Source organism: Gossypium raimondii, chromosome 1, assembly GCF_025698545.1.
Source record: "Gossypium raimondii isolate GPD5lz chromosome 1, ASM2569854v1, whole genome shotgun sequence".
NCBI classification, from domain to species: domain Eukaryota; kingdom Viridiplantae; phylum Streptophyta; class Magnoliopsida; order Malvales; family Malvaceae; genus Gossypium; species Gossypium raimondii.
The window spans coordinates 13189347-13261435 of record NC_068565.1 but is presented as its reverse complement, the minus strand read 5'-3'; the positions used below and the strand labels follow the sequence as shown (position 1 = coordinate 13261435).

Here is a 72089-nt window from a genome sequence, read left to right as displayed (position 1 = left end):
CTAGATCTTTTTGTCAAAACACCCTAAAATGGATGAAAAATTTGATGTTTATTTTTTTTTCAAAAATAAAAGTTGGCGTCTGTTAACTTTGCTAACATGGCATCCAAGTGGAAGTCCACTTGTATGCCATATCAGTAAATAATTATTTTTTAATTTTAAAAAAATTAATTAATTATTGATGTGGTATACATGTGGGCTGCCACGTGGACATTATGCCAGCAAAGCTAACAAACATTAATTTTTCCTTCCATTTTGGGATGACTTGACAAACAACGCAAATTTAAGGATTAGAAGAGGCGAAAAATTAAATAAAATGTTAAAATGATTTTTTTTTGGTAAGATTGGAACACCAAATAAGTCATTATACATTTGTATTAGTATAGTAACAAATTTAACTCTTAAAGTTTACACATTCTATTCAATTAGATTTTAATTCAAAAAATTTAACCCACAACATTTACCCAAATGTAGTTTTAATTCTAAATAAAACATTTAAGTCGAATATGTTGAAATGTTTGAAGAATCTCAATGTTTAGCTTAAGAGAATTTTGGTTCGAGTCTAATACCAAAGATAGATGCAAAAGCACTTCCTAGGATCATCATCTCAGCTGCAAATGATTGAAGTTTCTAATCAAATCCAATTTGGATTCACAATATCAAACCCATACTTAGTTGAAGCGTTTCTGCTTTGGGTTTGATATCGCCCCCTTAAAATGTTCAAAAGATAGATCGAGGAATAAACACCAACCAAAACCTTCTCCATTTTCCAACAAAGTAATTATTTCCATATGTTAACACACTCCAAATTTGATATCTAAAATCCCCACCCAATTAATAGAAAGTTGTTTTTGCTCTCTGCCTAACCAGTTTTGACAAAAAAAAATTACACCTTTGTTGATAAAAATTGCTTATTTGACATTTCATTTTTATATATAAAAAAAAGTCATTTTAATCTTTACATCGACAAAAATAACCGACATTCGTTTTTCATCCTTTTTGAAAAGTCAAATAAATCATTATATAAATTAAAATTAAATTATGAGAATGTTTATGATGCTTTCGGGATCAAAAGGCATAAAAAAGAGAGAGCCAATAATCAGGATATCCCACAGAATTAGTAATAGATGCTTTACCTAATTACCCGTTAATTGAAAACAAATGTTTAAGGAAATTAGGGAAAGGAGAAGCGGTTAAAAAGGAAAAAGGTTCACGGCAGATCTTCCGAAAAGAAAGATCATTCAATCCACTGCCCATCAACACTTGAAAGTTTTTATTTCATCGTAGCAAAAATCAAAATTTCTTTTATCAAATTTGAATTAAAAGAATTAAATTTCAAAAGAAATTTTTGTTTTACTATAAGGAAGGGCCAAACAATAAACTTCAAGTTGATAGAATATATAAATATTGATGTTAAATTTTTTAAAATTATGATTAAATTGAAAAAAATCATAAATAAACATAAATGACTAAATTTATTATTATCCCAATTAAAATTATGTACAATTAAAGGAAAACATTAATGTTGTGATCGATTATCTTTAGTTGCCATTTTTCGAATTTTACTAGGATTAAATTGTTCCAATTTTTCTGAGCAGTCAATTTGCTTAATATTGAACTTGGGAGGGACCAGAGTGGTGTTTTAAACACCCCTATACCATGCATAAGTTATTTCTTTTAGTCATTGTACTATAATTCAATCATTTTTAGTCCTTGTATTTTTTCGAATTATGAAATTTCAGTCATAACCAAACGATAGCCATTAAATTCATTAACATTTGTTATTTCTAATATTTTATGCGGCAAATATATTATCACATGTGTAATGGCATATTACCTTGCTATTTTCATATAATACTCATAAAAAATCACATCATTTTAGTTAATGAATTTATTGTCTACCATTTGAGCCGGACTAAAATTTCAAAATTCAAAATTATTGGGACTAAGGATGATCAAATATAGACTAAATATAACACCCCTAACTCGTCTTCGTCACCGGATTAAGATTATGGAGTATTACAGTACAATTAAAAACATTTAACTTCAATAGAAACAATCATTCAAATTAAATAATAACACTCAAAAACACATTTTATTTATATCATAAATACTCTTATGAGCCTTAAACCTAGTCTACAATGCCCTAAAAATAGCTTGAGAACATTCAGGTACTAATTTGAACTAAAACAAAAAGAATTGGAAAAATTGAAAAATTTTGGAAACAGGGTTCACACGGCCGTGTGACATAGTTCAGGCCATATGGCTTGAAAACATGGTCGTGTGGCCAACCGTGTACAACTTGAAGTATGGGACACACAATTGTGTCCAAGCCCGTGTGGATGTTCGAAATAGGCTCACAAAGTCATGTAGCAGGTTGTGTGCTAGAACGTGTATGCATTCGAAGTTAGATCACACGGCCGTGTCACCAGGCCATGTAACTCTTTGTGACTGTGTAGTTCATCCTGAACTTAAAATTAATAGGACACATGGCTATGTGAAGAGGTCGTGTGTGGCACATAGCCATGTGGCAGCCCGTGTCCCAAGCTGTGTGCATTCACTAAAACCTCTAACGTAAGCCTAAACAACAAGCATTTCTTGGACATCAAACCAAATCTTTTCCAATCATATTCACATGGTTAAAACACATTCAAACATACCAAAAACAAGCCAAAGTCATTCAACCTATGTGCTTAATCAATATGTCATCACTAGGTACCACAAATCAAACACCAAAACAATTCAAAAACAATTCTATAAGTCCAAACCTTAAACATACATCATACACACTAGTTAACCATTTCATTTACATTCCAATTCTACCTAAGTCACCTACTTCAAAGGCATAAATAGGTGGCCAAAGAAATATATTCACATAGACATTTACAATCTAAAATCAATGACATATATACTTATAAGTAGAGGTGTTCATGGGCCGGGCCGGGCCCAGAAAAAAATTTCGGCCCGGCCCGAAATATGGGCCTAGAATTTTGCCCAGGCCCGGCCCGGGAAAAAATTCATAAGCTCGGGCCCGGCCCGTTTTTTAAATAAATACTAAAAATTTATTTTAAAATTAAATTAAAAATTAAAAAAGTATTTTAAAAATATTTTAAAATTAAAAAATTAAAAAAAAGTATTTAAAAAAATTTAAAAAATTTTAAAATTAAAAAAATTAAAAAAAAGTATTTTAAAAGTATTTTAAAATTAAAAAATAAAAAAATAAAATATTTATTATTCGGGCGGTAGTGGGACCCGGCCAAAAAGTGGTGCCGAGGTCTGCCCGCTTTTTAATCGGGCCTCGTTTTTTGCCCAAGCCCATATTTCGGGCCTATATTTTTACCCAAACCCTCCCATATTTCGGGCGGGCCGTCGGGCCAGGCCGGGCCGCCCGGCCCATGAACACCTCTACTTATAAGTAAGCTAAGCATAAGCTCAAACCACATCACTTCGGCAAAATAGCATAAAAGCTCCTATTACATACCATTTATAACCATTAACCAAAATAACCAAAAACTACTAAAATGATGGATGGATAGTGTGATTGTATTCCGACAAGATTCTCAACCGATAGAGCTTTCCTATAAGCTACAAGAAGAGTAAACAACTAAGTAAGCTACTAGTGCTTAGTAAGCTCGTATAATTACAAACGTAAACTTACCTACTAGGCTCAACTATATAAACTTGATGCATAATTTTTATTATCATGCTCATGAACTTATAATATCCTATACACATCAAAAGTCCCAACAAGTTAGTGAGCTCAACAAGATACACACATAATCTTATCATAAACACATAATAATAACATACCAAATATATCTTTCATTCATCACAAATACCATTTTGCATAACACGTTCCATTCAAAGCATTAAACCATCATCTTCCATTTCAACATTCATGATCACATTACACTTCATATAATTTAACTCACATTTTAATTTATTAATACCTGTTGAAGCAAATGAAACAAATGACTTTATTATGGCATAAAACATTACAAGTACACGTATTTAAAATTCACTTCAACCTTCTATTCGCATAATAAACTTCAATCCATTAATATAATACTCATAAGTTCTTATTCACATACCAAACCTTAGAACATTGATATAATAATCATTCCATCGATATCCTTTTCAATTGTTTCATCGTTCTGAAGATGTCTTGATATCTTTCAACCAAGGTCTTATACAATTTCGTTGTGATGCCATAATATCTTTCAACTATGGTCTTGATCATTGAACAAAAAGGGGGAGTAATGAGTGAGTGGTATTCTTTTTTAGCAACAAGAACTACAAACTTAGGATTCCAATTCTCATCAATCTTGTGTGGTAATTCACTCGGTCCAATAATTTTGTACTTCTACTTTTACATGTTTTGGATCACATTAACAAGCTTGTACCTCATGCTTACTTTAATGGAGATTGTTTGATTAAAGGGGAGATACTTAGGGGAGAATATGTAATGCGATGATTTTTTTTTCCCTGTATATTTTTTTTACATTGTCAAAGAGGGAGATTGTTGACGCATTTGAAGGTAAGATGAATTCCGAGGCTGTTTTTGTGACTAAAATAGTGACCACAACTTCAGACACTATTTCATTGCGTTACTCGTCTATTTTTAGAATTGGAATATTTTAGAACAAAATCATTAGGCTATTTGTTTTGAAGATATTTGGACAAGTTAGAGCTCAAACCAAGAAGACCAATTGAGTTAAAATTGAAGTCTTGAAGATTGATTCTTGTGGTTCAAGTTTGGTTACTTGCAGAACAAGTAAAATCACTTCTATAGTTGAAGACTTTCAATTACACCAAGACTCTTATAGAATTATTATCCTATACTGATTTTTAGCTTTAGTTTATAGAAAAGTGATTAGATTATGACTCTTATGTAAGTAAAACTTAAGTAGTATATAAACTTAATTTTTGTCTAGGTTAAAGAGATATTGAGAGTAACCGAGAGATGAGTTTGAGAGAGCATAAATTTGTTCAAGTTAGGAATGTATATGTGTGCATTGTTTTTGTAAGCAATCAAGAGTCCCTTAAGTTGAAAAACTAAACTTTAGAAGGGAAGTTTAGTGTGAGAGTGATCTAGTCTTTGTACAATGGTAAGGTTGCTAAATCAGTGAAAGTTAGCTCAGTGTTAGGACTTAAATCATTGGTTGCATTGTAAGAAAGATAATTGATCATTCCTCGGGCAAGGCCCCGTAGACATAGTCTGAGGTCAAACTGCATACACAAGCTCAGTATTCATCTTTACGTTTTCGCACTTTTGATTTCGTGGTTGAAACAATGGCCAAAGTTCCAAATACTATTTTAGCCATAATTTCTATTTGCAATGCAAGTACCCCCACTTTCTACATACCTATTGGATATATGTTGTTATTAGTATTATTAGTTTCAAACCATATGATTCATTTGTTATTAAATGTTATTTGTAAATGAACACATATATTTTAAATATGTGATATCCACACACATACATGTATAATAAAATTACTAATTATTCATATTTCATTTACGAAAACAAAAAATTTGCCTTTAAAAGCTGAAGAGAAGAGTTTATTATTATATTATTTTGAAAATAAATATATATTTGTTGTTGTTATGAGTGTTTTCAAGAATTTGAAAATTCATAATTTCAAAAACATTTATATAAAAGCCGCAAAGCTCGGACCGCATTCCTAGTTCATGTGAAATAGATTTGAAGTTTAAATGGTATATTTCATGAATTGAAATTAATAATCTGTTAATTAAATTCGAGTGTATAGATCTGCATCACCTCTGAACTTTTTCTAACATTCTGAAATCTGGAATTTTTTTTTTTTTAAGTTCATTTCTGTAAATCTTGAAATGTGTATCTAGTTTTAATCTTGAGTGGACAATGTCAGTTACGGCGACGGAGACAAATAAAATCACCCTTCTAACGGCGGATGAAGAGGAATTCGTAGTGGATGAAGCCATAGCGATGGAGTTCGGCACGGTGAAGATGTACTACGAAGACAATCCAGACTCGTGCGATAAAGCCATTCCACTCCCTAACGTGAGATCCAAATACCTGGCAAAAGTGATCGAATACTACAAGTGGCATGTAGAGCATCGAGCGAAGAAAGCACCGAAACCTGTAAAAATCAAATTCTTACAGTACGAAGAGGAGGAAGACGAGGAAGCTAAGGCGTTCGATGAAGCGCTGTTCAATACGCTGGACAACGAGGGAATGAAACAGATGATAATCTGGATGCAAAAGATCTGCTTGAAATGCTGACGCAAGCAGTGGCGGATAGGATAAAAAAATAAGAGTGTGGAATATGTGAGGAAGTTTTTCGGGATCGAGAACGATTATACGCCGGAGGAAGAGGCTGAGCTTAGGAAGCAGAATGAATGGGCCTTCGAAGATTTGGATCCTGACGATGATTGATTTAGGAATGGGTTTTTACTCTTTTAACAAAATAATTACGATTATAAGCCATCATTTATGGTTTTTTGTTATTCTTCTTTTGGATAAAATAAAATCATTTATCTATTCGGCCTTGTGAGTGCCTAGAAAGAACGAACTAATTTTGGAGGACATACTAACCAAATTTAAAATTATCCTCCTCACAAGATTTTATCTCCTTTTAATAAGTTCTTCTTGATTCGGAATATAACAAGGGTGAGCAAAATCCGATTCAATTTGAAAAACTTGATAAAAAATTTAAATTTTGAATTAAATAATTCGAGTTAATCGAATTATTCGGATCAACTCGAATAAAAAATTAAATTTCTAATACTTACCCCTAATAATGAATGCATCTTGGAGGATGAGTACCACTTAGACTTCATTTTGCAAAGTATGTTCATTTATGTTTGAGGATGTTGGTTCGAATTTGTGAAGGCATATATGTTGATGGTAAAACTTTAAGGGACCTACCAATATTTAAAGAGGACAATCCCAAATTATACAATCACGACAAGACATAATGGGTTGGGTCAGGCTGTGACAATTTTGTATTTTAATATGATATGTTTTATTAAGAACTAGATTTAATATTCCGCATAATGGTAAGTTTAACTCTTAAAGTTTATCCCTTTTCTTACTTTGATTTTAATTCCTTTCTTCTTTCAAACACTTTGATCCTCAAGTTCTAAAATTTAGTTAAATAACTCTTTTATTTACGAAAAAAACTAGCTAATCTATTAAAATTTTTTAAGGTATAATGATAAATTCAGCCATTAATATTTATCTCTTTTTTCATTTTGGTCCTAATTCTTTTTTGTCATTTTGGCTCTCAACCTTCAAATTTTAAACAAATTGCTTTTATTTGGTTGGAAAAGTTTATTGAAATGTTAAAATTTTAATGAAAACGACTTGGTAGCCCACAAGGCAATTCGTGTGTGCTTTAAAAAAATTCAAAAAAGTTTATAAAAATTGGGTAAACGAAACTAGTAGTCACCCAACTATCAATGAATTTCTTTTTTGGTCACCTAACTATGAAAAGTTACAAAATGATCACTCAACTATTTGTAAATTCTTTTTTTAGCCACCAACTATGAAAAGTTACAAAATAGTTATCCAATTATTCAATTTTATCTTTTCTAGTCACCAACCCGCTAATGGTGGCAACTTTTAAAATTGGAATGATAGCAACTTTAACCTTCAATTTTGTCACATCCAGAAATTGGGCCTGGAAGTTTCGGTTTAGTAAATCGGGTTTAGTTTATTTGGGCCGAAATTAGTTCTCGATACCAAATGCTTCAGTGAGGTTTAGAAAATATTTTTCTAAAATATTTTTCTAACGGGTTTAAAAGAGAAATCAATTTTGAAAAGTGGTTTAGAGGACTAAATTGTAAAAAAGGAAAAATTAGAAGTATTCCTAAAGTTATTATACCTTTTTTTTAAAATCAACCTATTTTTCCTCGAATGAAGCACAGACACTCACGTACTCTCCTTCAAACTCCTACTATGACTTGAAAATCCTTCACTCACCCAAACACTTTGATAGCCTATAAAAGTAAAATCTTTCATTATAATTTTACTCATCTTTTAAACAATAAAAACTCTTTCAAAGTTTTCAAGAGCCTTCATCGATTTTCAAGTCTGTTTTTATCGGGTTTTTATAATAAGCGAACACCAGGTCACCATTCCCTAGTGCGAGGTAAGGTTATGTTCTGCTTAGTATTTCTGGCGAGATCTAGCTTTCTAAAAACATGTTTTAAACTCATTGAAACAATGTTCATGTTTTAACTAAAATTGAGGTCATCAATGGTGGAATCTGGATTTTTGAATTAATCTGCTATTTTAAAGAAATTCCCAACTTGTTCTGAAGAGTTTAGAAGTTGAGAACTGATAGCAAGATATAAGAACAAGTCAATCTAATAGGTTTGCCAAATTGGAAAAGTATAGGTTTAAACGAGCTAGGCTTATTTCTATGTTTTATTTTATTTTTAATGTGTTTAACATGTATGTGTTGTGTGGATTATGTAACACCCTAAACCCGGCCCAAACGTTATGGCCAGATCTAGCGATGTCACATGATAGGTGTTTGAAAACCGTGTCGACACGTTAAAACCATTTCCATTGAATTTCTTATCTTAATATCTTATTAGTTCCAAAATTATGCTGCTCATTTAATCGATAGTTTCAAAACGTTATTCATTTGCGGAAGCTTTTAAAACAGATTAAACAATCGTGCGTTTAGGAAAAATCATTTGTTTTTTTTGAAAACCGAGGTTTCCTACTACTAGCAGTTGTAATCCATAAGGTAAAGATAATTAAAACCCATAACCAAAGTTTGAAAGTCCAATTACAACCCAAAAACTTAGCCAGTAAAAATAGAATAGAAATAAAACCAACTATCGTAAATATGGGTTAAAAACCATGAAAGTCCAAAACCGTAGTCACCGCCAAGTCCTCCGCCCCACCGATCCGTCTAGATCTAGGGATTGCCTGTGCACATTTAAACAAAAGGGATGAGTTTATGAAAACTCAGTGTGTAATCCCATAGAAAACAAATAATAGCAAATCACAGTGCACAGTTAAAGCAGTCTTGGGCCTAAGCCTTTTTTCAGTATTAGTAACAGTTTAGGCCTTAGCCCATCTCAATACAGTATCAAATATGCAGTAGGGCTTTAGTCCATCAAAGTATTAATAGCAGTCATGCAATATTCAGTAACAAAGTCCTACCCAACCAGCCTCTACACACTGTCTCTGTCCAACCCTACACTCCATGTGGGGATCAAATCAACCCACCCATCCCTACACTCCAGGTAGTACCGAATGCGGCACAAAACAGTAATTTGCAGCTGAGCTGCCAGTATGTTAGGCTTAAGAGCCTTTCAGTACACTTCCTCCAAATATAATTAACCCAACCCCATGCAATGCAATATACAATTCATGATATGCTATCTCAGGACATCAGTACATATAACCAGTTCAGTATACAAGTATACTACCATCATGCTCAACACATATATAAATCAAACAGCCAGTTCGTACAATTAGGGGTCTAAGTGATGCTTATCGACCCTACAGTAGGTTCACAGTTGACTTGGGCGACCCGTGCAACCTTAGCAATCAATTCAATGAAAATGGGCTCACACGCCCATGTGGTTTGCCCGTGTGGGCCCACTCGGCCCAAATTGGCCTTGGCCACGTGGTCCATTTTTAATGTAACCCATGCTAGCTAAATATTCATATATGTTTTCACTATTTACTTATATGTTCCTTCAAAGTTGTCTACTTGAGTCATTGTTACTAAATCATTTATATCTTGAGCTATAGAATTCCAAATTAAGGTCTACTTGATGTCTTTGAAACTAGACTCAAATACCTTTCTACCATAAAATTTGTAGAATTTTTGGTTCAACCACAATAAAATCTTCAATCTTACCCCTGTTCTGCTGTCTGACAGCTTCGCATTTCTTTACTAAAAATTAATTATCTCTTATTACAAAAATTGGGTGATTTTAGCATTTGTTTCTATTGAAAATAGACTTATTAATAATTTAAAAGTATAAATTTTAACTCCTAATTGTTTTTCTCCAATTTTTGATGATTTTCCAAAGTCAGAACAAGGGAACCCAAATTCATTCTGACCTTGTCTCTCAAAACTTATTATATCTCAAGATTTACAATTCCATTACTTACACTGTTTCCTTTATGAGAAACTAGACTCAATAAGCTTTAATTCCATATTTTTTTCATCCTCTAATTAGATTTTAACAATTTATGGTGATTTTTCAAATTTAACCTACTGCTGCTATCTAAACAACAAGTAATTTTGGCTTTTCACCGAATCCCATTTCCTGCATTTCGGGTACACACCTGGTTTTGTTTGATGCTAAAACAGTCCCCGAGCACTCCAAAGCCTATAATTAAACAAATAACACTAATTTAATTTCACATAACGTGATCCTAAATCAAACTCGTATCGAGGTTTTAACCCATAAGTGACTAAACCTTACCTTCAAATGATGAACAGTAATTCCCACACAAACTAAGACTCTGATTGGTGATTACGAGCCCTTGAATCTTTCCCTAATTGGCATAAACAAAACACTTCAGAAGAAAGTTAACAAATAGAGACAAATCACTTATCTAAAACTTACCGAACGATCGCAGACAAACGTAGAGCGACACGAGGCAGAGTGGGAAAAGAAAAATCAAGAAGATAAAGGGTGAAAGAGAGAAAAAATTCGGCAGCAATGAAGAGAAAAACGACAAGAGGGTGGAGGGATTTTAGGGAAAGTAAAAAAAATGAACAAAATATTTGATAACCACCGATCCCTTATTTCTCTCCATCAAACTCCCCACTAAATCCACTACTTAGATTTTTAGTCCATCTCAAACTCTCCTGGACGCACGAGCAAAAATAATGCCCATGCCAAGATTCGAACACAGAACCTCCTTCACACCAACACTCCACTTATCCACCAAACCAGCAAGCCCATTCTGTTAATTATTTGCCAACTTTTACTTAAAAGCCTACTAACCAAAGATATTATTCATAAAAATACCAAAATTTACCCAAGTCTTGGCTTGAACTTGGGACCTCCCAAACACAATCAGAACACATAACCACTAAAACAAACAAATATTTTGTGTCACACATTCACAATACTCAAAATTAAAATTTTGGGGCATTACAGATTATATGTGTGAAGTTGTGAACCCAACAGAGCCATCAACAAGCAAAGTAAAGGGCATGGAGAAGCTTGTATACAATTTTACGAACCCGACATGTGAGTGTATTGGGGTCGTCATTAGTATGTGTGAACCATAGTTTTATGGTGAGTTCGCCAAGTGTAAGTTATATGTGTTTGCGATAAGTGTGAATATGAATGGATTATGATATGTGAAAGCATGATTTGTGCATTGCGAGCTATATATGGCACGTGATTGAGTAAGTATGATATGAACTGCTTATACATGTATATTTGACTTTGTGATCTTTGAAACCTTTGGATATCATTGGCATGCCATAGGATTTGTGAGTACTCACCTATATGCTTTGTGATTTGGGTATTGAGGCCCTGAGGATATATGGGGTGTGAATGGAGAGTGTTTACTTTATACGACACTTATGGGATATATAAGGTGTGTTTGGAGAGTGTTTAATTTTATGCTACACTTATGGAGAAATAAATGAATCTTTGAGTTTCGGGGTGTGATGGAGATCTTCTTATCCAATGTGTGGTTTTTAAGTCCACTTTTATGTTTCAAGTCATCAAAGAAATATTTATACGCAAACTATTTATATGCAAACCCTTATATGTATGAGAGATAAATGTATGAATGTAATGGTGAATTCATTGTGTGACTTATGTTTTGTATATGCTATATGGTTCTTGAGAACATTCACGAAACTCGTGAGAGCTCACACACTCTTTACTAAAGACTGCAGACAGTTAGATCACACGGTGTGTAGCGACGAAACAAGTGGTCCAAGCGAGACATAAACACTGAATAAGTGGTACAAATGAACTCTTAACTTAAAGGCAATATGGGATTCTACTTGGGGTTAGAGATATCTTTCTATCTGTTGGCTTCGTTGGTTGTTTTAAGACTTAGTTATTTATGTTTTTCAAGCTTGCAAACCAATAAAACAATATATATACCTAATTGTTAAGTATGTTAATTCCTTGTTAGTATGAATATAATTCGAAGCCATGTTTGATGTTTTCTTAATTTAAGAGTTCATGTTTAAGTATTTAATTTCTAATCAGAGGGTTTACCATAAGTTAGAGCCTAAGATAATAAAAAATGATTAATTTATATAAAGTTCGCAAAAATTGCTACGAAGTGACAAAGTTGTCAAACTGTGCAATACATGAACCCTAACATTTAACGAATTGCTACTTGCGAGCCCTTAATAATTTACGATATGCAGAATAGAAGAGACCCTACGAAACGAGTTTGCAGAATCTAAATGTAAAAGGGTCTTTCGTTAGACCTACCCTATTTAAAGAGACTTATTCCGCAAAAACTTAGAAATCATGAGCTATGTAAGTTGCGAGCCCTAAAATTAAGTTACTGTGCGTTAGCAGTCTTCTGCATGTTTACATGCTTGCATGAGTTCTCTTTTTGTTTACATGACATGCTGTTGTGACATGTGAACCAAGGCCTGTGTAAGTTAAGTATTGTGAGTTTGCATTTTTCTTATTTCATTCACATGGTATGTAACAACCCATCAGACGAAGTCTCTATATCTAGTTACTATTCATAGTGCTATGGTACTTAGCGTAGTCTCTAAGTAAGAAATGTATAAATTTTAACTAAGTGTAAGAATCTTATGGATGCGCCATTTGACGAATTTTGTGTCCTAGCATGGTCTAAGCCATGGCGAACTCTTCTATTAAGTATATGCCATCTCAGATATTTAGGCAAATGAGGCTAGTTATAGTTAATAGATTTGTTTATTATTTTTATTAAGGCAATTAGTTAGCCTACTGAGAACTAGTTAGAATGGAACTAAGTTACTGTACTTAATAAGACCTAAATGATGATAAGCACACTTAATCACAGGAACCAAAGCTGTTAGTGGAATAAAATGGTCTTTCCACTAAACCTTGTCTTTGTGATTAGGTATAAAAGGATAATAGTAACTTCACAAGTAATCTTTACATTTTCTTACTTTCATCTTCTTCTTGATTTTCTCTGCTCTCTCTGAAACTTAAAGTCCAAAAACCTATCTAAAAGTTGTGTTCGCTGTACTCAGCCAACTCCTTCATTGTTTCCTTTCAAGTTTCCTAGTAAATACCGATGAACCTAGGTTATGGTCATAGTTATTTACGTGTTTTTAGCTCTGCATGTTTAGGTGTTAGATCATTATGTAAAGAAAGAAACTTTAGGATTCTAGGCTAAATGTAATGTTTCTTGCATGCATGTTTGGATTCAGTGGTGTAGGGATCTGATAAGTTTAAATTATTTATATTTTAGCTCAAGATACTCTTAAAATTCCAAGTGACAGGGCAAAGGTCCTACTATCTAGACTTTGTTGTATTTTTCTGGTGAGTTCCTTCTTACTTCCATGTGTGGGGCATTCATGTTTATGTTTCGTTAAGGTAAGTACTTACACTGCAATAAGGTGCAATGTGTATATGAAGAATAGGTCTTCAAAGTTGTCAGACTGAGTCTATTATGTCAATGTCGAAGTGTAAGGGTTATTTTTCATGTTTAAGCCACTACATTTTGTTTCTAACAAAAAGGATATGGATTGAATCATGGAAATTATATAAAAAAGATATATTCATGGTGTTGCCTTTAATGGATTGTACATTGAACTAGAAGATTGCGATACATGAAAAATGGTAGTGTAGCCTTTAGTAGGGCAAATGTATATTGCAAACCAGATTGGCAGAACACGAAAAAATGGAACACCAATGAAGTGAATAATATGAATCTGATTATGGATCTGGGTACGTGGATAGCATGAAAAAGGATGGTTTGTATGGTCATATGGGCGTATTGTAGATGCCAAAGGTAAAGGAAATTGGCGTATAGTCTGTCTGTGCATGGTACTCACCGTCCGGAGAACTGTAATTGCAACAGCCCAGTTTAGACCCTAGTCGGACAGTGGTTTTGGGACCACAAATTCGAGTTAAAAAATATTTTAATATTATTTTCCATGCTTTTAGTATGTGAATTGACATGTGTGAAATTTTCGTGATTTAATTTATCCGTTTGTGTGTTTAATTAGTAAAAAGGGCTAAATTGCATAAAAAAATAAAAGTGACATTCTCATTGTTACAGTGTTAATTTTTTATGATTTGATTTATGGGAAGTCCTTAAAGGGTTATTATACCATTATAAGGTTAGTGGACATTTACATCCATGAGTTAGGTGACTTATATTATCATTTTTAGTAAGGTTACAATAGTAAATAAATTGTAATTAAATAAAATAAAACATAATATGGCCATGCAAATAACCTTATTTTGTCAAAACTTGAGAAAGAAAAGAGAACTTTGGAGCTTTGTATTTTCGGCACTTTGAAGATTAAAATTAGGTATGTTCTTTGTTTGATTTTCGATAATATTTACGTTTTTGAGATCGTTGCTTTGTTTATTACCTAGCTCATGTTTTAATTTTTGGAATTAATGATGATTTTGAGAAGTGTCATTGTTGATAATATGATGAAATTTTTGTTTGATGATGACAAATAAATCTTTGATGTTTGATTATCATGTTTAATTAAGTAATTTTTTATAAAAATCCAAATTAGGGATTTGTTTGTAAAATTTGAAAATTTAGGGGCTTGAATGTGAAATAAAAGAAATATATGGATTGCATGGGCCTTAGGAAGATTTGGCTAAGGTATGGTGTTGATGAATTTTGTGTATTTTGTGTTTTGTGAAATAGGGACTAAATTGAGAAAATATGAAATGTTAGGGGCTAAAATGCAAAATTCCCAAATTATGTACTTTTGAAAGAATTTGTGTGAATATGTTATTAAACAAGTCAAATTTGTATTAAATTAGATCAAGAAAAGAAGAAACCGAATTTGGATTGGGGGAAATCAAAAGTTGTCGAATAGTCGTCTTGATCAGTTCGTCTTCGTCCGAGGTAAGTTCGTAAGTAAATTATTGAAGTTAAATTTACTGTATTTATTTTATGTATAGCCGAATCTAAATGTGTATGTGTACCCTATTATGCCGAATTGTATTTGACAAATGATGATTAATTATGAGTTTTAATTGGTTGATTTACGACATCCGAAAGTCATACGAACTACAGAAATGCTGAAATGTGACATCGTGTAAGACCACGTCTAGGATGTTGGCTTCGATTTGAGATTTATGTGTAAGACCATGTCTGAGACATTGGGGTCGTATATGATTACGTGTAAGACTCTGTCTGGGACAGTGGCATCGTTGTTTGATTACATGTAAGACCACGTCTGCGACATTGGCATTGTACGAGCTTTTTGAGCCGATCGAGTATCATTTCTCTGAATCTGAAAGATATAAGGGGAAATCCTATGGTAAAATCGAATGTGAGTTTGAGTTAAATAATTCAGGTATGTTAAGTTATACGAAATTGAAAGTAAAGGTATGTAGTATATATAACATGAAAAGATGAATTAACCGTACAAAAATGATTTTATATGTATGTGTACATGAATAGTAGAATTCAGCCTACTGGTGTAATTTTATGAGTTCTTTGAAAATTATGTGATTACAACTTACTAAGCTATTTAAGCTTATTGTGTGCTTGTTCATTTATTGTTTTATAGATTTTGGAATCTTGTTACAAGTTCGGGAGTCGTCAAGGAAGTCCGTCACACTATCGATCTCTATCTCTGTATTTTGAAATTTTGAAATTTTGAACATATGGCATGTATAGGCTAGTGTTCGTCTTGTTTAGTCATAAAGTGTGTATATATAATTAGCCATGCGAAAATGACTTAATCTTGATATTAATACTTATGTGTTCGGTTATGGTATTAGTATATTATGAAAATATATTTCATGGTATTTATATATGTGTGGTATTTGATTATATAAATTTGTTATAATGTTTAAGCTTGTGCATTATGGCGAATATGAACCTATTATGAAAGTAGGTTATTGGTATATATATATGTATGAGATGTTAAAATAATTTTTGAATGGTGGATAATTGTATAATTTAGCTTAGTAATATAGTAATGATAGATATGTAATGGATGATCATGCATATATTATATAGGTTTGGCAAAAAAAGTGAATTTTAGGTATAGTTCATGATGAAAATGACATGATTTATTTTTGGAGGATTAATTGTGATGATCGAATATGTGGTTAAGGGATTGGCTATGTGTACGAAATTTTAAGCATGTGATTTAGGTGTACTTAAAGTATTAGATATATATTCGAAATGGTTCAAAATAGCATGGTCTCTTGCATAAAATTGTATTGAGAAAATGTATGATTTGGTATTATAATTTGAGGTATAATTATCTTGGAAATAGTCTGGGAGTTAGTATATAATGTGTATGCAAATTGAATATTTAGTAGTGAAAATAAATGTATAAACTAGTAATGTAATCAGTTATGGTTGGTTTACTATGAATAGGTTGTGAGGGTATGATATGTTTCAATATGATTGATTGAAATTTGCTCAAAATATTGTGGATATATGTGCATAACCTCATGATGAGTGAAGTGGTAAATTTGGCCTTATTGTAATGGTTATATATATGGTATGGCTTGATTATGGAATTTGTAAATGAAGTATACTATGATTTGTAGTACGTGTTATAATTTGGTTTATATTATTTGAGTAAATTGAGTGTAATACTATGATGATTAAAATTTCATACTGGTCCACTTATTGAGGTTGTTTAGGCCGAATATGTTGGGTCTATATGCTGTGTGATATTGCATAGTAGTATAATCTGTATGGTATAAGTTTTATAAATAAAAGCAAATGAGATGAATTTAGGAGTTTTAAGCTCTAAAATTTGAATGGGATAACTGTATTGATGTGGTTAATTTACGAAACATGAATTGTAATAAATGCCTGTTATGAGCTATAATATGTTCGGTAATACCTCGTAACCCTAATCCGGCGACGAATACGGGTTAAGGGTGTTACAGTAATACTGTGTTTGAAACTTTGACTGGCTATGTCGTGAAATACCATTATCTATGTGAGATAACTCATTAAGTTCTTTTGAACTTACCTAGTTTCCTTTCCTTCTCAATCTTGCTATTGAATAAAGGACATTTGTAACACTCCTAACCCGTATCCATGCTGAAATAGGGTTAAGGAGTATTACCATAAACTTTTAACTTAAAACATTCAATTACAATCATTTATAAAAGACATCATATTCCATTCAAACACATGCATAACGTCCCTTTTTCGAGCCTTTGAGGCCTTAGAAACACTTTAGAGATGATTCGAGACTAAATCAAAAACATTTAGAACTTCATGGCAAAAGATAGAAAAATTTCATACTACAGGGGTCACACTGCTGAGACATATGTCCGTGTCTCAGGCCGTATGGGTATTCGAAGTAGGGACACACGACCGTATCCCAACCCATGTCTGTGCCTGTGTAACTCTCTGACTTAGGTCACACGGCCAAGCAACACGCCCATGTGCCAGGCCGTGTAACTCTCGAAATACAACTTATAAATACTTACAGGGGACACAAGGCCGTGTTGCGTGACTGTGTGTCACACATGGTTGAGACACACGCTCGTGTCTTAGGCCGTGTGGATGAGAAATAGGCCAATTTCAAGCCATTTTATTCACCCTAAACATGCTCACACATACAAACCATTTGTACCTATTTCAAACATTCAAAAATGTACCTAAAACATGCATGATGTAGTTAAATCAAAATGGGATCTATCCATACAACCAATATGTCTTAAAGGCACCTCAAACACAACAATCAAATTTGACTAAACATTTGCTAAATTTAGCCTTAAATCAATCAACCAATTGAACAACTTATATACTAAATTTACCATAATGTTCACATATAATTTTTGTACTCATAACCACTAATATGACCATTCACACAACTCAATCAATACCTTAGTAACTTAGCCATATGCCAACCACAACCAAAGCTACCAAAACTAGCCATTTAACAACTCAATGCACTATCTTATTCCATACCAAACCAACATTTCATAGCATACCTTTATATTCATCATTTCAACTACCATCATTTAAGTACTTAGATACCAAACTAACAACCATTAAAGTTCCTTACATACATGTCAACATAACAGATATTTCATCACTTAAAATAGCATATTTACAAGTCAAACATAATGGCTAATTTCATCAAACAAAGACACATATACATGCCATTATAACCATGATTCAAAATCATGAAAATCTACGGATATAGCCGATGGATAGTGTGATGGATCTCCAACTAGCTTCCAACCCGATTGAGCTTCCGATAATCTGTAAAGTAAAGGAGAATAACTACATAAGCAATGAATGCTTAGTAAGTTCGTATAAACTTTAAGCATAATATTCCATTTCAATAATAAACTTTATAGAATAAACATAAATCTATGCCAATGTCATAAGATTCATAAATCGATATGATCATTAACTCACAAATGAGTAAGTTCACTAATGTCGTATATATTTATCATTCATATCATGATAGGATTTTATGGGACTGAATAGATAATCATCAACCTTTTTATAAGATTATACACTTTTCAATTTACTCTCTTTTCATTCTGTTCCCAATGCTTATCATAAGACTAAGCAACATTATCAATTCCCGACTTAGTGTATTTATCCATGTTATAGGTATATTCATCCATAGCATACGTCAATTTCCACATATAATACATCATTCAAACTCATTACTTCATTTTTCCTCAAATTTCATTTCAACTATGAATTTACCATTTCATTACCTTTTTTCACCGATTTCATATGCATAACACACAAGTTATAAGCATAACATCAACCATGACTACAAGCTAGTGCATTTAAATAGGGGTGAGCAAAATTCGATTCGACTCGAAAAAATCAAAAAAAAAATCGAATTTCGAGTTAAACGAATCGAGTTATTCGAGTTAATCGAGTTATTCGAATCAATTCGAATTTTTTTTTCGAATTTCGAGTTCGAATCGAGTTGAGTTTTCAATTGAATAACTCGAATAATTGAATAATTCAATATCAAACTATAATATTTTACGCTTTTACCCTAAACTCCCAAACTTTTTACTTTTCCTCAAAACTTTTACTCCTTCCCACTTTTCCCCAAAACTTTTACTCCCTCCTCCCAACCCCAATCTACCCAAAATACATTTCCCACCAAAATTTTACTCTTCCATTCATTTTTTTTCAAAATTTTACTCTCAAAAACCCTCAAAACTTTTTATTTTCCCCCAAAATTTTTACTCCCTCCCACTTTTCACCTAAAACTTTTATTCTCTTCCCATCCCACCTCCCATCTACCCCAAACCCTCCCCCCTCCAATTTTTTTAATATTTTCCTCCAAAATTTTACTCCCCTATTTACTTTCCCTCAAACTTTTATTCCCCAAAACTTTTTATTTTCCCCCTAAACTTTTACTTCTCACCCTTTACTCTCAAATAAAAAATCAAAATTATCCAAAAAAAATCACTAAACATAAATAGTAATAATTTTATTTATATATACTATTTATATTATTAAATTAAATTTCACATTTTATATTATTTATATTATTGAATTGTTTAGTCATATTGAATATTTATATTAAAATTGAATTCTTAATTATGCCATAAAATATTCGTGTTAAAATTTTATATTGGTATCAATTTCAAATTTTATTTTTAAAATAAATTTTATTAAAAATCATATTTTTATATTTAATATATTTTAATTCCAAAATACATAGTGACAAGAATCCAAGATAATTGAAACAACTAAGCAAACAAATAAGCTAACCAAGATATAAAAATTAATAAATAAATTATGAGGTGATGAAAGTTAATAAAAAATTGATTAAGGTAGACAAATTTTATTACGATGGGTGACAATGGTTACAAGGACCCAAAATTATTTTTTAAAATTTAACTCGAACAAATATATTCGATTCGATTCGATTCGAATTCCATCTCACTCGACTCGATTCGAGAAAACTTCAAATAAAGTTAGGATGATAAAATGAGATTCGAAAACTCGATTAACTCGAAAATTTTCGATTCGATTCGATTCGATTCGATCGAATGCTCACCCCTGCATTTAAACATAGCTCTTTTTGAATCAACCACATAATCAACCATTGCATAAGAAATTACATACTTGGATTTATTCCACCTTTTCACGGACATAAGCACGTTAGCAATTGAGCACTTACCGTTTCAATGTATTTCATTAAGATTAAACATGATATAATTCAATCACCAACTTGGCACAAGCCTAAGCACCAACAACAACACATGTTAGCATAATTGAATATAATTCATGTAAACTTAACATAAATAACCATTATACTTGAGCATGATCTAATTGGATTTATCATCCTTCATAACATATCATGTTTTTCATGTACCACCATTTCAATAAATTTCATACACACATGCCTTGGTTCATATTAAACACTTACCATAACCACAAGCTAATGATTAAACACATAACTTAGCGATATCATCACATGGTAAGATATAGTACATAAACATAGCATCTCTTAAATCATACCTTTCATATTCATGAATATTCATACTTTAATCATTGGTACATCATACATTTCCATATTTGTCATAGTGAAGTCAATCGGAACCCTTACCGGAGCTTACACAAAGTGTGTTAAACGATGGTCGAGGCCATCCCTTTTCTATAATTGATGAATACTGTGAAGACGATTGAAACCCTGGTACACGTTTCCTTTGTGCCATAGTCCAACTATGGTCTTACATATGCATTATCATGGCTCTGCCATGGTCTTACATTCGTAGTGCCATAACACATTTATGGTCTTATCATCAGAATGCCATAACCCAACTATGGTCTTACATATAAACACTGTCATGGTCCAACCATGGTCTTACGTCCATAGTGCCAAAACCCAGATATGATCTTATCATTTGAATGCCATAGCCCAGCTATGGTCTTACATATAAACACTGCCATGGTCCAACCATGGTCTTACATTTGAATAATTGTCATAGCCTCGCTATGGTCTTACGTGCGAATGCAACCTGTCTTCATTAATATCAGAAATTATCATTTTCATAACTTTTTACAATTCCTATTCTATCAACAAATCAATTTAATATTAGTAATTTTATATCATTTAAACTTTAATATTCATAAACACTTAGAAATATAATTGAGTTCATATTAATTAAATTACAAAACTAATTTGCAGCAATGGCTCCAAGTTTCTCAATCAATGATCAACGTAATATCAATTCATTATTTTTGTTTTCAATTACACACATCAATATAATCTAATATTATGCAATTAGATTCATATATTTCACTTAAATATAAACTAAAATTAAACCGAACGAACTTACTTGGCTAAATTGTAGAAATGACAAAGTACATGGGGCATTTTGGTAGTTTTCCATTCTCCTCTATTTTCCACTCAATCTTGATCTAAATTAATAATTTCATTCAATCTATTAATTTAGACAGTAAAATAATATATTTTATGCAATTTAGTCACTCTTGACATTTTTACAAAATTTCCCCTAACATTTTACGTTTCTTCAATTTAGTTCTTGGGCCTAAAACATGCAAATTAACCATTTTTAATGCCAATTCACATCAGTCGAATATTCATGGCACACAAAATATACCATATTTATAATAATTGCACATCAAATCCTTGTATTTTTACTCTTTCAATAATTTAGTCCCTAATCGATAAATTCATCAAAATTACTTAATAAAATACTTATAAATAACAACTAATACTTCAAATTCATCATTTAATAACTAAAATCACATAGATTAATCAATGACAACATTCAATATCTTTAACAGTTTCAAAATCAAAGGTACGGCCTAACTGGACCTAGTTGCAATGATCTCAAAAACATAAAAATTAAAAGAAACAGGTGAAAAACGGACTCACATGCACCAATTGAAGCTTGGCCAAAGCTTGGAGCTTATCCCCCTTTTTGTTTTGACTAACAATGGTGAAGAAGATGAATGAATCATCTTTTAATTTCTTTTTACTATTTTATTAACATTATAACATAATATAATGCTTTTATAAATTAATAAACATTAGTTTTTTTAACTAAATAACCCCACTAACCGTCCAACACCTTTTAAAAATGGTATATTTACTATAATGGGCTTATTTGCCCGGGCCCAAGACAAATAAAATCCAAAAAATATATAAATTAAAAGTCCAAATTACAAAACAAAAGAGCAAGCCCAAGACCAATATGGCCCAAAATAACCAAAAAACCCTAGCCCACAACACATAAACAAAATTTTCAGAAAAAAAAACCCTAGTTGCAGTCGCGCCGCTGCTATCGTGCCACATAAAAAAAAACACAAATCTTTTACCTTGATCGTCGTCACTTCTCCCTCCATTCTGGAAGACCGATGAACCCTTGGGGGTTCGCCGAATGGTCGCGACAAAAGTGGGTAGAAACGAGGGGTTCTTTTGTTTCTTTTTGAATTTTGAAGGCTTTTTTGGGCACTTCAAACCCAGATTTGTGTTCTACTTGAAAAAAGGGACAAAAACAGGGTCTTGGCATTTTTCGACCGCTGTGGACAGCAGAGCCATCATCAGTGACCTGCGGCAGTGGTTCGCCAGAGCTATGGCCAGCCAAAAGGGATTTTGAGAAAAAAAAAGAGTTTTTTTTTAAGTTTTTTTTTTTACAGTAAAGGGCTGAAATGATTTTTTTTTAAAAATATTTAACTTATATAACCATAGTGAAACGGCGTTGTTTCACTCAACCCCCCAAACACCTAAGATGGTGTCATTTTGGGTGGCCAACCCGAAACCCAACCCGCAAGCGGATAGGATCCGCTTGTTTTCAACAGAAATGGGCTATTTGCTGCTTCAATCCTTCCGCCTTTTTTACACTTTTCAATCTAGCCCTATCCACGTTTTATATATTTAAAATATTTCCGCATAATTTTATTTTCGTTTCATTTCGGTCCATTACGAAACAGCGCACTCTAAGGACTGGAAATAATTTCCCATTTAGTCCTCGCCCCTTTGCGCGCGTTTTATTTAGGCCCTAATTTTCTTTTTCTTTTTAGATTTGGCCATTCAATTTTATTTCATTTTTAATTCGGTCCCTTGACTTGCCAAAGGAAACGGCACGCATAAGGACAAGGGATATTTTCCCTTTCAGTCCCCATTCTTTTTAGCGCATTGTATTTTGATCCTTGTTAGCCTATTTTTTATTTACAATTGTACCCTTTAATTTCACTTAAATTTCAATTAAATCATTTATTTATTTAATTTCGCCTTGTACTAATTTTTTTATTATTTTATTATTTGTTTATTTACCTATTTATTATTATTGCCTTGTTTTTATTTAAAATTCATATTATCCATATTTGTTTTATATATTCATTTATTTATTATTCTTTACTTTTTAAATATCTAAATTTATCTTATTTATATCAGCTTTATCTATTTATCTATTTACTTATTATTCTATTACCTTTTAAATACTTAAATTGAATGTTATTTATATGTGTTTTATCTGTTTATTTGTTTGTTTTTCTTTTACTTTTTAAACGTTTAAATTTGATGTTATTTATTATTTATTTTATTTATTTATTTATTTATTTATTATTCTTTCACTTCTTTTTATACTATTTATACTCCATTTTCATTAAGCACTTTCATTTTGATTTTTTTTTTGAGCTTCTTTATTTATTTTGTTGTTAATGCCACAAACTAATTTTCTTATTATTGCTATGTTCATATTATTATTACCATACCATTTATCCATTTATTTTTATTTATCATTCTAATATAATTGCTACCCATATAATCATTTTAAACTACCTCATTATCGTTATGTCATACATTAGGCTTAAGTACCTATTCATTTGTATATTATACCCGAATAAGCTAAAATGCCCGTCTCTATAAGCATCATGTTCGTTTTTTGCACGATGAATTAGAAGGAAATTTTTAAAGCGAAACGACGTTCATTATTTTTGGAATTAGAAAAGTCGTGCTCCAATTTACGGAATATGTCTTTTTCTAAAATCGAGTTAATTAAATATATTTTAAAATAAATTTTTAGCGTTTATTCTCGTTTTCGGGAATTTAAGGCATTGTATCCTAACTTACGGGACACAATCCTTCCTTCTCGATTAACTTGAAATAACCCTTTCTTATGAAATTGATTTAGTTAAGCAATGTTTTAATAAGGGATCGTATTTTGAACTCTCTTCAAATTCTCAATTCATGACATTAAGACGCTAAGTAATCAATTAGGTACCAATTTTGGGCGTTACGAGAGTACTAACTCTTCCTCGTGCGTAATCGACTCCCGAACTCATTTCCTGAATTTTGTAGAAAAAAAATCTTTGTTTTAGTAAATCAAACTATTTATTAAAACAATCAATTTACAAGGTGACCCAATCACACCTCATGAAAAAGAATTGGTGGCGACTCCCATTTTTCATTTTTTTTAAAATAAAAGTCGATTTAAAAAAAAAAGGCTTCGACATTTACCATTCAAGTCCACTTACCTTTTTAATAAACCATTTAATCACTCTAATCAAATATTGATCACATTTTACACTTTTTACAATTTAGTCTTTTTTACTTAATTAACCATCGAAACATTAAAATTTTTCAACGAAACTTTAATACAACCTTAATGACACTCCATAAATATTTATAAAAATATTTAAGGATCAGTTTATAGAAACGAGGTTCCGATACCTCATTTTCTAAAACCACTTGACCTTAAGGTCTTATCACTTGAACTTAATAAATCGCTTATATAACATAAATTATCAAATGGAAAACCTTTTTAAAATCATATTTAACTCGTAAATATTAAATAACAATATTTACAAATTTACTCGTTGAATTTGATGACCCTTAAACTACTGTTTCCGACACGATTGAAAAACGGGTTGTTACAACATTTTATTAGACTACGCTAAAGGACACATGTTGCTATGAGACTCCTGTAATTTTGTATTGTACATAACATGAAGGGTGTGATGTGAAGAGGTTTATTTTGAGAAGAAATCAGTATAACAAACATTTACTTATCGAGATGTCTTTTTTGAAAATCTATTGTAACTGGAATGATTTGAAAATGATATTTCTGGTTCAATGAAGGTGATTTATTATATTCAGAATGCTACATGGTTATTTCCGAAATTTTTATATAGTTTTGAAAACAACTCAAACCATAAGTTTTGTTAATTACATGCCACAATAGGTTTTATGAGTAGTAACACGATATATTTGGATCCTTCATAAGGGTTAAGTTTGGCGTGTTGCACGATATGCTGGTGTGTTGGACGTTCGGTCGGAGATGGAACGGAGAGTCACTCTGGTGACTAATGTGACATTCCGGATTTAGGTCGAACCGTCCTAGCTGAGTATGGGGTGTTACAAATTTAGTCTTGATTCTAAAAAATTTTAACCATCAATATTTATGCATCGTGGGTCTTTTTTTCAGTTTTTCTTTTCTTTTTGACATTAAGTGTTAACTTTTAAAAAGAATGAGAAAAGATGAAAACTATTATCTTAAATTTTTCGGTGTTGCTGTTTTTTTATATTTTCAGTCAAGTTTAAATAAGTAATTTTTTTTGGCTTTTTAGGTGAAAGGGCCACAAAGAAAAGCAAAACTACAAAAAATACCAAATTACGATGTGCAAATGTTTAGGGTTAAATTTTTTTAGAATTAAGACTAAATTGACACAATATATAAATATTGAGAATTAAAATTGTTGTCACGCCAATTTTAAAACCTACCACCATTAGCTTAGTGGTGGCAAAAAAAAGCAACAACAACATTGAATAGTTGGGTGATTGTTTTGTAAGTTTTCATAGTTGAATGACTAAAAAATAAATTCACTAATAGTTAGGTGACTATTAGTGTAGTTTACCCAAAAAAATTAATAAAAAGTTCATACTTTTTTTTTTTAAAATCGTCCACATTGACAATGAAGTATACAGGGAATGCCACACAGACTACCATGTCAATGTCCTTAAAATTTTAACAGTTCAATCAATTTTTCCGCCTAAAGAAAAGTAATTTGACTAAACTTTAAAGGTTGAGGACCTAAGTGATCAAAAAAATTAGGGCCAGAGTAAAAAAGGTAAATATTAGAGGCTAAATTTATCATTATGTCAAGTTTTAATGACATTAACATGACATCTTACATGGTAGTTCATATTACTTCATAGAAAAAATTAAAAATACAATTTTGTTTTCATTAAAATCAAGTAAATTATTCATATCAAGATGAAGTACATATGATTTGTCATGTGAGTTATCACATTAGCATCCTCAAAATTAATAGTTTAGTTAGCTTTTACATAAAAAATAATAATTTGACTAAAATTTAAAGGTTAAGTATCAAAGTGATAAGAAAATAATCAAGACCAAAGTGACAAAAAACGTTAGGAGGCTAAATTCTATATAAAGAAAAACTAAAACAAATTGAAGCTTAAAATGCTTTCTAATCTATACTATATATAAAATGGATGATCGAGTTAGTGTCACAAGTCAACTCGATACCAATTCAGCTATGAAATTACTAAAATAACCTTACTTTAAAGTGTAATTAATATTATTATAACAGTATTTTTATCTTTTCGTACTTTTATATAATCTTCAAATAAAACAGTTGGAAAACATTATTTGAGAACTGAACATGAGACCAACAAATTCTCATAAAAAAACCCTTACCACTCTACTACTAACCATTTGTTAAAATATTTTTATAAATATAAAATATTTTTATTTACCCAGAATTGATAAAATCTAGTTCTATATAAAACATATTACAAAATTTATTCCATATGTCGCATTAGTCGTTGTATACGTGTGTGTATATAAACTCAAATTTTCATATATAGTAACGTCATTAGTTTTAACTATTTACCATTAATTTGACTAATGACAATATTGATATGCACTCGTTTTAGTTAAATTTCTCATTTTAGACACTCATTTATTTAAACAAAAACATTTTAATGAGTAATGATTGAATAAAATATAATTTTAAAATTTACTTCAATTATAATAAAAATTCATTTTAGTAATTTATTTAAATGAAAATAATTTAATGAACTATGATTGAATTTAAAATAAGTTTAAAATTTTAAGATTTACTTCAATTAGAGTATAATTTGACTAAAATCTTATTTCATATTAATTATGACAATTCTAGAACTCGTTTTGCATTTGAAAACTTGGATAAAAATATAATAAAATAATAAATGCATTATTAATATTAACCAAAGTATGATATTATTTTAATTAAAATTTACTTGGTATATAAATGTCGAATGATTTATGTGTTTTAATCAATTTTCCAAAGGATAAATGGATCATTTTCAAATTACAGAATATTTTTCCCAAAAGCTTAGTAGGAATTCAAATATGTCTGTAGTATTTTATTGAGCATAAAATATTTTTTCTTTCAATTTTATAAAAAATTTATCTTTTAGTTTTTATTTAATTTTTATAAAATTTAAAAATATTAAAATATATTTTTGTTATAAAATATTTTATATATTTTTAAAAAATTTTAAAAATTACTTAATTATTAACATGACGATTCACTTATATAGTATATCAATAAATTTAACAAACATAAAAATTTTTTTATTACTTTTGAATGAAACGGTTAATTTAAAAGTTAAAAAGATTAAAAAAAATTTAAATGGTAATATTATATAACCAAATAAGTGATATTTTTCTTTGAACCCGGAAAAGCACGAAATAAATTTCGATCGTCTCTAGGGCAGTACCAAGCTTTACCAATTACAACTAACAAGCGTCTTCAATAAAACCCTTTGGAAACTATACCCGCTCAAGCAGAGCTAATAATCTAATGGCCAGGAACATGCTTCTTTCAAGCAAACATCATAAACCAACAGCAAATGACATGTTAAAGCTGCCATTGATTGAAACTGGCATCATCAACTCTCAATGTTACAGCTTGTGCCTAACCTACCGCTACAACAACCTAACTATAGATAAAGCAGTGTTTGATTTAATTGCTTGGAAATTTCACTGCTGCGAACCAGCTACAATGCATCAGGCAAATCAAGAATCGCTTTGCTGCTGTTCAGATTGCTGCTGCTGTGGCTGACCCTGAGGCCATGGCATGAAAGCCATGGGCGGTCGAGGCTGCTGGCCAGGATACAATGCAGCTTGATCAATTGGCTTTCCCATTATCATCCCTGGGGATCCCACAGGGTGCTGTGGGACATAGTAATAAGGAATATCAGCAGGTGAACCAACTAAAGGAATAGTAGCCTTGGTGACCCCAAGTCCTTCCTCTTTCAACTCATCCCTTGGAATAATATCAACCAAGAAATCAAAGACATCAGTCCTCGTAATAGCGGCTGCTATATCATTCTTCTGTAGTGTCCTCCTTTTGTTCTCTTCTGTATGGATCCAAGAGCGTAAAGTCAGTTCCAAGATGAACATCTCGCAAGCTTTTGCAAAAATTACAGGAGCCTCCGCTGATATCATCCGCACATCTTCGTCTGCTTTCATTATCTTTTTTATCCGAGCAAGTGGGAGACTGTGATTCTTGAAATCTGCTGTTTGCTCAATTTCATGCATTTGGTTAGCCCAGAACATTTGAAGCTGCTGCTGTTGGTGGTGGAAGTGCTGAGCTTGTTGGTAGGCAAGTTGATGTGGAGAACTAGAGAAAGTAGCAGGAGGCTGAGTTTGTATAGGGACAGCTACTCCTGTAGTGCCAGAAGCGACCATGGAAGCAGTTTGGTAAGCAGTAGAATAGCCCATCTGCCCAGCACCAGGTACAACTCCCATCACAGGCTGTTGCTGTTGCTGCTGCTGCTGCTGTGTTTTTTCCCGTTGATCCATGATTTACAAAAGAACCCTTTGATCTTCTTCTATCTTCTCATTACCCCACACTGTTACAAATAAATATAGATTAAAACAGGTATCCCTTTAACATAAGCAAGTAGCTTGACCTGAAACTTCCTTCGTTATTGTAAATCATTTAACCAACTTATTCACAGGCATAGACCTACTCACTAACAACTACATAGAAGAAAAGCTTTTTAGAATGCTGATAATTTGATTCCACTATTTGTTAACAATTATACTTTCTTGTCCAAATGTTAGCTCTAGCAGCCACATACAAGAAACTAGTCAGTAGTTTACGGCAAATGAAGCTTTCTCTTCAAATGTCCTGCATTATGTAACAGCAACAAAATACCATCTCGTAGCAAGTTGAATGAATTTGTAAGAGCAACAAAATTCCATCTTATAGCCAATCCATTTATTGACAAGTTGCAGTCTCAAGAAAAGGGGAAAAAAAAATCTAAACCCAGGGGAAAAGTAATTTTTAAGATAATGTGGGACACTTACCCTTGAAAAGAAAATAAAGCAGATAACCAAACACTTGAATGCCACTAATTTATTCCAACCTGCACAGATAATTGATTAGTTAAATTACTTTTAACAAAACCCTGAAATACAAACTACCCATCTAATCTACAACATGCAATTGACATGCATGACTAGCCTAATTACAATCAAGTAATTGCTTTTTTAATTCATAGCAGAGAAAAAAAAACAATTAATTAAAATCCCAAAACTTTACTTCTTTTTTCATGCCTATACAACACTAAATTTTTAGAAAGAAAACCATACATGCATGGAAAGGAAGTAACTTCAAAGACATTTCACCCCAAATAATAACACTAACTGCTTTGCTTGATTCCTAAGAACTGATAACAAGCTTCTTCTTTTCAAGTGAAAATAAAAGGAAAAGAAAAAGGTTTTAGAACAAACCGAGTTTGGTTTAGTCGTCTGAAACCCAAACTAATACAAAAGATATCAAAACCCAAAATAGAAATTTTCTATATGATCCTTTCCCACCAACCAAACAGGAAAGTAAAACCCCTAGAAAACCAAAAAAAATAAAAATAAAAACATTCATAAAATTTACCTTTGATCTATCTTCCCTTCAGCAGTTGAATCTTCTCAAGAACCAGTAAAAAAGAAAAAAGAAGAGAGAGAAAGGGAGGGACTGAGAGAGCTTCAATTTGAATAACTATAAAAGATAAAAACTTTAATTTTGAAAGAGAAAGAGTTCTCTGGAGGTATCTAACAAGCGAACACGTGCCGGTGCCAGGACTGAGTTTCATTTGATTCCATGTGGCAAATAGCAAGTGGACAAAAAGGCAGAGGAGGAGGCTCACGTCTTCCACCGCTGACGTAACGAGGAAATGACTGCGAATGTCAAGGGGAACAATACATGTCAAAATGGGAGGGTATTTAAGAAAAGGCTTAATTAAAAATTGGCCCCTAAAATATATTTTTTTTGTTCAATTAGGTACTTAAAGTTATAAAACATTCTAGTTTTCAGTCCAAAAATAAACCGCCTTTAAAAAAAGTAACGAGCCAATGAGAGGATGCCATGTATGTAACTTTTAAATTGGAAAAAAAATTAAGGTTTCAAACCTAGGGTATTTTCCTTCTGTCCTTAATTCAAATCTTCTATTTTATTTCAATTTTGATTCCAAAAGCAACAAAATATTTACCAAAAGCAGGAAAAAAAAAATTGAAATTAAATTTTAATATCTGAAAATATAATGTTAGAACAACAAATGTGATGCCTAAGTTAATCTTAACCCCAAGGAGTGCTTTATTAATCAAATAATCAAATGAATAATAAAGATCTTTTATATAGGCTACAAAATGAAAATCTCATGATTATAATAAAACAAAGTAATCTTAGTCGAACTAACTTTTAAGCAATTTAAAAGACTTAAAATCTCCTAAATTTTGAAATGAATAAATACAAAAAATATAAAACTTAATAAATAAAATATTGGGCTTATATACAATCAAAATCAAGACTCAAAATTGAATCCAATATGATTTAAAAGTAAACCAAATCCAAAATTCGTAATTCTCGTAACAAACACGTCCAAAATTTTTTACTTATGCAATCTTCACTAAAATGGCCATAACATGAGTTTCTGAACTCAAAATAAAGTGATTCAAAGTATGTTTCGAATTCATTAATTAGAAGGTATCTTAACCCAAAAAGGCCTAGATTCCATCCAAAAATGCGTCGTAGGTCAATTGATTTTTCATACTTGAAAATTAATAGCTTTAGTGAATTAAATTTAACAATTTCACCCCATCCGTGCATGTATCAAAGATTGTGGTATTTGTTTTCTTCACACTCCAATGTACTACGATCCGACAACGTAATACAGCTTAATATTAGTTAAACATTTAGACAACTAATGAGCAACATTTGCTTCTATTTTGCTTTGCATGCAAAAACCATATGAAGACAATTATATAAAGTATATTAATGTAATCAATGAATTTTTTTTATTAACTAATTTGTTCAAAAAAATTTACAAGTTTACAAATGAATATACTACACTCAGGGCACCAGATCCAACACCAGCAACCATTTTTCCTTCTCAAGCGCAATGGAGCATTATCCTTCTTCCCTCCCTCAACAACAGAATCGCTAGCCTCTTCTTCACATGTGGAAGACTTCATGATCGACTTTCAAACAGGATAAATAAAGAAAAAAATTTTAAAAAAAAAGATAAACTTGTTTACTTGAGACTAACAGAGTGAAAATTAACTACTCACAAACAAAAATAGAAACAATGAAATAAAGTTACAAGAAAATGCAGAGACTACCAACAAAGATGAATAGCAAAAATAACAAATAAAGGGATTTTATAGGATATAGGAATGTAACAGCTCGTTTTTAGTGAAATCAAAATAGTGGTTTCGGGACCACAAATTCGAGTCCAAAAGAAAAATTATTTTAATATTATTTCATGGTCTGCATTATGATAGAAATGTCGTATGAAAATTTCGTAAAGAATTTTTACTGATTTTATGCCTAATCTGATAAAAGGACCAAATTGCATAAAATGCAAAATTGAATATGGAATTCAAAATTTGAGGTCCTTATATTACAAATAAACCATTTAGAGGAGTTAGTAGATAAGTATGATGACTCATTATTGGAAATTTAAGAAAAGAAAAGGATGAAATTTGAAAGTAAAAATAATTAAAGATGATAAGTAATAAAATAAAACAAAATATCATTATATTATTATCTTTCTTAAAATAAAAGACATGGAAACCCTAGTTTGAAGCTTGAAGATAGGCAAGCATATTTTGGCTCAATTAGGTGAGTATTCAAGTCTCGTTTTTAATGATCCTTATGTTTCTGAGATCGTAATAGCTTAATCTAGCTATCTCGGGGATTAATTTGCAAAGTTATCAAAGTACTAGGGTTTTGCCATGGATGAATATGCATGGATTATGAATTTTTATGGTAGAAAATGAAAGGTTGATTATAGATAAACAACTTTTGTAAAGTGAATTTTGATGAAATTATAATTTAGGGACTAAATTGAAAAGATGCAATTCATGGAAAAATTCTGAATTTTATGAAATATATGAGCTGTTATTGTTACATTTAAAAATTTTCTAGGCTTGGAATTAGGATTAAATTGCATGAATTTCATTTTCCGAGCCTAGGGATGAAATTGTAATTTATCAAAAGTATAGGGGAAATGGTAATTTTTTGTAAAGTGTGAATTGAATATGAATTGTATTAAATTGAGTTAAATTTACTCGTATAGATCCGGATAGACCAAAGACGGAGTTAGATCGTGGAAAAAAAAGTGTCGAATTAGTTTACCGTATATGAACACTTGTCGAGGTAAATTTGTGTAACTAAATTGTATAATTATGTGTTTAAATTGAATGTTATGTATATGTGTTGTGTAATTGACATGTATGAAAATCAGTCACATATCCGGCAATGTCCGACAAATATTAAGTCTCGTTTGAATAAATAAAATTCAATGGATACAGGGTTCCCGAATTGGTTGTGGTCCTGCATGTGTTGCAGACACACCACAGCTCGAAAGGGCGTCCTGTTATTAGCTATCATGAGCATCCTGATATTTGGCTCTCACGAGCTTCCCGTTATATGGTTCTTGTGAGCTTCCCGTTATATGGTTCTTGTGAGCTTCCCGTTAATAGCTCTTCGGAGCATCTTGATTGGTTGTGATCCTGCATGTGTTGTGGACACACCGCAGCTCTTATGATCATCCCGATATATAGCTCTCCAGAGCTTCCCGATTAAAGGCTTTTTCATGAGATTCTCGATTAATTGCTCTCTGGAGCTTCCCGATATTGGCCCGCTTGAACTTCCCGATTATGGCTCTTTCGAGCTTCCCATTATACAGCTCGAATGAGCTTCTCGTTATATGGCTCGAAAGATTTTCCCGTTTACATGTTTGCTTGAACATTCATATATATGAATTAATGGATTACAGTTTTTTACACCTTGTGTGTACTACTCGTATATCCATCGATATTTTCAATTATTCAAAGGGCAAAATCCTAACATGAGAAAATATGAGTACGAAATGAACTGTTACCCGTATATATCTGAAATACATGGAATTTATATATGAACACAAGATGTGGAAAGTTTATGAATATGGAAATTTGATATTTGATGAGTTCATACATGTTTCTTGAAATTCATGTGAAATACATTACTAACATGTTTGATGAGGATATGTGTATAGGCTATTGGCCAAACTGCTTTGGATGTATTTTGTATGCTTACCTTAAATGTAAAATAATGGTAAGTTAATTTTCAGTTATACGAACTTACTAGGCTTTAAAGCTTACTCTGTTTTATTTTCCTCTATTCTATAGTAATTCGGAAGCTTGTTGGGTTCGAAGCTTGGCGGAGATATCATCACACTATCCATCGGCTCATTTCGGTACAAATATAAAACTAATTTTGGTTATAATGGCATGTATAGGTTAAATAGCCAATGTTGGCATGTAAAGGTTGGTTGTAACTAGCCATTAGAATGGTTTGAGTTGGACACATTTTGATGTGTATATATATGTGTGTGGCCTTATCTTGTTTATTGTGTATTTGGTGTGGTTGAGTAATGGATAACTTATAAGTATGTTGATAATTAGATTGAGTTAATATGTTTGATATAAATAAGCATACATGTGAATTTGATAAATTTAGTAAGTTGGATTCTTGGTCATATATGATGAAATGTCATGTATAAGGCTTGGTTTTGGCTTGATTTATATGTCTTGTATTGGCTTGTGAATGTGTTAAAGTGTTAATGTAGGTGGAAGGCAAATTTGGGTGAGAAATATGGCTTGGAAATGGTCTTATTTCGTCCACACGGGCAGAGACACAGGTGTGTGTCTTAGCCATGTATGACACACGGCCTAGCACTTGGGCGTGTGATTCGGCCGTGTGTCCCATGCATCATTAAAATTTCAAAACATAATGCTTAAAATTTCTCACACGGCCTGGCACACGGGCGTGTGGCTTGGCCGTGTGACCCCTGCACCTATTCAATACAAATCATTGTGTTCATAGAGCCTAACACACGAACGTGTAACTTGGCCGTGTGACCCAAGTCAGAGAGTTACAAGGGTACAGACACGAGCTGGACACGACCGTGTGTCCCTATTTTGAATGCCTACACGGCCCAAGACACAGGCATGCCTCTTGGTCGTGTGAGCCACAAAGGTCTATTAGTTCTTCCTCCTCTCCTCACAAGTTTGATCATTTTCTGACTAAGATCATACAAACAATGAACAAAAGAAAATTTTGAAACAGAAAAAACTAAATAAGAATTTCAGGCAAGAATTTTGAAACAAAAAAAGTCCTAAGAAAAAACAAAAGAACAATTTATAGTAATTCTTCATAAATGTATTGTTTGGGAATTCGAGGACATAACCAATATCATTTGGCCACCTGCACAATGTCAAATGCTCCTCATCATGACCACTACTCCCCAAAAAGGCATTGCATTTATGAAAATTATTCTTAAAATCTAATGTTGTTTCACCTTCCCTGATAAGAAAACCTTCAAGAAAACTGCAAAACATGTCTTGCGAAAAGTCATTTTATAACCTCCCACTCGACTAAGGGGGTTATTGTTATATCTGTAACAGCTCAATTTTAGTGGTGCCAAAAATGGTGGTTTCGGGACCTCGATTCCAACAAGAGAGTTAGTACTTTAATATTTATTTAATGTCTATACGGTTAATTTAAGATCGTATTAAATTTTCGTTAAGAAATTTTGAAGTTTAAATGGTTAATTAGGTAAAAAAGATCAAACAGTAAAAGATGCAAAAGATGGTTTCTATTAATTAAATGGATTAAATGGTCTTAGAAGTATAAATTGAAGGATTTAATTGGTAATTATACCATAGTGTAAGTTAGTGGATGATGTTAGATTGATTATGGTGTAATTTATTAGTTTTTAAAATGTTAAAGTGGTAAATTTATATTTATGTTAAAAGACTAAATAAAACAAAAGGAAAAATTGTGTCATCTTCTCCAATGAACCTAGACAAAATCGATTCCTCCATTTTTTGTGGAGAAAAACATTCGGCCAAGTATTGCTTGTGTGCATGGTGAGTTTTTTAACCCCATTTTTAATGATTTTTATGTTTTTGAGCTCGTTTTAGCTTAATTTACTTATCCCAGGGGTTAATTTGCAAAACTATTAAAGGTTAAGGGGCTTGCCATGGTTGAGTTTGACTGTGTTTTGATGTTAATTGATAGATTATTAATTTTGATTGTTAAATGAACATGTTTTGTTAGGTGATTTTTAGAGAATTTAAGGAAATATCGGCTAGCTTATTTTGTAAAATGAAGAAAAACGTAGATTGATATGAGTATAAGGAAATATCGGCTAGCTTATTTTAGGTAGAAAAAGGGTGAATTTTCAAGTTATGGGCTTAAGGACTAAGTTGTGAAAAAGTTAAAATAGGGGTAATTTTGTAATTTCATGATAATATGAATTATAGATTGAATTGAATATTTGAGGTTATTTGAAGTACTTAATTGAATGAAATTATTATTTAGATCAAGATACATAGCAACCGGACTTAAATCGAGGTAAAGCTAAGGTGTTGGATTAGTTTTTGACTCTATTAAAACAATCGTAGTGATTAAGGTAAGTTCATATAGAGATTAAAATTTGACATTTGATTTTGAATTGAGTTTACTAATTGTAACATATTAGATTTAATTTGACTCGATGGTATGATAATATTTGAAATGTTGGCGGTTAATTAATCTCGTTTGAACCTTAAGAATTCTTAGGATACAAATGACATATCATTAGGGAATCATGTTTCGGGTGCTGGTCTTGAATGTCCTACCGATGGTTGATGTAACACCCATAACCCTTATCTGTCACCAAAACAGGGTTATGAAGTATTACCAAACTTTACAGAATAAATACAAACATTTTATAACATTTAATAAACATATCAGAAACCAATCATAAATACTCATATTGTCCTTTGTATGAGCCCTTGAGTCCCAATATACACCTTAGAAGTGAATCGAGATTAAACCAGATACTCAGGAAATTTTTCCCAAAATCTCAAAATTTTTTTCGGAGCAGGGGACACCCGCTCGTGTCTTAGGCCGTGTAGGCATTCGATGTGAGGCACACGGCAGTGTCCCAGCCCATGTCCATACACGGATGTGAAAAGTGTAGGGGTCACACGGCCAAGCCGCATGCCCGTGTGCAAAAACCTGGGCAATCTATTTCGAAAATTTAAGATGCAGGGGACACACGGCCAAACCACATGCTCATGTGCTAGGCCATGTGTCACACACGGTTGAGACACACGCCCGTGTCTCTTCCCGTGTGGATGAAAATTGGCCATTTTATGGCCTCTTTTCTCACCCATTCTTAACTTCAACCTACACTCCTCAAAATTTCATACATATAAGCCATAACAAGATCTCTAAAACAACCAATTCCTAACTTTAATATGGTCATATTATCACATATATTTTAACATTCTAATTAGAACATAAAATAATTCACACATGCAACCACTTATATCAACATGTTTTACCAATTTATTCATCACTAAGCCTAGGAACTATCCATCCATTAACCACACTAATACTATACCAAACATGATAATACCATTCATATATAAGTTAACTTGAAACATAAACAAAATGCAAGTATTAACATTTATACAACCATTTTAATCCCTATACATGCCATATAAACCATAATATGTATTGCAAATTCTACCGAAATAAGTTGGATAGTGTGGCTCGATGTGTTGATCCAACCTTCCGACTTCTCGAAACTCTACAAAGAACATTAAATAACACAAGTAAGCTTAATGAAGCTTAGTAAATTCGTTGGCTTTTAAACGTAAATCTTATCGAACATACTATAACAATTCATTTAAATAAATCATTCAATACACTATTCCTGCCAAACACAATTTCAATCGATGAATTCACTTATTTCAAATCGATATCAATAATAACTTTAAATCTTCAGATATTAATTCCATATGTCACTTACCAACCCTTGTCAAATCAAAAAACGTCTTACGAATATAAGTACATCATAAACTGAAGCCCGAAGGCTATACAGAAGCACATAAGTGCTAAACAGAAACCCATAAGGGTTTAACGGAAGCTCATAAGAGCTGAACGGAAACCCATAAGGGTTAAGCTAAAGCTCAAAAGAACTGAACAGAAACCCAATAGGGTTAAATTGAAACTTATATGAGTTAACTGAAGCTCATAAGAGCTAAACAGAACTAAACACAAAAGTTCGCAACAAATGTTGAACCTCAGTTTACTTGGGTAATTTGTCGTTAATTCCTCCTTTGCACTAACAACTGTACTCAATCCCGTGTTCCGTTCGTTCCGAACATTCAATTCAATTTCATAATTTTAACAAAAATTTTATTTTCAAAAATAATATGAATAAATACATAATACCATTTATCAAATTAACATATAATATTAAATTTTAACCATACGAACTTACCTGGGTTAAATTGTGAAATTTATAGTAGTTCAGTGGACTATTCATTAATTTCTCTTTTCACGATTATCTAGGGCTCTTGATCTAAAATATAAGATTATTCATTCATTAGCATATATTTTAATTCTAATTCACTTCACAATTAATACCTTTCAATTTTTGAAATTACACAATTACCCTAACTTTTACAATTTTTCAATTTAGTCCTCACTAATTAGCCTATCAAATGAGCTAATTTTTCTCAATTGTCAATTTATCTAAATATTCTACACTATTATACAACCTTTTATCAACAGAATTTTAGTATCAAACCCTAGTATTTAGTCTTTTCACAATTTGATCCTAAAATCAATTTTTATTCAAATCATTTGATAAAATCATCATATAACAAAATTAAAGCTCTAAATCCATTTTAATTCATCACAAAAATTCAGAACTCATCAATGGTAACTTTCAAAATTACCCATAAAATAAAAAAACTAATGACATAGACAGTTGGACCTAATTGTAAAAGTATTAAAAACACAAAATTTCAAGAAAAGAGCAAGAATTGAACTCACTTGATGTAACAATATGAAAAATCAGCTTTGGAGACTCTCCTATGGTGTTTTTGGTTGAGAATCATGAAGAAATTGCTAGAAACTCTTTTAATTGATGTTTTATTTGTTTAATTTACAAAATTTATAATTTTGCCCTTAATTCACATTGTTTCCTTATTTCTTTCGCCCTTAATTCACATTGTTTCCTTATTTCTTTCATATTTATGCCGCCCCAGCCATATCATTAGGCCAATTTACACTTTAAGTCCTTTATTTACCACTTGGCTATTTAATCACTATTTCTTTAATTAGCAAGTTTTGCACCTTTTTCAATTTAGTCCTTTTTATTTAATTAACTATCGAAATGTTAAAATTTTCTAACAAAAATTTAATACTAACTTAATGACACTTTGTAAATATTTATAAAAATATTTATGGCTCGTTTTATGAAATTGAGGTCTCGATAGCTCGTTTCTAGAACCACTTAACTTAATACTTTCTTCTAAAACACAAATCACTATTTCAAAAGTCTTTTTAAAATCACATTTAACTCATAAATACTAAATAATAAAATTTTTGAACTCACTCGTCAGATTTAGTGGTCTCGAACCACTATTTCTGACGACACTAAAATTTGGGCTGTTACAGTTGAGGTACTGCATTTGCTGCGGATTCTCCACAGCACGTGTAAGCAGCATTATGTAGCTAACATTCTGACCCACAGCTCGTGTGAGTAGGCCCATTTCATAGCTCATGTGAGCAATATTGAAAAGAAAAGGTTATGGTTATAAGAAAAGGCACATTATGTGTGAGCATTCCCGAGTATCCAACATAATTCTAGATGGTTCAACGAGTAAGAAAAAGGAATTGAAAAGGGCCTGAATGCAATGTCATAGATATTTATGTTCATAAGGGAAGAAAGTTAATATGTACCATGGATGAAAAGACTATTGAATATTCATATGAGCAAGGTAAATGGATGCAATTTACTTCATGGTATTTGTTGTGTCCTATGATGTTATATGGTTAAATTTTCTACTAATGATGTGGATTATTTTAAATAGGAATATCAAGTATTTATATGAACTACTAAGCATGATTGAATGTTTAAATGTGGTGAAATGGTAAGTTTACGCTTCTCTTTTACGAGCTTACTAAGCACGAGTTGCTTATGTAGCTATTTTTCCTCTGTTTCGTAGATTATCGGAAGCTCGGCCGGTTGGAAGCTTTTCGGAGTTTTATCACACTATTCATAATTCACTTTGGTAGTTTTGGTTATTTTTTAATTATGGTTATAAATGGCATATATAGGGTTTGATTTCAATGAAGCTTTTTGATATGTTTTGGTTTCTCTTGTAAATGATTATATGAATATATGGTTAGTTTGGCTTGTATATGTTAAAACCATATGGTTATGGTCATTTTGGTATGTTTATTGTAAAAGGTGAATGGTTTGACAATTGATGTCATTAGGTAGCTAAATTGACTATGTTTTGTGATTAAGATGTGACATTATAGCATTGTATTGATTGAAAGTGTTTTAGTACAAATGAGGTGCTTTTGAATGGCATATTGGTTAGGAGAATTAGATTGAATGAATTTGTATATTTATATGTGTTTGAAATGTGTTTAGGTCTATTAAATGTATGCAAAAATGGAGTAGATTGTTGGGAAAGTTTTGATTTTAAAATAGCTTGTTTTAGGGTTAAATATTGGAGCACATAGCCTTGGACACGAGCTGTCACACGGTCTTGTGACACACACGGTCTGATTACACGGTCGTGTGTCTCTTTTTATTTCAGGCATAATTATCACATGGTTTAAGACATGGCCGTGTGTATCAAGTTAGTGAGTTACACAGTCTGGCACACGGTCTGCAACTCAGTCGTGTGTATCAAGTCAATGAGTTACACGGTTTAAGACACGGGTTGGGACACGATCGTGTGTCTAATTGTTTTAACACTACACGGTCTGGGCCATGTCACACGGCCATGTGACCCCTGCTTTTCTAAATTTTCAATTTTTCCTTAGATTTTTTGAATTGTTTCAAATTAGTCCCAGATTGATCTCAAACTGTTCTTAGGGCCACGAAGGCTCGATTTAAGGTCAAATGTGTATGTTTACTATGTTTGTAATGAATTTTAAGTAATTAATATTAAACGACATTATTAACATGGTTTGGATTTAATTTTTCTTATTGGTACAATAATACTCCATAATTCTAATCCGGCGACGGAGACAGGTTAGGGGTGTTACAATATCCCTCCTCCAAGTGGACACATGTCAGCACTAGAAGCATTGTTGACCCTTGTGTTGACTTCCCTAAAATAATGTCTTGACAGACCTCTTGACCTCAATATCTCTAAGTATGACCATTCATTTTCACTCAATTGAGTCATCCACCTGGACTTAAGTGTGAATATTGTCTTAATGTGAACACACTTCCAAGCAACAAGGAGTCTATTTAGGCTTAACTACCTCATACTAATAAAGTCCCATGATACGCACCTATGATTATCCATTACGCATTCAACGGGCCTAAATGTATATCTTGACACATCATACCCACAAACAAAGGGACCTCTCCTATGAATACCTTGAGAAATGACGACTAAGGGATCGAACCTTGTAACACCCTAAGGTTATTTTGAACACTCATCTTCTCGATAAACTTGTCCCTTGTCCTTGTTCCAACTCTCGGCCTCTTTAGGTGAACCAACCTCCATTGCACGACCTTGGTCTTCTTCTTACTCCCTCTTATCTACCTCCCTTGTTGTACCTTGTATCAACACCAACAAAAATTCATCATGATCAAATTCAACTTTTTCATTCTCAACACCTATCATGTCAAAAAGTAAATGGACTTTCTTCAACAATTGTAGTGCCTAGCTAAAGCTTGTTCATAAACACTCTATTGTCGCCGTTGTCCACATTAGATTCATGAAACCTAAAACGTATATAATTTCTCATTTTCTTAGCATGACTCTTCTGTAATATCTTCAAAAGTTAAATCATACAAATCACAAGGATTTATCTTCACAATGACTTGTCAATTGAGATCTTAAATATCCTTAGCATAATAAACTTATTCAGCTTGAAAAGTTAAAACATATGACTCGTTAGTTTTCAACTTATGAGTAACAATAACCATTATAAACCCAAACTTATCCATTTCAAATATCGTCTTGCAATAAACATCACACCAAATATCTTTAAACAAAATTAAACTTTTTGTTTACACTAAATAATTTAACTGTAGTCAAAATAATATAATTTAGCTTCTTTCATCATGAAACTGATTAACAAATAATCATTAAATGTTATTAAAAATGAAAAATAAAAGATATGTGAGGCATCCATTTGATGTTTTGGCATAGCCATAGCCAGCTTAAATGTCTTGTTACTTGTTGGCCGCCCAAAGGGGGAAATAGGCAAAGACAACAACATCAAGTTAATTAGGGAAGGTTGACATTTTGGACCTACCTTTGTTGAGCTAACCGCCCCAATTTGCTTGTCTTTAAGGCCGGCAATTTGCACTTTACTTTTTTTTTCTTTTCTTTTATGCTATATTTCTATTATTAATTGCCAACAACAAAATTCAATGCTTGTTATTATCCCCACCCATGTCCCTTTCCTTCATCCTCTGCCCAATTCCCTTGAGGTTTTAATTCTTTTTTTAATTTTTTATTCAATATTTGACTTACATATTACTAAAAATCATATCACATGCATACCACAAATATGGAATACAAATATGTGTTTAAAAATAACATACAATAAATAGTGAAACGTATGACTTAAAACCGATTAAGAACAATAACACATGAAATATGTACGATATTAAAATTAAAAAAATTAGATTAAATTGTTTATGAATGGATGTGTGTTTAAACATAACATACCATAAATAATGAAACGTATAAGGTTTGGAACTAAGAATAATAACAACACATATGTAATATGTATAAAATTAAAATAAAAATATTTTAACTTGTGGGTAAAAGAAAATTAAATAGGTAAATACATCATATTAAGAATATTAAATGCACTCCAATTGTTTGTCATGGTATTTTGTTTTTCTATAGCATGTCAAAAGTTATCAAAGAAAATTCAATATTAAACTTTTAGTTTTAAAATTTTAAATATCAAGTTGAATTATGATACCAACGCAATCAGTGACACAAATTTAGTAAGAGAACGCGTTTTATGTTAAAAGTTAATTTTTGAAATTTACTTAAGAATTATTATTGGTGGTGATAAAGAATTTGTTATATATTCATTAATCACGAGTTTAATTTCTAGACATGTTAATTCTAGTTCGTTTATTCTAAAACTATATAAAAGCATGAAAAACAAAATGTCATCAAAATAGTTATTTAATAACATGATATATTAATCCCAATTAACCGATCACTTTTCTTGAAAACTTCAAATGAAGTAGAAGTTTATATGACTATCTTATACAACACGTGTAAAAAGTTATGTGTTGAAATTTTGTTTACCAAATTTAATAGAATGAAATTTTTAATATTTGTATCAAACAGTAGGGAGATTATGAAAAATATTAGGATATTGAAATTAAAATTCTATCTTTATTATAGAAATTATTTTAAAATAAAGTGTTGAATATTTTCCAACTAAAATCATAGAAAGCAATTTTTTTTTTCTTTTGAATGTACTAATTTGCATGAATCTTGCAAATGTTGTCCAGAGCAAAAGTCAATTTGTAGTCATTTTTCTTGTTGAAAAAGTTGGCAAAATTTTCCTCCAAACACTTGCTGATGTTCCCATGACTTGCTCACGTTATTGACAATGGTATCGATCGTTTGCATCTGTTATTTTGGGTTTAAATTAATAAAAAATTTAATGTGTTTTCATCTCGATTAATACCTCGTGGGTACAAGATTTTGATACCCTAAACCAATTGTTAATTTTCTTTTATTCTTTTTACTTTTCATAATTACATCAGAAAATAAATATAAGTTAGTAGCATGTATTATATTAATATATATATATATTTCTAAGCATACATATGAAAAGAATTTAAAACACAAAAGAATCTGAAATAATACATGATAGCAAACAAAAATCATACGTGAAAATATTACAAATAAACTTGATCCCAAAAGTGTTGTACATGAATTTTCTAATATTAATGTTGTTCTCTATCATTGACATGAGTACAAAGATGTTTCTTCGCCAACCCTCAAGAAATAGGCTTTTTTTTCCTTAAAAATATATATGATCGATAATATATATAGACATAGATATCTATCTATATATTTAGAGACTAGACTTGACTTAGGCACCACTCACTAGTCATTCCCTTGTCCTCCTTAATACCTCCGAGAAGTAATGGAAGGGTTCAATGGTTGGTTGTATGAAAGCTTCAACCATGATTTCGCCATTCGAAGGTTTTGTTCGGCAAGAGTTGAGCTTGAACAAGGGGAGTTGGGCGATGCCATGAATAATGAGATTGAGCCCTTTTGTCCTGATGATGAAATTAGCACCCCTCACTTAGCTGCTTCTGAGGTCGATGACTTTGTTGATAGTTTCATTAACATGGATTATGATGTTGATGATGATGGGGATGGGGATGATAAAGACGATCGTAACTCCAAGAAGCAGCAAAATTTCCATCATTTTCAGGACAAAATCGAGGCATTTTCGATTGTCAATGATGATTCGCTGATGATTGAAGGAGATGAATTGGAGATGAGTAGCTCATGTGAAGATTTGGGAGCAAATGAAATGGTTCCTAGCATAGAGGAGGCCAGCCATGGGGTAGACCAAGGGCTTCACCTGGTGCACTTGCTGCTGGCATGTGCCGAGGCAGTAGGCTGCCGTGACATACACCTTGCGACCTCTATGCTCAGCCAAATTGGGGCTTCGGCTACTCCTTTGGGTGATTCACTGCAAAGGGTTTCCTATTGTTTTGCTACAGGATTGAAATCTAGACTGTCTCTTCTTCAAAATGTCAACGGAAACGGCACCATTACAAATTGTGCCATTGATGTGCCAATGATAGCTAGGGAGGAGAAAATGGAGGCTTTTCAATTACTTTACCAGACAACTCCTTACATTGCATTTGGCTTCATGGCTGCAAATGAGGCAATATGTCAAGCAGCACAAGGGAAAGGTTCCTTGCACATCATTGATCTGGGAATGAAACATACCCTTCAATGGCCTTCCTTGATAAGAGCGCTAGCATCAAGGCCTGAAGGTCCCCCAACTCTCCGAATCACAGCATTAACCAGTGATGAAGATCTAGTAGAGCTTGAAGCTAGCATGAAGTCCCTTGTCGAGGACGCCAGCTCACTAAGTATAGCAATGGAGTTCCACATGATATCAGAGCCAGTTACACCGTCTCTTATGACCAGAGAGAATCTCAACTTAAGAGAAGGGGAATCATTATATATCAACAGTGTTATGCACTTGCACAAATATGTGAAAGAGAGTAGAGGATCACTCAAAGCAATCCTCCAAGCCATCAAGAAACTAGGCCCAGCTTTGCTAACAATGGTGGAACAAGATGCAAACCACAATGGACCATTCTTTCTTGGGAGGTTCCTCGAGTCCCTTCACTACTATTCAGCCATTTTTGATTCCCTTGAGGCAAGTCTACCTAGACATAGTCCTCAAAGGATGAAGATAGAGAGGCTTCACTTTGCGGAAGAAATTCGAAACATTGTAGCTTACGAAGGAACGGACAGAATGGAAAGGCATGAAAGAGCAGATCAATGGCGGAGACAATTAGGCAGAGCTGGGTTTCAAGTGATGGGGCTGAAGTGCTTGAGTCAGGCAAGGATGATGCTTTCAGTTTATGGCTGTGATGGTTACACATTGGGCAGTGAGAAAGGGTGCCTCCTCCTGGGGTGGAAAGGAAGGCCCTTGATGCTGGCATCTGCTTGGCAACTGCACAATGCTTCATCTGCCTACTAATCTACAACCACATTGTCTCAATCAAAACCATTATTTTATTTGGTTTGACATTGACATTTATTAAACTGGTTTTAGAAAACAATAAGATTAAAAAAGGTTTATGTTCTTGGGGACAATCACAATATAGGGCCCCTTGCCACTAGCGATTTCGTTGTCCAAGAAATTGCCTTTTTAGGACTTTGCAGGTTGATTACCTGTCCTGCAGAACTCCTTGGCCGGCTACTTCATATATATTTTTTCTTAAATGCACTTCCTACCTTCCAAATGTTAACTCTCTATATTTTGAAACAATACATAAACTTCAAAAAGAAAAAGTTTAAAGTCTTTCTACCATAAATGATCTCATCCAAGTTCAATTACATCAATCTTATAATAGGAAAGGATAAATAATATATCTACATAAATGTTGGTGAATGTAGTTGAGAGTTAGTGTATAATAGGAATTGATTCAAATTAATTTCTCTATTATTGAATGAATAATTTAATCCTTATAGTATTAAAAAATAAAATAAGATCAAATTAAAATAAAGTTAATATTTACTGCTTACAAAATACAATTTTTTTTGTTTAACAAAGTTTAGCATTTTAAAGGTTTTATCATTTTGTAAATGAAATCTTCAGTTGAAATTGAACTGTAATTAAAATGAATAATTTTCAAGATATTTTGGGTATAGTAAATGTTAACTCTATTATAATTTAAATTTATTTGATTCTTTTTTATAGTATAGAGACTAAATTAATCTATTTCATAATAGAACTAATTTGATCCAATCTCTATAATACAATGGCCTACTAGGTACTTCAACCCAAAAACATATATTGGTCTTCCCAATATTGGGTTAGATAAGGAAGCTATGGCAATTTTTGGTAAAAATCTCTAGTTGATCTAAACTAAATAAATTGGTTCCACAATTAATTTAAAATGAATAATTAAGGACAATTAATCACAATATTAATGTCTTTCATCAATTGTGCATAATTATAACTGAAATATTACCAAATTTAACCCTCAATGTTTACATATTTGATTAACTTAGTCTTGGTTCTTAAAATTTCAACAAATTTAACTTCAACATATACACAATTAAAATATTGCAAACTAAATTTATTAAATCAAGACCAAATTAATAAAATATATAAATGATAAAAACTACATCAATCAAATTTATTTAAAATTGACAAAAAAATACTAAAACCATCATTAATTATCCTTAATTGCTCCGATTTTTTGAAAGAGAATAATTTATTCAATATCAAAATTGAAAGAAACTGAAAGTATTTTTACCGATTCTTTTCCTTATATTCTCCAAAAGCTGTGAATTTGATGTACTCGACATAGAAAAAGTGGAAGATAAACTTTGGGAAAAAGCCAAACCTCGAAATGATATCAAAGTAAATAAAAATGATAGCAATTATTGGAAAAGATGCACAGCCAGTATCAACACAGTTTAAAAGGGAAAAGATAATAAGATTTTTCAAGTACAACATAGTACACTAAATCGCAATTCTTGTTCAATAACATTATTATTTCTTTATAAGAGAAGCCTTCCATTCCAAAAACAATTAGGAAGCCCCAATTTCCTTTCCAAGTGATCATAATCAAATTCTACTCAAATGTGTGAACAATTGAATGAATACCTATCGTGGAAATGACTGTACCCCTTTCAGAAACCATTCTCATTTTGATGCCTTGTGACCCTGCACCTTGCTTTGGCTCGCAGCAGCTGACATTGTACGCAATCGACTAGCAATTTCTGTGAATGATGGCCTGGCTGCAGGATTAGGGGACCAACACTGTTCCATCAATTTCCTCCATTCAGGGTCACAAAAGCTTGGAATTGTCGGTCTCAGTGTGTTGCTTACAATTCCTCCTGTATTTCGACACCAACTTTTAGATCATAGAGAAAGAATTGACTCAACCCTAGAAGTTAAAAAGCATACATGACCAAAAATGCATATAATTATCTTACAGCCAAATCTACATGCAAATAGAAACTAAAGGAGGTGAGATTTATCCAACAACTTCCATTAAATCTTAGGATATCAGCAAAACACCTCCAAACAAGCATATGAAAAAAAGAACGGCTAAAATCTCAGTGTTAAAGCAGATGAGTTTAAATATAATATAGAAGAACAAAGGAATGCATATGTGAGAAAAAGGATATGGCAGCAATCTATGAAAAGATTAACAGAAGATCTTTAAAATGATTTGGCCTTTAGCAATGTAAAATTGCAAATGCGCCAACCTCAGCAAAAAGAAGGCACCAAAAGAATGCTAATAAAATAGTAAAATGTAAAGACAAGAATGGTCACAAGGGTTAGTTACATGAAGATGCGCAAATGCTCTTGTATCTTAAAATTATAAGTTAATCAAACCAAGTCTAATAATTTTTTTTGTTTTAAAGGTATCCAAGGAATACATCAATCAAATAAAATAAGATAAATACCTCGTAAGCTCTTACTCTGAGAAGCTATAAGATTAAATAATTAAGATATGTCACAGAAACCAAAACTGGATGATGGATGATGTGTGTTTCAGCTTTTCAGGATGATTGAGTAGTCACTCAAGTTTGGTCAAATTTCACACTTGCATTCTAATTGTGATGCTATTAGAGGTAATAATCAAGTCAAAGACTCTAGGTTTGTCAGACATGCATAGTATATATGCATGTTTATGCACTCTTATTTACACGCATACGTACCATATGACAGAACATGTTCTCAGTATAGCAACACCAAACACATACATTATTGTATAGCATTTGGCATGACATAGATCATATGCCAGCTGGATACCCAGCATATCTGCAGAAAATTGATGTACTGGACTTAATTTTTACTGTGTAAATACAGCTGCTACAGTCTCCTATATAGACACAGTTCTGACCTTTCAAACCAGGAAAACTTATCAGTTATTAGTATCCTAAAAAATTAGAATTCCTATCTGATATGTACACTATTATAAGTGACAGTCCAAAATTCAAACACACATGTTGTCACATTATCTGACAATATCCATGTTAGGAATCAGCATTGAGGAGATATTTTCCATGGATGAAGTCTAAAAATCAAATGTCATTTAACAGGCTCAATGCCTCATGGTTAATAAAACAGACTATCCTTTACGGATTTTGTCAGTGCATCAACCAAAAGTACTTTCATTTTATATTTTGGCTCTAGAACAAAAATTTTAGCCCAAAGGATGGAAAACACAGGTTGTTACTTCAAAACATCATTCTATGAGTGTTATTTAGTTTTTCATTTGCCTCTAAAACTGGTGAGAATCTTCTTGACACAAGCACAACCTTAATAGTTACAAGTACTCAAGTCATACCTATAATTGCACCATAGTGCATATTGGCATAAGGCTCTTCCCCAGTGAGAATCTCCCATAAAACAATACCAAAAGAGAACACATCAACCTGCAGATCGACAAAGAAGTGTAAAGCATAGTACTGAAAAGTGACTTATGTCATGGCTATATATACCCGAGGCAGAATAAGTAACAAGAATATGATGTTCTTCCTCAACAATCAATGCAGCAATGCTAGCGATATCATCAAAACAGATATAAAAGAAGTATACAGAAACCAGATAGGTTTCTGAGGAACTATCTCACCATCAAAATATTTTAATTTTCTTTCACATCCCCATGCACCATCTCTCTCTTCTTTCTCTTCTTCTTTTTTAAATATTTCAGTTAAGGCTCCCATATAAAGGTGCTTGCATATGTGTGCATGTGCACACACGTAGGTTCATGTATATGCTTTATTTAGATATATTAGTCATCAAAGAATAAATGGCAATTAATAGTGTGGTAAAAAATACAGTTCAAAAAAAAATGAACTACCACTTACTGATTCAGAATCAACAATTGATTCTCCTAGACTATTACCAATGTCATCCATCTTTTGAGTCCCATTTCATTTAAAAAGCCATGTTAAAAAATAGTTTGATGCTGTATGGTTTAGCTACGACAGATGCTGCATTATGATATACCACAAGCAAAATCTGTTCAATTTCTTTCCTCTAAGATGACAGCAAAACTTGCACATTCTTTCCTTCTTTGAAAAAGTCAGCTGCTTGAAGCCACTACATCTGTTATATGTCCTTTTAAAATGATACATGGTACTGCTCTTAAGCTCAAACTATCTCGATAAATAAAAAGATGCAGACAAATATTTCGCAAAAATACGTCTTTAGCAAAATTCTCTACTTTAATTTGTAAGATTCAGTGGTAAACTGCCTCCTCCTAACCCACTACAGCCAACTATTAAGCAGTAGAGGTACTCATGGGCCGGGCGGCCCGGCCCGGCCCGACAGCCCGCCCGAAATATGGGAGGGTTTGGGTAAAAATATAGGCCCGAAATATGGGCTTGGGCAAAAAAACGAGGCCCGATTAAAAAACGGGCCGGGCCTCGGGCACAACTTTTTTGGCCCGGGCCCGGCCCGGCCCGAATATAATAAATATTTTTATTATTTTTTATTTTTTTAATTTTCAAATAATTTTAAAATACTTTTTTTAAATTTTTTAAATTTTAAAATTTTTTTAAAATACTTTTTTAATTTTTTTTTAATTTTAAAATATTTTTAAAAAACTTTTTTTAATTTTTGTTTTAATTTTTAAAATAATTTTTTGGTATTTATTTAATAAACGGGCCGGGCCAGGCCCGGGCTTATAATTTTTTTCCCGGGCCGGGCCTGGGCAAAATTCTAGGCCCATATTTCGGGCCGGGCCCGGGCCTAGGACCCAGGTCGAATTTTTTTATGGGCCCGGCCCAAACCCAGCCCGGCCCATGAGCACCTCTACTTATTAAGCAGTAGCAGCCATTTTTATTATCATTATCTTAATTTTCCATTAGATGGTAGCTGATAATGGCAGCAATTCAGAATATGTACTGATCAGTGCAATGGCTTCTTAAATAAAGAATAATAAGTTAAAGAAAGCCTTCTCCCCATTGAGTCTTAAGGACTGATTTTTACAATGCAATAATCAGATAAAACCTACCAGATGATCAATGGGAAGAATCAGGAAGAGCAAATAGCTTATTGTACCAGTTCAAGTTATTTTCATGAATGACATCTTACCTTTTCTGAAACCTTATTGCTGCCCCCATTCAAGAGCTCCGGGGCCATCCACGGTAGGGTCCCCCGAACACCACCAGAAACTAAGGTATTACGTTTTATTTTAGACAGTCCAAAATCACCAACCTGGAAAGAAAAATAATATCTTAGAAATGTAATTATTAGCACCAAATTTAACCATCCTAAATTTGTCCAGGGCAGATGACCAAGGGTAACCTTGCAAATAGGTCGTGAAGGATCTTTCAAGTTAACAAGCAAGTTGTCACATTTCAGATCAAAATGCACAATATTTTTTGAATGTAAATATTCCATCCCGAATGCTGCATCCATGGCAATTATGAGCTTCTTACGACGATCAAGCAACCTGCAAATTTAAATTAGGCAGAACGGTCAAACAGGAGATGTTCATTAACTAACAAAGGCAGTTATGAAATTCTAGGATATCTTCAGCCCCCCAAAAAAAAAAAAACTAAGACAAACTATTACTAAGTAACAAAATGAAAAGAGAATTCACCTATCCTTGCGAAGTAAAACATGCCTAAGGGAACCATCAACCATGAACTCTGTAACAGTAGCCATTGTTCCTCCAGGACCATCTTGCACCACACCATAAAATGCCACCACATTTGGATGATGAAGTTTTGAGAGAATGTCAGCTTCCCGCCAAAATTCAATGGTCTGAGGATGAAGTGCAAATCTTTTAGTATAGCATTAAGTATGAAATAATACCAAAGAGAGAGAGAACAGCAGTTGCAAACATGCATTAACTAGGTTAGATGACGATGATGATAATTAATAATAATAGCAGCAATAATAAAGAAAATAAATCATCGAGAACAGCCATGTGGTCTATTGGTAGAGTGGCTGAACTCTTAGTTCAAGTTACATATACGAAACCCTGGCAACCCCAAGTATGAAAAAAAAAAGAATAATTACAGCTCTATTTGGACCCCCCCCCTTTCACACCCCAAAAAATTAAATAAATAAAATGAAATGAAAAAATGATAATAGTTTTAGTTAGTTAACTTCCTTTTAAGATCAAGAGGCTTTTGCCCAATGGTATCATGAAAGCATACACGGAAAATGTATCACATGTATAAAAATATTAATAATTTGCAAGTTAGGCAAATTACCAATCTTTCTTGCTCAGATGATCGACCTGTGAAGCAGCTTTTTTTTATTCTCTTGATGGCAACATCTGATCCCCTCCATTTGCCATGATATACGGTCCCAAATGTACCAGAACCCAGCTCCCTCAACTCTTCAAGATCTTCATTCATTATGAGCTATAACATGATCCAGGACAAACAAGTAAGCATCTAATACATATTACAGAACATTTCAATACGTGGGACACCGTCAAAACAGGTTGAGGCCCAAAGTATAACAAGCCAGTGAGAAGAGAAATGCATTTTTCATTTCAGATTATGTGCATGGAAGTTTTCAAAAGAAAAAAAAGTGCCAGAAACACGTCCATGCAGCTTCAAAGCATTTAATGGCCAGTACATACTCCAAAAGTTTATCCTCATTGCATTTGAGTCCACAAAATTAAGTTTATGATGAGAGACAAATACTGAATCTAAACATATCAGAAAGGGGGAGAAATTAAAATAGCATTACAAAAGAACAAAATTTCCAAAAAAAAAACTAAGATGTTTTAATGCCTTTGTCAATTTAAGAAACCATTCAACAGCTAGCACTAGCTATTCTTCTAGAACTTCTATCAAGCAAATTACAGTCATCAGAATCAAAGTATGTCCTTGTTCTTTTCTTGCATGCACAAAGACAAAAATAAAAAGCTTCAAAAGGATCAGAATACATATCTAGTAAGAACTAAAAGCTAGACATTAATATAGGCTGTCCCTTGCATACCAGGTTTTTATTAGATTACTATGTGACGCACATGAGCAAAAGGAAAGCTAATTTCTGCAACTAGAAGCCTCTATAAAGACAAGCAAGCACTGCCCCATACTGTTCCACTACCCAGTGGAAGTGAACCTCGATGCATCTAAGCATGCACCGTAGCATTAGATAACAAAAGCACTTCAGACCTTTTCAAGTGAACATGCTTTTTTGCAAGGTAATAAGCAGGAAAAAAGATCTACTTGATTGAAGTTATTTATAACTTCTTTAATTTTTTTTATATTAAATGTACCTTTTAAGTAAAAAAGAGATAATATCAAACTCCCTACTTTTCAAAAGTTTGAGTATTCAACAACAAACATGGGACCACTCCATTTCATATGCACCAAAAGTAAAACAACAAAAGCAGGAGAATCTGTGACAACAGTAGCATACCTGCAAGGTATTGATATCAAATTCTCCCAGAGAAGGATCCAAAGGAGGTAGACCAATATTCCTCTTTTCTGATTTCATCTTCTAGAAGAACCAATGCAATCATATTCTATTAGGTGACATCTTTTAAGAAAGTAAGGTGTACAAAATCAATTCTCATTGACATTAATTACCTCATATTCTGACTCTGGTGTTCTTAGGTTCTCTATCATGGCATCAAACTGCATACTTTCACTGATTTGCACTTGGGGTTGACCATCCTTCGGGTTGTCTTCAACAATTTTTTTATCCGACTCAGCTTGGCTCAATGGAACTACACCCACTGGGGCAAACTGATCTGATACATGATCTTGGTTGATGAGAGAACCATCTTTTTCACCAAAATCTTGCGCCAACTTCTGAAAATATGACCAGCGTTTGGGCTCATGGTTTTCCATGTTCAAGCTCAAGCCAGCTCCATCTGTCTGCAGTGGGCTAACACCAGAGGATTCCTCAGAAAGCATTGCTTTGGAAAATATATCAGAAAGGAAGTCTCGAGGAAATCGATCATTGATATCAATAAGAATGTCTCCCTGCTCCGCCCTGATAATACCGCTACTGTGGTTCTCTTTAGAATCATCTTTTGTAGAGCTCTCCGTCCTCAAATCAACCTGAAAATGCACTGGTGGGTTTTTGCTAGTCAAGTTGGCATCATGGGGCAGAGCAAAAGCTGATTCATTTCCTACAGGAAGCCCTGGCCCAGTTTCAGCTTTCACATCAAATGTGGGTTTCTTTTCATCAACTGGAAGGTTATCTTTTGGAAAACCAACCCGAACCCCATCCTTGTTTGGAGCTTGAATATTGTCCATAGGATTTGAAACTGCTTGCTTCAGACCTGTGTCCAACACTTCCTCAGAAGGCTTTGAGTTCATCTGAGAAACAGCAGCAGGAAATTCTTTGTGCTTTTGCCGTTGGGAAATTTCATCATCAATGATTTTATTAGAAGGTTTTGCAGCAGATTTTTCAATATGGGAAGCAATATTAGTATCACATAAATTTCCAACAGTTTCTGTGTTTGGACATTGCTGTGCCATATCAGATTGTGGATGAGCTAAGAGCAACTGAGAACCTAATGAATCATCAGACTTTGATAATCGATTCAGCAAATCTAACTGCTCTCGAGGTATTCTTTCTGAATAATAAACCTTGTGAGGAGGCACTGTCGGCTCATGGTAGCTTAAATCAGTTGGATTAGACTCAGAATCAGCATAACTAGAAGTTGAATGATGGTCATCATTACCCTGTTTAGGAACAAGCACTTCATTCACAGCATCAACAGATGACGCAACTTTTTCATTGTCCTGGTTTTTAGCTTCATTTTTTAAAGTGAAATGCGGCACATCTTGTGGAACAACTGCAACTGGTACTTCTTCACACTGAAAATGATTTATCACCTTTCCTTCATGCAGCCGGGAAGAAACTGGGTGATCTGTTTCCGAAGGACGATGTTTTTCAAGGTCATTGCCCTGGTGACCAGAACCATCAGGTTTGGGTTTGAACTCGGTCGCCAGCATCTGCAGATTCTGTTGTTGTAGGCCATTGTATGGTGGCACTTCAGTCAAGCGTTCATGTTGATTCATAAACACATTAGGAGGAACGGAATTAGAAAATTCTGCAATATAGGAATAATTAGAAGAATTATGACCATACTGCAATGGATACCCCATCCTCTGGCCATGATAAAACTCTGGACGGGTTTCGTAGGCACCTGAGGAACTTGGTAAAACTGGTTGAGAAGACTGAAAAGTTGATGATGACACCATAATGCCAGGAATGTTAGAAGAGCTAATGACAACCGAGTCTCCAGCAACTCTGCTTGTTTCCCTGTTTATGCTCGATCCCACTGGTTCTGTTAAATTGTTAGCAGAAAAGCTTGTCAACCCATGCAGAGTAGTGCTTGTCCTTGTTCCAAAGTCCATTCCATTAACAGCTACCACATATTGAATCTCGGAATCACCATCCATGTTGCCTAGACCAAACTGAGTATCCTCCAAATCACTCAGTGAGAACAGAAACATTCTAAGCTTTTGAAAGGCCTCTTTGTCTAGAAGTTCATTACATTCCTCCATCATATTCTGCAAATCTTCGTCTGAAGACACAGAAACTAAAGCATCAAAGTCCTCTCCTGGAAGCTGATATTTAATCACTTCTGTTTGATCATAAATTGCTAATATCTTCTGCTTAAGCTCCTGCCACGAAATATCCTTTCTGATGCGAATTATGCGAGTTTCACCTCCAACATACCTTAGCTTTCTGTCACTTGGTCGAGGTAGGATTTTCCCACCAAAGCTGCAAAGAACCTTCATCTGTGTTGATGTGCCATCAGAGGTCCCAATTGACATATATAGAAGTCCTCTATTATTTTCATAGCCTAATGTAGTCTGCCGCATTGATTGATGTGACCCATAATTACTTTGGTTTTCATGTACAGAGTCTTTTCTTTCAAACCCCCTCGGACCTTTCTCTACCGTGTTAAGCATTGAAATATCAGACCCACTTTCAGATTCTGTACGACTAATGCCTAAAAGACCTTTTAGATCCATATATCCTGTTGCATAACTGGGTTCACCCAGAGAATTTTGGATGAAATGCTTCCTAGGATTTAACCGATCCCGCATAAATTCAAAAGAAAACTCCTCACCAGTCTGTATGGAATAATTAAGTACAGGTTTGACATCTGATCCTTTTAGCTCAGGAGGCCTTATACTCATGTTTAAGCTGGTCATAGGATCTGGCATAAATGCTTGAGTTGCATGGGGGAATTCCCCATTTCCATGCTCCACAGAGTTGTATTGTTTACTAACTCTAGAATGTTCCATGAAAATCTTGTTTTGATTTTTCTCCATTCATTTAGTCTCAATTGAGTCCCTGTGCCCACATGATGTCATTCAAATATAAAAATAAGCTCACAAATTAGTACAGAAATCTTCTACTGACAACCAATCACCATATAGTACAAAAAAGTCAAACTTGCCAAGCAACTGAAACACAATAGCACATTCTATTTGGTTTCCAGTTTCACAACCAAAAACAGATGACAATAGCCGTCAGGAACCTGTATGAGGAGTAACTGCTACTGGACCTGCAATAAGATGGACTTTAAATCAGACTTTAAAGCATGAAACATAATTCAGAACTATGTTTGAGTAACAAGAAAGTAAAACAAATATGAAAGAAACTAGGAACCAATGCGCAATGTTAACCCAAAGTACACCTCTGTAATTTTAACAAGAAAATGTGCTGCTAAATACTCTTAACACCTAATTATTTTTCACTCAGTAACTAATACCTTAATATCAGCTGAATTTGATTAGAAGCAATACATTAATCAAGACTTGAAATCCTCACTTCCCCAGGACTTAGAACATTGAATGAACAGATAGAAGAAAGGCCTAAAGGAACAAAGGGGCCCAGAGGACGATAGATCTCTTGATTCAACGCTTATTGTTCACAAAAATCCAGATTGGTAAGCCTAAATGCATTGATGTTAATAGTTGGTACCAATAATTTGAAGCTTATTGTTAACTATTTTAGATGCTAAACCATAACAAGAAGAAATTAATAACTAAAATCCAACTTATCTTTCTTAAGGTTCTACAACTTCTCCGACGCCCAAAGGATATAATTCACAACAAAGACATTAGAAACAAATATCAAACAATAAATATGTTACAACCCTCAAAAACAGAAGCTTAACACTATGCTGTTTTCCCCTACAATGCCTAAGTTACTAATAACCTTGTGTTTCATATTCTCTAATTTGTTTTAAGGTAAAATAAATGATGAAAGCACCCCAAGCATTTGGCTCAATGGTAGGTGCATGTACTCGTCTGCTCAAAGAACTGGGTTCAAATCCCACTTTTCCCCGAATTAAACCAAAAACCAGGCTAAAAAAGTTGCTAGAAACAAAAAAACAGCAAACTTTAAAACAACATTATACCAACCTAAAAAGATAGAATAGATATAATCACCTAAACTCCCAAGCACTTGTAAGACGATCCAACCAAAGACATAAATGAGGGGGCCAAGGACATCAATTAAGACTCCCCATCAATTATCCTGAAATCACAACTGTTGTCTTTATTATGACACGTAGTTGTTTGGCTTGTCAACTGTTTATTGGAATTTCACAACTTTGCCAATCCAAACTTAATTATGGCCAACACATGCATTGGGATTACTTATCAATCTTCCAATCCCCCAAACCCAGAAGTAAAAATAAGAATGAATATAAGCTAACATTCCAAGTTTAAACTTCAAACTACTTTCTCTTCTAGGTAAACGTTTAGTATACTTAAACCAGAAGCATTAACCAAGTAACAAATCAACTAAAAACTAAATACGCAGATTGCCCTGCTACATAATACCCTCTAGTTTTAAAATCTACCAGAAAAATAAAAAAAAATAAAACCCTAATATTTGTAGAGAAATTTTTCTTTCAGATCAACAAAGTTGAGCTTATCAACTCCACAAAAAATAACAAGATTTAGAGGAACAAAAGGCAAAAATAAAAAAGCAAAAAATATGAATAATAACCTTTTGAGTTGAAAAAAAAGAATACCTGAAAGCCGAAAGAGAAAAGGGCTTGTAATTGAAGGTTTCACGAGTGAACCAGCAGAAATCCCTGCAACCAGCAAAATAAAAACCCTTCTTTTCAAACCTCAAACTACAGTTTCTGTGATAATTAACGGAAAAGAAAACAAATTTGAAAATAAAAAAACTTTTCTTTTAGACCACAAAAAGCGTTCACATATGATATAGATCTCTGTTTCTTCAATCTCTGACTTCTCTCTGCAAATCTATTTCATTCTTCAACTAGTCAATAAAAAAGATACTGTTAATGACATTCCTATATTACCCTTTAGTTTTAGATATATTTACATTGTCTTTTGTCCTAACTTACGGTTTTTTTGTTTAGTGACTAGATTACCCCTAATCTTTAAGATCACGTGTTTCTCATGCTAAGTTGGGTTTTTTGTTTTCTTCCTTTAATTACCGCTGATCGACTTTCCGGTGAGTAATCAATGGTGTAATTCGCTTGTATGTTGAAGACATAAAAAATTAGTGTCAACTTGACGAAGAACATAAGGATTTAATCAACTATTTATATACGGTAAAGGCCCGAGGGTGCAGCATTAAGATGATACACAAAAACGTATATTAGCAAATTGCTGTTGTAGTTTGACTTAGGACCTCTTTTATTATTATGACACTTTTTTTTTAAGAAATAATTATAACAGACTTGTTTTAAAAGTAAGAAATAAATGAAATTTGGAAAAAAGACAAAAAGCTAATTATAAGTAATTTTATTGGGGATGGGAACTCACTCACTCTTGCTTGATAGATTATCAAGCTGGAATGAATGAATATTAAAAGTGATTATTGGAGGGAACCCCTAAACAAATCAACTACACCTGCAGTTATCAACTAAATTTATTTTAAGTGTGTGTTTTTCCTTTGCATTTCTAGTTATTACAGACAAAACTATTTCACAATCATTACACAATTAACAAAATTATATAAATAAATAATATATGTGTTTTCTCGAAATGCTGTAATAACTATTACAGTTGTGTGACCCAAATTCTAACAGCATGTTTAGTTGGGTGTATTGGCCCCTAATCGGTGGACCCCACTTAATCCCCCTTTAATCCGTTATTTGGTTCATGGTATTGCTATTACGGGTCTAATACATTACTGACCTAATCCCAAAATCCACCGATTTCTAATCCCCTTTTGCTCAGTTTAGGTGCTACTTCGTTTACCCTCCCTGTTTTACCCTCCCGATCGACTTCCCCTTTGCGTCTTCTCTTCCTTCCTTCTAGCTTCTGCTGATTTGCTCAGTTTCTGCCGATTTGCTCCCTCTGTCTCTCAACATTTTCTTTTCTTTTTCTTTACAACATTTTACGCTTGGCCTTCTCAACCAGTCAACATTCCTTCACCGCTGAATAGCCATTCCATTCCACGGGAGTATTTTTTTTTCCCTTTTCGTTTTTTGCCCTCAGCTTCATCTTCTTCTTTCCTTTCCATCTCTGCGTTTCCCTTTTTTCCTTCTTATTTCCCTTTATCTTATTTCTCTTTTTTCCTTCATTACTGATGTTGAAATTCCTCTGGAAAAACCATAAAAAAGACATCAATATCAGCTTCAAGAATCAGAGGAGAGAAATTCAAGATTGCTCCTTTTTCTCTCTATAAATTAATTATTATTATCGAAAATGGCTATTTCCTTTGTTTATTTGTTAATCGACAATGAGCGATCAATCGGAGGAATTGCCTCTCATGGCTCCCCCACCGACACTGACCCCAACGAGATCGACCTCGAGGCAGGTCCAGCCGATCAAATTCAGTGTCGAATTTGCCTCGAAATCGACGGTATGTTCTACTTTTAAACCCTATTTCCTCAAATTTAACTTCCTTTTTTTAAAGAAATTTTAAAAAATTGGTTTCATCGATTGTGCTATGAATCACGATCACTTTGCATATTTTAAGCCTTCCTCTCGAAAAAAATCTGGTCTGTTCCAACTATGTACATCACTCTAGTATAACGTGTTCAATTTTTTCGTTTGGCGACCGAACTGATTGGATTATTAAACAAAATTAGAGAAGATAAAAATAGCAATTTAATTATTTTCAATTTCCTTTTTTATTTTAAATAATTCCTTCGCAGTAAATCTTTTTGCTCATCCTACACAATAATGTTTAATAATTATGAAAAAAAGAAAACTTAATTTTTGTTGCTAAGGGTGTTGTTAAACTTAATTTTTGTTGCTAAGGGTGTTGTTTGAAGGAACTTGTGCTAATAACTAGTTCAATGTGCAATTGTTTTCCTCAGGTAGAGATTTTATTGCTCCTTGCAAGTGCAAAGGAACATCAAAATATGTACATCGGGAATGTTTAGATCATTGGCGAGCTGTAAAGGTATAAACATTGATACCCTTTTTCTTCATTTTTGAACAGTGAACTTGGAATTCTTTATACTCTACTTGTACTATGGTTTCACTGGCGTCTGTAGGAGTGCTTTTCTTTACAGCTGTTATTTCATTGCTTGAACTAAATTTCAATGCTAGTGTTGCTGTGTTACCTTCTTGAAGGCTACCTGTACTAAGTTTATAGGTAAATTGTTTGCACGTTTATACAACATTTACAACAATCAATAAAACTTAAACAAGAATTAACCTATGTTACCTTCTTGAAGGCTACCTTTACCTAACAGTAGATAGGACAAAGTTGATTAAGTGCTTTGGATATTTTTGGACAAGGTGCATTTGATTAGGCGCTTGCATGGTGTGCCTAGGCACACTTTTTGTTAAGGTGTTAGACATTAAAAGAAGCAGTTTGGTTGAAGCTCTCTTTAATTTAATTTGTTTTGAACTTTTCTTTTCACTAGATGTACCTTTAAGAGTGAGAAAGGGATAACATCTAACTTATTAGATGTACCTTATTAGATGTTGAGAATGCGCTTGCGAAGTTCACATGGGCTAAAGAAGTTCATAAGAAGATGGTTAAGCTGAAAGAGGAAGGCAAACTGATGCCAAAAGAACTTTGCTGAGGTAGGTTCACCACTGGTTTTTTCAGTTATGTTTTTGCTGATCATATGTTGAATGATTAAAATGTATGAGCTAGTGTATTTATGCTTATTGCTCAATTTTTCCGATCTTAAATTCTCTAAGTTAATGTATTTTTGTCTTTTGGTTGCTGCTCGGTGAATATGATGTTGAATGTAGGATGAGCTATTTGAAAGATAAGTAAGATATTTGTCTGAGAAGGTAGGGGAGTTAGTTATGCATATTATCTGAGTCAAACTAATGATTGTATATCTTGTTGTTCAGACTATAGTTTGAGTGTCTGATATATATGTTTGACACGGGTGTGTTATGTTCATTTTTTGTCCAATTTTTTTAATGTATTTGGAGTATTTTTAGAGGATTATCTCCCTATATTCATTCTAGTCCCAGACTTGCATCAAACATGGATGCATAAAGGAAAAGAAAGAGTCGAACTAACATAGAGTTACAGATGTTTGGTCTGCTGATCTGCATTATGCTTTTTTGGTTCAATGCCAGATTGCTTAAAAGACTGAGATGTCTGCCTTCATTCATCTTCAGTTGCTGAAATTCGCATTTGAGTTCGGATGAATGTTTCTCCCACAGTTTAAAACATCAATGACAAGTATTAGTTTATGCATCTCTCTCTTTCTCCATTGCAAATGTCATTCGTTTTATTTTTTTATCTTTTGCAAGTGCAAAAGCTAATGGGTTCAACACCATTGGATCTTGCCAAGTTTAATATGGTAAAGAGTGGAGAAATGAGTCGTAATGCTCCTTGTCCATGTGGTTCCAAGAAGAGATACAAAAGGTAATTTGGCACACTATTTCCCAGCGATCTGTGTTGCTGTGAGTAGCTCATAACCTGGACACAGTGCTTAAGAGATTTTATGTCCTCAACCATGGAATGTTTTTCCAGTGCCAGTGTTGTTCCCTTCAAGTAGCACAATTTGTTTATCTTCTTTCATAAGAAGTTTTGCTTTGTGAGCTAGTTTCGTTTTGATACTTATATGTTGTTAGGGTCTACTTTAGTATCTAACTTTACAAGTAGGTCTATTTTGACTATGAATTTATATTCCGTCCAAATTTAATGATGTGAGACAATCTTAAAGTGTTATGTCAATAAAATTTTATATATTTCAAGTTCAAAGATTGAAATATATCTAATTGTCAAGTTCAATTATTAAAGTGTTATGTCAATAAAATTTTATATATTTCAAGTTCAAAGATTAAAATATATTTAATTGTCAAGTTCAATTATTAAAGTGGACAAAAATATACAAGTACTAAAATAAACTTAATTGTCAAGTTCAGTCAAGAAGTACACTAAATCTTTGGGGTAAATTTTAAAATTATACATGAAATTTAATTTAGGGTATGTTTGTTAATATTTTCTAATTTTTTTGTAGAATAATTAAATTATTTGATTCACTAATAATGTTTTAGTACATTAAATTTGTATTACGGTTTAAAAATAATAAATGAGATTAAATATTTTTTATATTATTATATATTATGATTTTAGTAAATTAATATAAGAATAATTATATTAAGAATTTTATTAAATTATATTTAATAATAACTATTTTAAATTATTATTAAATTATTTATTATTTATATTAATAATCTTATTAAAATTTAATAACAATAACAATAAATCATCTACCTACAAAAAATTCTGTTAAGGGTATTCTAGTCATTTTAGTTTTTTTCCTTATGCTATTACGCCTCTATTCCATTCAACTAAACACAAGAATACTATTATGCCTCTATTCCATTACATTCAACCAAACAATTGAATTGCTATTACGCCTCTATTCCATTACGTCTCTATTCCATTACGCCTCTATTCCATTACAGCGAACCAAACGTGCCGTAAGAGATTGCTTGCAAGTCAAGTTAAACAAAATATATTTTATTTCTAGAAGATTTAGTATTTATTAGTATAATATATTTTGCATTTATTAGCATAGTTTATTTGACCTACTAATTTACCCTATAAATAGGTTCTTTTACAACCTTAGAAAATACACCCATTAGAGATTAGAACTCATAACACATTTAGAGAATTTTGTGTTCACGTTTTGAGGGTTCTTTGTTTTCGAGTTTTCGGGGTTTAGTTTTTATCTCCATCTTTTGTACTCTTCGTTCTTTTACCATTATGATAAATTTATCTTTGCCTGTGATTTTTTATCCTCTTTGGAATGGTTTTTCCACGTTAAATTTGTGTGTTCAATTTCTCAATTTATTCCGCTATTTTTTTACTTGTTGCTTAATCGGGTCGATCTTAACAAGTGGTATCAGAGCTAGTTGAATTTTCATAGATCAGCCTGTTCAGAGATGGTAGAACAAGGTTTGAAATTAAGAAGTTTGATGGTGAGACAAATTTCAATTTGTGGCAAGTTCGGATGATGGCAATTCTAGTTCAAACCGAACTGAAAAAGGTTGTTACCGGGAAAAAGCTTGAGAATCTAAATCAAATAGAATGGGAAGAGCTTGATGAAAAGGCCTTGTCTACAATCTAGTTGTGCCTCGCGAATTCGGTATTACATGAGGTATTGATGGAGAAGACCTCATCTGCCTTGTGAAAAATGTTAGAAACTCTTTATGTGACTAAATCTCTGACTAACCGTTTAGTGTTGAAACAATGTTTATTTACGTTTCGCATGAACGAATGTGAGCTCTTAGAGATCACATCAGTCAATTCAATATTCTTTTAAATGATTTAAAAAACATTGAGGTTCATATTGACGATGAATATCAAGCTATGTTATTATTGTGCTCTTTACCCCCTTCATACAAGTCTTTCAAGGAGACCCTGATTTATGACAGAGACAAACTCTTGTTCGAAGATGTGAAGGGTCATTTGTTGAGTAGAGACAAACTCGACAATGAGTTTGGTTAGATAGCAAGGTAGATAGGCAAGCTTCCGTTTTGGTAGCATCAAAGAAACGAGACAAAATGTGTCGCTGTTGTAAAAAGTTAGGTCACGTCAAAGTAAATTGTTATAAACTGCGAAATAAAAGAGCTAATGAGAGTAACGAGGAAGATGTAGCTGGTGCTAATTTGATCGATGAAAGCGGTAATGATTTCTTGTTAATGTCAACGAGCAATAACTCCAAGCTAACGTCCGAGTGGATCCAAGATTCGGGATGTTCTTTCCACATGTGTCCCAATAGAGAATGGTTCTCCACATACAGTTCGGTTAAAGGTGGAGTTGTGCGCATAGAAAATGATTCATCTAGTAAGGTAATTGGTAGTGGTATTGGTATTGGTCCTGTTAAAATTAGGATACACGATGGGACGATTAGAACACTCTCAAATGTCAGGTATGTACCTGATTTACGAAAGAAACTCATCTCCTTGAGTATTTTAGAGTTGAAAGGATGTAGAATCAACATCGAGTCGAGCGACATTAAAGTACCTCGTGGAGCTCTCGTTTTGTTAAAAGGTAAAAAAATCGACAGTCTTTATATTCTGGAAGGTTCTACAGTGACCGGTGAAATCAGACGTCCCTCGTCCGTTACGAAGTCGAAGTCAACTCGTTTGGAGCGGAGGCAACTTGGTCATAGGAGGGAAAAAGCTATGACTATTTCGTTGAAGAGGGTTTCTCTTTTGGATACAAGTTTTGAAAAGTTAGGGCACTGTGTTCGTGAAAATCAGACCCGAGTTAGTTTTGATTTGGCAGTGCACAAGTCGAAGGTTTGAAGTCTTCCAGATTCTAAACACAGATTCGACTCAATTAATTCCCTGCATAGTTCAAGATAGGCCCGTGGCTGGCTTTGGTAAAGGTGGCGTTGTAAGAATTCGTATCAATGTGGAGATTGTTAGAGTTGTGTAACCCAAATTCTAAAAGATTACTTGCAAGTCAAGTTAAACAAAATATATTTTATTTCTAAAAGATTTAGTATATATTTGTATAATATATTTAGTAGTTATTAGCATAGTTTATTTTACCTACTAATTTACCCTATAAATAGGTTCTTTTACAACCTTAGAAAATACACTCATTAGAGATTAGAACTCATAACATATTTAGAGAATTTTGTGTTTACGTTTTGAGGGTTCTTTGTTTTTGGGTTTTTGGGGTTTAGTTTTTATCTTCATCTTTTGCACTCTTCGTTTTTTTGCCATTATAGTAAAATTATATTTGCCCGTGGTTTTTTATCCTCTTTGGAGGGGTTTTTCCACGTTAAATTTGTGTGTTCAATTTCTCAATTTATTCCGCTATTTTTTTTACTTGTTGCTTAATCGGGTCGATCCTAACAATAACATTGGAGGTGCTTTATAGTTTTGAGTGTCGTTAGCTAATTACAAGATTTTCCTTTTTTTTAAGATGAGTTTGATTAAGTGCTTCAAAATTAAGTATTGATTTTTACTATTAAATTTTATGAGTATTGAATTTATATTAAATTTGTTTGGTAAATTAATATATATAATTGTGTTGCTTGATAAAAGTGAATATTTATTTATTTTAAATTTTAAATTTATTAAATAATATTTTATGTTATTTTAGATAATTTTGGATAAAAGATAGATATGATAATTTGAATATCTCATTTTTTTAAAATGTATATAATTTATTTCGATTTTAATAAAATAAATTCAACTTAATATTTTTTTACAAGAAATGATAATTAGTTAACTAGCTACTTATATTATTCAATACTTTTTATTAAAATTTTATATTAAATAAAAATTAAAATAATCATGACACATTTAAAATACTAAATGTCTAAAAATTGTTTTCAATAAAATGAAATTTTAAATGATTTATCAAATGCATCTTAGATGTGGTGTTATGTTATGCTATTATACAACTATATATATATATATATAAGTAATATACAATAAAACCATAATTTTTATTGATTCATAAATAAAGTATTAAAAGACATTTAGCCATCTCTAAATTATTAACAATACTCATTTGAACAAAAGCACTTATAGCATACACCTAACACAAACTATAAAATAATAATAATAATAATAATAATAATAATAATAATAATAATAATAATAAGAGTACACATCCTATTTGGTTATACAACTTTTAAAGTGTTTTTATTTTGGTCTTGAAATTCTTGTAATTTTGTCACTCAATTTTTAGGGAGTTTTCATTTTAGTCACCCAATTGTTAAATATCTAACGGTGGTTCACTGTACACGCCACATCATATTCACACTTTAATTTTGATCACCCAACTTCTAGGCCGCTTTCATTTTGGTCACCTAAAATAATATCCTTTTTTAAAGTATTGATTGAGATAAAAAAAATAAGAATTAAAGTAAAAAAAAAGTAAAAACTAAAATAATGCATTAAAAATTGTCAAATTGTACTTGCTTATCACATTGCCAAAAAATTCTTATTGGGGATCGACCCGTATGAACAACGAGCAAGAAAAGTAGAGAAGATCGAACACACAAATATTTAATATGAAAAACTCCTTTGAAGATGATAAAAACTGTAACACCTCAAAAATTTAATAGTTTAATTGTGAGAATTTGCAGTAATTAGGTTTTTGTATCTTTGGTTCTGTGCTCCGCTTCTGGGTCTAAGGTCTGGAGTTTGAGTTGCATTGCTAAAAGTTTTGTTATTTTTAAAACAACTTTTATCCATGTGTTAGGTGGTTAAATCAGTGTCAAGAATGAACCTGTTGGTTCACTGGTTAAGCATCTGCCTGTATTCTGTCTGGTTCTGAGTTCAAGTCCATTATATGTGTTAGGAAATATTTCTTTTTGCAAATGTCGGAGGTGGGATGGTGGTTAATTTAAAACATTCTAAGAAATTCTATCGTTCTTTTTACTTTTTCTAAATTTTTTAGTTATTTGTTTTCCTATTCTTCTTTTCTTTTATTTTTCTTCTTACTACAATTGATTTTTATGTGAATTGGGAAGTCTTCATTGCCTGTAAGATCGATATTGTGTGAGGATATTGCAAAAGATGTTATTCCATAGTGTTAGTCTGATTCATTCTATTTCGTACAAGGTTCTAGGTAGTCTCCATGTTGTTTCTCCGTCAAAGCGAAATCAAGTGCGTACCAAAAACCTTAATTTTGCAAGTTTCAGGTTGCTGAAAATGGTGGCAGACTGTGTGGTTGGCTTGTGTAACTCACTGTTCATTCGATTTGGGGCTACACGAGCAAAGCACACGGTCATGTGTGGCCACATTAGTGCAGAATCCATACAGCCAGGAACATGGGCGTGTGCCTAGGCCGTATAACTCACTGTTTGTAGTACAAGACCACACAACCAGGGATATGGGCGTGTACCTAGGCTGTGTAACTCACTGTTTGTGGTACAAGACCACACAACCAAAGACACTGGAGTGCTCAGGCAGTGTAACTCAGTGTTTGTGGTATAAAACCATATGATCAAGGACACGGACGTGTACCCAGGCCATGTGAGTCACACGGGCAAGGGCACGGACGTGTGTTCAGGTCATGTAACTCACTGTTTATGCTTTAGAACCACACAGGCAAGGCACATGGGCGTGTAACCTGGCCGTGTGCCACATTATTGGGGCTCAAAATCTGTTTTCGAGGCTGAAAATGTTACTTAAGATTGATACTGGCCTCTTCAATGTATGAATGATTAAAATTGATTATATTAGAACTATCTGATGCTTTGAGATTGATCTGTAAGCAACTTAGTTATAAGTACACTATAATGCTTATTATGATGTTGAACTATTTTATTTGATTGTGAAATGAATTAGAATGACTGAATACATGATACGGGTACTTGTATTCTGCATCGGCATAGGTTGGGATATTATGAGTGAGGAAGAAATCTGTTCTGAAATCGTAGCTACGCCACAATGAGTATAAATCTGATTCTGGCACTTGTCGCATACTAAATTAGCAGTTAAGTTGCATTTCTGTAAAAGTATCAACGAACACTTTAAGGTGTGTAGGGTTGGTTGGGCATTGAATGTCCTTAGTGGTGTGTTGGGATGGATGAAGATGGTGTGTAGCAGGTGGGGATAGGAATATTGCATCTGAATCTGATTTGTATCGTATATAAACTGAAATTGCATATATATATATACATATGTAGCTCATCTACTCTAAATCTGAACTGAAATTACTTCTGTATCGAACCGAATATCTGAATTTGGAACTATGCTATAAATGAGCTTTAATAGAATAAATTTCTTTTACGCACTAAGTTCACAACTCGTTCTGTTATTGCTTGGATTTCAGGTGGTTCGTAGACTTGAACGGGTCGATGCTGCAGGAGCTCGGTCGAACTATTAGCTTTTTTTAAATTATTTCAGTAGGATTCTCGTTAAACTATAATAGTATGACTTTGGCAGAATATATATTTAACTAATATTTGTGTTAAAATTTATGTGAATCATGGTTTGGTATTATTGTGTCTTGTGTGGTATTTGATTATTCCTAATGTAACTCTCTAAGCTTGGACTGGATGTTTAAGCTAGGTCTAGAGTGTTACAAAAACTACGGGTAAAGAAAACTTCACTAATTTGGCAAACCAACGAAGAGTACAAGATGGAGAAAATAATCCCAAAGAACAAAACTCAAAACCTGAATACAAAGCTCCCTTAAAAACTCTCCCTAAAACTCTTTATCAAATCTCACATAATAGATATTTTGTTAACTCTCTAAACAGGGTTATAGAAATCCTTTAAATAGGCTAATATTAAAGTCCTAATATGAGTAAAATATTCTTAAACTAATCAAAGTTTAACTGGGAGAAGAAACTAGGTTTAAGTTTAATACATGTTGCCACGTCAGAACATCGTGCTCTTCCTCATCGTGACGTTGATTCTATTTCGCCTATAGCTTGCCCGAAAATACGAGGCATATTCCACAAATCTCCACATTGACTCATATTTTTATAAGCCTTCTTTGTCGAGCCCCATTAGGGGACTAACTTGATTTTGCAGGATACTTAATCGAGTCCAAACAGTACTTGGACTTTGAAAGTGGAAGACTTTTAGTTTTTTGAATTGCCAAATCAAAGATGACTTGTATCTACTTCCCATAAACGAAGTGCTCTATCTTACCAACTCCTACACCCTGAAGAGAACCTTTCTTATTCAAAACAATCATACATTTTTTGCTTATATGACCAAGTTGCCTATGCTTCAAACGGGTCGAGTCCAACTCCTTAACAAATAAAGAAATTATTGCTTTATTGGTTATCGTTGAACCCTGCAGAACATAAAGACTAACGGTCTTTTGACTTCTCATTAGAACGAAAGCTTCATGAGATACCTTAATGTCGCTTGACTCGATGGCGATCTGACAACCCTTTGAGTCTAAATTTCTAAATGAGATAAGTTCTTGCTTAAATCAGGCACATGCCTGACATTTAATAGTGTCCTAATGATTCCATCGTGCATCCTGATCTGAACGATACCAACACCGATTACCTTACAAGGTGAATTATTCCCCATAAGCACAAATCCACATTCAATTGGACTGTATGTGGAGAACAAGTCATTGTTTGGACACATATGGAAAGAGCACCCCAAATCCAGAATCTACTCGGATGTAAGTTTAGACCTTTCGGTCATAAACACCAACCACCAATCATCACAATTATCCTCGACTACACTAGCATCAACTACCTTCTTGTAGTATTTACATGTCTTGTGACGATCGCTTAACTTCGATCTTAACCTAAATTTGTTCTAACTTGAATTCTTAAATTGTTGCTTGCCTTTAGCAAGCAAAAGCGAGGCTTGACTACGACTTGCTACCCGAACCTAACTCATTATCAAGTTTTTCTTTGCTCAACAAGTTACCCTTCACATTTTCAAATGAGAGTTTATCTCTATCATAAATCAGGGTCTCCCTAAAAGTTTTATAAGAAAGAGGAAAATAGCACAAATTGACTAATGTGGCCCCTAAAATTCTCACATTCGTCCATACGGTACATGTATAATCGTTGTTTCAATACCAAGTGAGTTGCGATATACTTTATCATATAAAGGGCTTCTAATTTTCTCTATAAGGTTGCTGTCATTTTCTCTGTAAATACCTCTTGCAACACATTGTTCGTGAGACACAATTGGATTGATGATAGAGCCTTCTCATCAAGCTCTTCTCATTCTGACTAGTCAAGAGTTTTGGGGTTCTTCTCGATGTCGAATCTCATTGTTTCCATTCTGAATGGGTCGATTGCGAAATCCGAGCCAAACTCTTATACCAATTTGTTGGGGATTGACTCATATAAACAACGAGCAAGAAAAGTAGAGAAAATTAAACACACAAATATTTAGCGTGGAAAACTCCTCCGAAAAGGATAAAAACCACGGGCAAATAAAACTTCACTAATTTGGCAAACCAATGAATAGTACAAAATGGAGAAAATAATCCCAAAGAACAAAACCCAAAACCTGAATACAAAGTTCTCTAAAAAAACTCTCCCCGCAACTCTTCATCAAATCTCACATAAGAGATATTCTATTAACTCTCTAAATAACGTTACAAAGACCTTTTAAATAGGCTAATATTAAAGTCATAATATGACTAAAATATTCATAGACTAATCAAAGTTTAACTGAGAGAAAAAACTCAATTTAAGTTGAATATACGTCGCCATGTCGTGAAGTGGCATATTGCCTCATTAAGACATCGTCTATCGCGTCGTCGCGATATCGTGCTCCTCCTCTACGTGATGTCAATTCTGTTTCTTCTCTGGTATGCCCGAAAATGCGAGGCACGCCCCACAATTCTATTTTTTTAAATATTAAAATTTTAATTTTCAAAACATGAAAATCAATTAATTAAATTTTTGAAAAAAAAATTATCCATTGATAATGTTAACCAATTTGTTATTGTAGTATTGAAATTAATTAAATTAATCTCCTAAATTTTAAAATTTTATTTTATGTTTCCATATTATTCTTCATAAATCAACTCGATAGCTTATATTTAATAATTGTCTATAAAACTTAAATATCTTTTAATTATGTAATCTTGAAATTTAATTAATTACAATGATTTTTTTTGCTTTTAGCTTAATACGGAAGACTCAAGATCATATGATAAAAAATTGGGTTTCATGTACAATTATTAAAATGATTTGTTTGAGTTTATTTTAATTTGGAAACATAAAATAAAAATTTAAGATTTAAAAGGAGAGTAAATTAATTAATTTAATTATTTTCAATATTATAGTAACAAATTGGTTGACAATATCAAGGATAAACAATTTTCAATAACTTATTTAATTGATTTTGATATTTTGAAATTTAAATTTTCAATTAAAAAATTAGAACATTCGACATGGGGTAAACAAGTACAATTTGACAATTTTTAAAGCCTTAATTCTTATTTTTTTTAACCTGATCAATATTAAAAAAAATATTTTCTGGGTAACCAAAATGAACCTAAAAGTTAGACGACCAAAATGAAAGTACAAACATAATGTGGCATGTACAAGCTAACTATCATTAAATATTTAATGATTGGGTGGTTAAAATGAAAGCGCCCTAAAAGTTGAATGATAAAATTGCAAAGATTTCATTTTAGATAATCAAAATGAAAGAATCCTAAAAATTAAATGACCAACTAGATAATTTAAAAAATCATTAATTTAGAAAAATAGTACAAAATTCCAAGTAAAATGGATTGTGAATAAGCAAGAACATCAAGCCACAACAACATCAAAGGTAGAATAAATTGATTTGTCAACACTATTGGTTGATAGTGAATACAAACCAATTAATTTTAAAAGTTTATACTTTATGATTTTGTGATCAAATGAAAAGTTAAATAATTAACTTTTTTAATTTATGATAGTTAAATTCATATTAATTTTAAAAGTTTATGATTTTGTGATGAAATGAAAAGTTAAGTACTTAACTTAATTTTTAAAAAATTTATGATAGTTAAAATCGTATAAATTTAAGAGTTTATAATTTAAAATAATACAATTGAAGGTGTATTTTAGAAAAAAATATATAGATTTTATATAATTTAAAAATATAGGTGATGATGTGCTACTCTAAGAGAGTGTCATCACCTCTTAACGGTATTAAAATAATTAAATTGCTTGACGAAATTCAAGTTCAAAGATTAATGTGGACAAAAAAAAATTCAAAAGCTTCGTTTATTTCACGAAAATAACTTCCGAAAAATCATTTATGGAAAATGAGTTACTTTTCTAAAAAACTAATATTTTTCCGTGTTTGAATGAAGTTGTATAAGATATTTTCTATTACTTAACAAAATTTTTAAAATTAAAGGTTGCTTTATCCTTGTCTTTTAAAAACTATTACATACAAAATGAATTATCAATGCTTGAAAATGTAAATTTTGATTTAATTTTTAAAATTTTAAAAGTAATTTTGACGAAATATTTACAAATTATTTTACATTTATTCTCCATTCAATTTTAAGACCTATATATATGATCTATTTATGAATTCTTATTTTTTAAATTTACTTTTACATAAGGAATATGTACTCCTTATTAAATAGCCTACATGCTTTACAATTGAATTTATTTTCGGTATATGTACTCCTTATTAGAAAAAATAAAAATATTTAAAAAAACTTAAAAGAAACAAACCACCATGAGTCAGGCAATGAAACTACATTATTCGAACATTGACAATTCAATTTTGAATGTAATGAAAATTTGAAAATATTAGCTTTTAACATATATCGTTTATAAATTTAATTAATTTTT

At 32.5% G+C, this 72089-nt stretch overlaps 4 protein-coding genes and 1 pseudogene across 10 annotated transcripts; 3 read left to right on the top strand and 2 right to left on the bottom strand.

The window, feature by feature from the left end:
- The first annotated feature begins 5820 nt into the window (after positions 1-5820).
- On the top strand, positions 5821-6415 carry LOC105787221 (SKP1-like protein 1A; annotated as a pseudogene).
- A 21354-nt stretch (positions 6416-27769) lies between these two features.
- LOC105782959 (nuclear transcription factor Y subunit C-2) lies at positions 27770-30218 on the bottom strand. The gene is made up of 3 exons (XM_012608086.2): positions 30053-30218; positions 29470-29528; positions 27770-29009 (listed from the first exon to the last, which is right to left on the bottom strand). Exon 3 carries the CDS (start codon positions 28957-28959, stop codon positions 28171-28173), a length of 789 nt encoding a protein of 262 aa, XP_012463540.1. The 5' UTR covers positions 28960-29009; positions 29470-29528; positions 30053-30218; the 3' UTR covers positions 27770-28170.
- A 13615-nt stretch (positions 30219-43833) lies between these two features.
- Positions 43834-45706, top strand: LOC105782949 (GRAS family protein RAD1). The gene has a single exon (XM_012608074.2). The coding sequence runs from the start codon at positions 43871-43873 to the stop codon at positions 45455-45457; it is 1587 nt and encodes a 528-aa protein (XP_012463528.1). The 5' UTR covers positions 43834-43870; the 3' UTR covers positions 45458-45706.
- Positions 45707-46904: 1198 nt separating this feature from the next.
- LOC105782906 (uncharacterized) lies at positions 46905-57676 on the bottom strand. Of its 3 annotated transcripts, none has more exons than XM_012608018.2 (10): positions 57438-57676; positions 54585-55958; positions 53011-54488; positions 52841-52921; positions 51676-51828; positions 51057-51220; positions 50759-50906; positions 50546-50668; positions 48792-48879; positions 46905-47328 (listed from the first exon to the last, which is right to left on the bottom strand). In XM_012608018.2, exons 2-10 carry the CDS (start codon positions 55720-55722, stop codon positions 47135-47137), a joined length of 3567 nt encoding a protein of 1188 aa, XP_012463472.1. In that variant the 5' UTR covers positions 55723-55958; positions 57438-57676; the 3' UTR covers positions 46905-47134. The 3 variants fall into 3 exon arrangements, with proteins under 3 accessions (XP_012463472.1, XP_012463457.1, XP_012463464.1); XM_012608003.2 differs by having other exon boundaries at positions 53011-55744; positions 55851-55958; XM_012608010.2 differs by having other exon boundaries at positions 52841-52918; positions 53011-55958.
- Positions 57677-58591: 915 nt separating this feature from the next.
- Positions 58592-67794, top strand: LOC105782931 (uncharacterized). 5 transcript variants are annotated; one of them, XR_008196591.1, is made up of 4 exons: positions 58592-59248; positions 59709-59794; positions 60322-60426; positions 61117-61570. XR_008196591.1 is itself a non-coding variant. In XM_052631917.1 (3 exons), exons 1-3 carry the CDS (start codon positions 59092-59094, stop codon positions 60273-60275), a joined length of 255 nt encoding a protein of 84 aa, XP_052487877.1. In that variant the 5' UTR covers positions 58593-59091; the 3' UTR covers positions 60276-61570. The 5 variants fall into 5 exon arrangements, 2 of the variants coding, with proteins under 2 accessions (XP_052487877.1, XP_052487874.1); XR_001129952.2 differs by having other exon boundaries at positions 58594-59248; positions 60940-61570; XR_001129951.2 differs by lacking the exon at positions 61117-61570 and adding an exon at positions 67625-67794 and having other exon boundaries at positions 58595-59248.
- Positions 67795-72089: the final 4295 nt, after the last annotated feature.

What these genes read in the sequence shown, in the direction of transcription:
- LOC105782906 (XM_012608003.2), bottom strand. Translation starts at nt 55,722, where the DNA reads ATGGAGAAAAATCAAAACAAGATTTTCATGGAACATTCTAGAGTTAGT. An exon ending in CACCAGAGTCAGAATATGAG is followed by an intron (nt 52,922 to 53,010) that starts GTAATTAATGTC and finishes TGGTTCTTCTAG; the next exon opens with AAGATGAAATCAGAAAAGAG. An exon ending in TTGATATCAATACCTTGCAG is followed by an intron (nt 51,829 to 52,840) that starts GTATGCTACTGT and finishes ATCATGTTATAG; the next exon opens with CTCATAATGAATGAAGATCT.
- LOC105782959 (XM_012608086.2), bottom strand. Translation starts at nt 28,959, where the DNA reads ATGGATCAACGGGAAAAAACACAGCAGCAGCAGCAGCAACAGCAACAG.
- LOC105782931 (XM_052631914.1), top strand. Translation starts at nt 59,092, where the DNA reads ATGGCTATTTCCTTTGTTTATTTGTTAATCGACAATGAGCGATCAATC. An exon ending in AATTTGCCTCGAAATCGACG is followed by an intron (nt 59,249 to 59,708) that starts GTATGTTCTACT and finishes TGTTTTCCTCAG; the next exon opens with GTAGAGATTTTATTGCTCCT. An exon ending in ATCATTGGCGAGCTGTAAAG is followed by an intron (nt 59,795 to 60,321) that starts GTATAAACATTG and finishes GTACCTTATTAG; the next exon opens with ATGTTGAGAATGCGCTTGCG.
- LOC105782949 (XM_012608074.2), top strand. Translation starts at nt 43,871, where the DNA reads ATGGAAGGGTTCAATGGTTGGTTGTATGAAAGCTTCAACCATGATTTC.